The following is a 72,089-nucleotide window of genomic DNA, read 5'->3' as shown; positions in this document are numbered from 1 at the left end:
GTTAGGCACTGACTCCAGATTCAAGCTGCGTTTAAACTGCGGTGTGAGCACAAAGTGATCACCCAAAGAATGTATTTGGAATGCAGTGACTGCTGTTATGTTGGAACAATTGGTTATGAGATACCAGAAATAATAAGCTTCTCATTTAAAAAAATATAACATTGGATTTCCAATTTATTATAAAGAAAGATTTACAATTATGTAGTGCCTTTCACCACAAACGTCCAAAGCTCTTTACAGCCAATTAAGTACTTTTTGAAATGTAGTCACTGTTGTTATCATCATTATCAGAGGCAGTCCCTCGGAATCGAGGAGGACTTGCTTCCACTCCCAAAGTGAGTTCTTTGATGACTGAACAGTCCGATACGAGAGCCACAGACCCTGCTACATGTGTGACAGACATTCGTCGAGGGAAGGGGTTTGTGTGGCTGGTTTGCCACGCGCTCCTTCCGCTGCCTGCGCTTGGCCTCATTATGCTCTTTGCGTTGAGACTCGAAGAGCTCAACGCCCTCCCGGATGGACTTTCTCCACTTCGGGCGGTCTGCGGCCAGGGTCTCCCAGGTGTCAGTGGTGATGTCGCACTTTACCAGGGAGGCTTTGAAGGTGTCCTTATAACGTTTCTGCTGTCCTCCATTGGCTCGTTTACCATGAAGGAGCTCACATAAAGCATTTGCTTCGGGAGTCTCGTATCCGGCATGTATACTATGGGGCCTGCCCAGCAAAGCTGATCGAGTGTGGTCAGTGCTTCAATACTGGGGATGTTAGCCTGGTCAAGGACACTGATGTTGGTGCGCCTGTCCTCCCAGGGAATTTGTAATGTAATGTAGAAAACGCGGCAGCCAATTTGTGCACAGCAAGCTCCCTCAAACTGCAATGTGAAGATGACCAGATCAAACATTTGTTACATTTCTCGGGCCCTTCCAATCAAAATAGAAATGGAAAGTGTCCCAAAATGCCTTTGACTTTAGGAATTATAACACACGCTCAGGGACTCCACGATTTTGTAGCATTTAGGTCGCTAGTTCCCCGTTATAGTCAATATTTGTATGCATAACATCCAAAATGCGGGCCAGGAACATGAAGATAGCCTAGTGATAAATGTAATAGTGAACAAAGTCAAACTCACTCTGTAGGCAAGGTCGATCTAACGTATATCAGGATTGTTGTAAGGCCCCTTGAAAGGGGCAGTCACACTTGAACTTAACACTGCATGGAGTATAACTATAAGGACCAGGTGTAGATCCCTCTCCTGGAGAATCTCAATGGCTGCCGAAGTATAACTGCTGCTGCATTGTCACTTTATTCTCATCAATGCAATAGTAATAGTACAAATGGAGCTGGAACCCGGATTCAGGGCTCCTCTGACACTGGAACGAAGTGGATTAAGACTCCCTGGAGAAGGGACTCTCATTTACTTCTGACTCACTTCACTTCGGATTCAGTTCGGGCATTAATACTGTTTGCACTTCACAAGTTGGTATGATGCTGAAACCTGCTTCACACCCATGTTAAACTTATTATGTATTATTGATGATGATGGCTCAGTGGGTATCAGTTATCCCCAGTGTCCTGGCCAATATTTGTCCCTCAATCAACATAACAATAAAACAGATTATCTGGTCATTACCACATTGCTATCAGTGGGAGCTTGCTATGCGCAAATTAACTGCTGCGTTTCCTATATTACAACAGTGACTACATTTCAAAAAGTACTTCATTGGCTGTTAAGCGCTTTAAGACGTCCGGTGGTCGTGAAAGGCGCTATTTAAATGCAAGTTGTTATTTTTATACACGCAGCCTCCACGATCTCAAGCCAACTTTCATTGCAAAGCAAAACCTGAAATTTTTTCTCATAATATCAGTTTGAGTGCGACTTCTTGCACTGAGTATGTATCGAGTACATTCACATGGTCCTTATACATATTTAGTACAATACAAACACCAAAGTGCAGTTGATTGAGACTCGATCGGATCCTTGATATTAGAAGGAAATACTGTATCAGATTACAATATTGCTTAGGCTTGATTTCGAATTACATCATCCCAGATTCCACCAGACCCTATTAGAAGAACCCACTTATTCGGAGTTAAATTTTACAGTGTATTGCAATTAAGTTGGAGCTGTAATATATTCCAGTAAACTGCTACCAAACTACATGTGTGCTGTGAAACAAGTACAAAGTTACACTGAATTGCAGTGGGTCAAGTTAATTAAAAATAATTTCCAATAATGTTTCGAAATGAACACATTAACAATGTAATACCGTCGGTATCTTGAGGCAGCAAATCTGACGCAGATACAGTCATTTCAAATCACTCCATCTTCACCCCTCTACTGGATCGAGCCCGCAAGGTGTTGAGCTGGACAATAGTATGACCCGCAGAATCATTCCCAATACTTAGGTCAACCAATTTCGATTTTCACATGTTAACACATTAACATTATGTACACACCTTACAATACGTATTTACTGTTTTAACTCAGTTTGGATTGAAGGAATATTATATTTTCCTGAACGATGACATATTGTTGTCTGTGTTCCAATCGGACCATATCCTGGGTGAACCATTAAACTGCTTGAAAAATTAGCAGTATCTGCTTGTCACACGAAGGAAGCCCCGAAAGAGTTAAAGGCTTGAGCGAGTGGGAAGTGAGAGATTGAAACGAGCAGGGGAAGAATTTTAACCCTCTGGTGCTGAAAGGTGAGCCTCATCACGTGGCATACCTTGAGTTTTTTTTAAAAAGAGCTGATGTTGCTTTGAAAGAGTTCATCTGCCAACCTGGCTGGTCGTCAGGTGGTCGGAACTTTGTGCGCAGCATCAGGCTTTGCTCCAAACCATGCCCAGGTCAGGAAGCAAGAACAAGGCGGCTCTGGGAGCGGCGGATTACTCCGGGGAAGAGGATGGCTTTGGCGACCCGCAAGGGAACGGCGAGGCGGCGAAAGGACAGAGGGAGCGATCGAAGTCTGTCAAAAGCCAGGCGGACACCTGCCCGCGGGAGGCTGAAGACTCCAAGGCTAAGAGACGCGCCAGACCCGTGCGGTCCAAAGCCAGGAGAATCGCTGCTAACGTCAGGGAACGGAAGCGAATCCTGGACTACAACCAGGCGTTCAACGCTCTGCGACTGAGTCTGAAGCACGACCTGAATGGCAAAAGGTTATCCAAGATAGCCACGCTGAGGAGAGCCATCAACAAGATCTCCACTCTCTCCATGTTCTTGCGCTCTGCTCCTGCCACTGCCCAGAGATGGACGTGCAGTCACACCGAGTGTCAGAACTCAACCGAGGAGCCGAGGATGGGGAACTCTTGCCTTCAAGCTTACCCGATCCCAATAGAAAGCTGCTCCCTGACTCCAGAGGCTTGCTATGGTGAGCCTCCCCACCTCCCCACCTGCCCATCGCCTCACTACCCCAAGTGCGCACCTGAAAGTCCCTTCTACTTCCACCAGCCCCCGAGTAGCAGCCCAAAGGACGAGTGTTTGATGCCAAGTCCACAATATTACTCAAATGGGAACTACCAGCTTGGAGTCAGGACAGCTTGCCACCAAAATCACGTGGAGACCTTTGTAGACTCCTCTTCGGTACCCTTAACGTGGCAATTCAATTATTTCCCAGGAACTAACTACCAACAGACCCTCCCAATGCATTGAACAAATGCTTGTGTGTTTTTATAAAAAAATGATTTGTTTTTATTCAGCTGTGATATCGGTGTTGAGATGTACGTTTGTGTTTAGGAATCCTTCTCAAAACAGCCTTTCTCCGATTCCCCGGGGAAAGTGATAACAGGTTATTTAAAGTTGTAACATATTTCTTAAAATCTAAACAAGGCGCCTTGAATCCTGACTGTATCTGTACACTTGTTTAATTTTAATGTCACAAAACGATTGACTGGCAGTCCTGTTATTATAAATCACTTGCATTCACAGGGATTGCCGGTCGCCCATCTTTGTCAGCATTAAAATAGTAAAAATAAACACGGCACCACGAGAAACGGGTTAACAAGTCGCTCATTTCATTGCAGTTTGAGGGCTAGCGCTGGGACAGAATGGTTGCCGCATGTGTTCAGATAACTGCAGTCAATGAATGCACTTGGAAAGGTGAATCATTATTATGTGCAACGCTTTGAGACGCGTATGAAGAAGGTGTTACATAAATGCAATCATTACAACAACAGGTTGATGACACGATACGGCAGCTTCAAGATGTAAGCGAGGCCCATACAAACTGTAATGAATGTAGTTTGATGAGTGTGTGTCTCTCTGGTGTTATTAGTGAAACTGCAAACATTCTTCATTTGTTGTATCACTGCGATCTGAAATCATGTATAAGTACTTTGGATCTAAACGCCGTGTCACATTTTAGTTACGATATTAGCAGTATGTTTACATATTATTTAATGTGTCCATGTTCTCCCTGCTGCTCAATCTTCAAAATTAAACCAATGCTCAATATGAAGAATAAAACCCGTTTGTTAAAATTAAACTCGCTGAACAGTCTTGAAGTTTCTCTCGTCCAAAATGATCTTTGCAAAATGAAATGCGTTTTAAAAAAAAACTGTATCTTATTAAAGACTGCAGGAAGCTGAAATATCACAATGTGCAAGGAATGATAGAGACACCAGCACAGTCTAAAATGATAGCACGGTGCTAAAAGCAGTACACGGAACACCTGCAGACTTCGATATAAGATTGTAAATGTATTGCACCAGGATATCAATTTCTTCACTCACCCAACTTGTAAACATTGGTGGTTGCAACATCATTTATTTGGGTTTTTACAGTCCATAGGGACAATACAATTAAAATGCATGGCATCCTGATTGATTTCCACTATCTCCATTTATGCCATTTAATCTTTGACGCCTCCCTCTAGGTTGTCAACATAAGTTGTTGGAAATCATCACCATAGGCAGTCCCTCGGAATCGAGGAAGACTTGCTTCCGCTGCCAAAGTGAATTCTTTGGTGGCTGAACCGTCCGATACTAGAGCCACAGACCCTGTTACAGGTGGGACAGACATTCGTTGAGGGAAGGAGTCGGTGGGGTTGGTTTGCCGCGCGCTCCTTCCGCTGCCTGCGCTTGGCCTCTTCACGTTCTTTGCGTTGAGACTCGAAGAGCTCAACGTCCTCCCGGATGGACTTTCTCCACCTCGGGCGGTCTTCGGCCAGGGATTCCCAGGTGTCAGTGGTGATGTCGCACTTTACCAGGGAGGCTTTGAAGGTGTCCTTATAACGTTTCCGCTGTCCTCCTTTGGCTCGTTTACCACGAAGGAGTTCCGCATAAAGCATTTGCTTCGGGAGTCTCGTATCTGGCATGCGAACTATGTGGCCTGCCCAGCGAAGCTGATCGAGTGTGGTCAGTGCTTCAATACTGGGGATGTTAGCCTGGGGATGTTGGAAATGAAGCTGTATTGGTTTGATGCATTTTAAAGAGGGAGCCTCAACGGGCTTTTAGGGGAAGGGACAATCAAGCCGTCATAAAGAATTATTAATTTAAAGGACACCTTGGAATTTGCTTGTGTTTCGTTGAATTGTTGGAGCAGTGAATTTGAGTGTTATGGGGCTCACTTTGACTGTTTATCAATTCCAGCTGTGTGAAGGTGCTGAATGAATGCTAACTGGGCCATTTCAAAACAACGTTTTTTCCTCAAAAATCAACCGAAGGGCGGAGCGAAATCAGGGAGGTCAAAGTTGATCTAAATTCTTCTTAATTTTTTAAGGGACTACTGATGACAGGACCTTTTTTTTAAAATGCAAGGACAACAATAGAGAATAAATTGAATGCCTTTTAACAGATACAAATTAAGTTGCATTCAATTTTTTTTTCAGTAGAAGATAAAGATATTTGAGATGTTGCATAAAAAATGCATTGGATGAAATTTGCGGTCGGAGGCATACCAATTGGAAAAAAATATGAAAGTATTGGTGGCTCCGGAGCATCAGGGTCTTCGGGTCCTGGGCCTCCAGGCATATGTGTGCATAAAATCCCAGGAAGGCAGGCGGTTCGGAAGCGTCCATGGGATCATGTGGGCCAGGCCAACCAATTAGAAAGGAGGATTCCCCACAAGCTTGAGAAATCCCCCAATAAATAAATCATTAACACAATTCTAATACAAATAAATATTCCCATGTTCAAAATTAATTAAAATTCCCTTTAATTAAGCATTTAAAATAAAAATGCCATTTTTTGAAAATGAATAAAAATATTTTAATTCGGCCCAGAATTGACATGAAGTAATTTAAAATGTTTTGGTATTTTTTAATCATTTAACATTTTTTTATTTGATATTTATTTTAACCCTTACGCTGGTAAAAGCAGGCCCTATGTCTGCTTTTGCCGGGTGTAAGGGTTTTGTGGGTATTCGCTGGGCGGTAGTTGGGTAAATAGCCCAACTCTGTGCCAGCAAAATTGTTTTTGGGGCTCATGTGGACGATCTGCCAAGGAGAAACTTGACAGGTTATAAGTTCCGGGTTCTTGTGCATGTGCAGTGCATGCAGAATCCCGGAACTTGTGGGGTCATTCTGAGGACTTACAGCAGCATACAATGTCATCGGCCTCGCAAAATCCGGCCATTAGTTAAAAAAATGTGCAACTCATTGTTCCTCGTATTCAAGGCTTCTTTAAAAACACATTTGACGATAACAACACAATATTCTTGGTTATTTTACATTAAATCTGTTTATCATTGTCTAGAGCGCCTTGGAACATTTTACTACGTTAAAGGCACTATACAAATGTAAGTTGTTGTTGTTGTTGAGGAAGAGCAGCATCCGAGAAGGCACCTTGAGTCTCTTCACCGGGAGCAAAGTACAAACAGTGGAAGGAGCGTATGACAAATCAAGCACCCCACTCACCCATCCCTCCAACCACCATCTGCCCCACCTGTGACAGAGACTGTAGGTCCTGTATCGGTCTCATCAGCCACCTTAGAACTCATGTTAGTTCTGATCCCAATTCGAATATTGTAATTAGACCTCCACCTGTTTCCAGCTGGGTGGATAAATTGAGGCCTGCCCAATAATTGGAATGGGCCGACTTTTAGTGGTAAGTCGACCTCAGCCCCCCACCCTCACCCCAACAATTATTATCTCGCTACTGCCCTGTTGTGGGGTTCTGCTAAGATGACAACTGGCCGCCATGTATCTCATTCCAATATGAAATTACAATTGTAAAGTTTAGATAGAAAAAGCTCATATAAGGTTAACAAAGAAAAAAGATGGAGCTCCCCAATGGCTCAGTTGGAAGTGACAAATCTGTACATAAGCCATTCCTAGGGTAGGGAAGGGATGGTCATTCTGTATTGCCACCCTTCATCACTATCAGTTAACATCTGCTGGAATGTGCGTGCGTATGGAAAATGGGTTAACAGAAGATCAGGCTCAGCTGTGATGCCGCCAAGGTTAAATAGTATGCTCACTGTTTTGGCTTACATATGAAGGATGGCAACTTTGAAGAGCCACTGGAGTACGATTGACACCCGAAGAACTTTACCCAAGCAGAAGTACACAAGAACATAGAACATAAGAAATAGGAGCAGGAGTAGGCCATTGGCTCCTCGAGCCTGCTCCACCATTTAATAAGATCATGGCTGATCTGGTCTTGGGCTCAGCTCCACTTTCCTGCCCGAAAAATGTAAATACACACAGAAGAAGATGGGAATCTTTCAGATGAGGCATTAAACTGAGGTGCCATCTGCCCTTTCAGGTGGACATGAAAGATCCCATGGCACTATTGTGAATAAGTGCAGGGGAGTTATCGCCAGAGTCCTGGCCAATATTTATCCCTCAATCAATATCACCAAAAACAAATTATCTGGTCATTATCACATTGCTGTATGTGGATCTTGCTCTACTCACAGTGGCTGCTGCATTTCCCACACTACAACAGTGAGTAAACTCCAAAAAGTACTTCATTGGCTGTAAAGTGCTTTAGGACATCTGGTGGTTGTGAAAAGCGCTATATAAATGCAAGTCTTTTAAAAGGAAAAAAAGATAGCAAAAGACAAACAAATTATCAAAACGTGATAAAAATTCAAACATGAAATCTGATTTGGAGTGTATTTGAAGTTGCAATAGGCTCATGGGCCATGTAAACCACTGGCCCATATTTATCCCTCAACCAACGTCACTAAAACAGATCGTCTGGTCATTATCTCATTGCTGTTTGTGGGATCTTGCTGTGCCCACATTGGCTGCCACATTTCCCTTCATTACAACATGGACTACACTTCAAAACAACTGCTGTAAAGTGCATTGGGGCATCCCAAAGTTATGAAAGGCGCTGTCTCCATGCTTGCTTCATTCATTCATTTAAGTTCATTCATAAGCTTCACTGTCATTACCAAACTGTTTGATTGTAGCCTTCTAATGCATGCAAGGTATAATATTTTCATGTACTATTCAGTGAAATCAAAGTCCCTCTCATTGCAGAATGACTGGCGTACATGGCTTCAGTACCTGCCATCAAAACACACCACTCAACCTTGCTATTGATTTTTGTAAAACACTACAATAAAACAGATTGAATAAGTAAGCAATGCAAAAATCAATCTGGTCAATTTTAGATGATTGAATAATGTGTACAGGTAGTTGTTAGATGGCAGTAACACTTCTCTGGGGACTCAGAAAGGGAAACTGCAAATGCTGAAAATCTGAAATAAAAGCAGAAAGTACTTGAAATATACAGCATCCATCAGCATCAGAAAAGGCATTCTGACAAAAGGTCTGCACATGAAACATTAACCTTTCTTTTGTGCTTTCAGACTTTGACAGATCTTTTATGTATTTCCAGCATTTTTTGTTCTTTTTCCTCAAGATTCAAAGTTGACAAACTACTAAAACTTCAAGCAAAGGCTGAATATAAATTTGTTCATTCTGAAATTTGTGATAGTCTTTAATGAGTCTCGTTGTCCTCTCAACGCAATGTTACAAAGGTCAGTGATGCTTGATAAGCTTTTCCTTACATATAAGAAATCATGTCAAATTCTGAGGCTAAAAGCAGCGCATTAATATTTTAGCAACCCGTTCAGTCAAGCATTTGCACTGATGTACTCGACTTGGAAACCAAACATAAATTGGTCAAATATATAGACAATACCAAACTAGGAGAGGAGGCAGTCCAGAAACTACGGAAAATGTTGGACAAAACTAGTGGGCACAACAATAGCAGATAAAATTTAACATAGTTAAGTGTGAACATGGAAAGTAAAAATAGACAGCACATGTGTTCCATGAAGTATGTTGAAATAGCTTAGGCTGAAATTGAAAGAGACCTGGGTATCTTAGTGGACTCTGCTCAAGCTTTTGAACCAGTACAAAGCAGCAATCAGCAAGGCCGATAGAATATTGAATGATGAAAACAGTAGAATATGGAGGTGAAATTGGTTTTGGGCGGTCGCGCAAAACTGTCCAGATCAAATTGTCAGCTCATTTAATACCCTGCTTAATTTTCTTTTTCATTGAAATCAAAATCAGACGGTGTATAAAACAGGCTAGTAATTTGCTATCGCCTGTTTCGCACTAACGCCCTAGATTAATTTCATCCCCCTATAAGCCCAAGCAATTTGTAATCAAAGTGCACAACGCTCTGGTCAAACTGCACCTTGAACACTGTGTCAAGTTCTGATCGCCAGAATACAAAGGAAATATTCAAGCACGGGAGTCAGTGCAGAGAAATGCCATTTGACTGATCTTTAGAGTTAGGGGTCTGAGTTATGAAGGAAGTTGGGCTTTTCAGCCTTGAAAAGAGGTGTCCGAGGCCTCTTGTAAAGGTTCATAAAATGAGGGAATGGAAAAGATAAATCCAGAATACGATTTTAAATTCAATTGTGAGAGTAGGACAAAGGGGAGTCAGGTTCAAACCAGTAAAAGGTAACTTTAGGACTGATATCGGGAAGGTCTACTTCACACAGAGTGATAACACTTGGAATGGACTTCTAGACAGGGTGGTGAAGGCAGAAAACCGGACAGCATTTAAGAAAGAATTAGCTGCAGCAACAGGGGAGACTTTAGGGTCTTTCTGGATGGATGAATCAAGATGGCCAAAAAGAGCAGTAAGCCTGAGGATTGGGAGGATTTTAGAATTTGGTAAAGGAGGACCAAGTAATTGATAAAGAAAGGGAACATAGAATATGAGAGTAAACTAGTGAGTGACATAAAAACAGACTGTAAAAGCGTCCATAGGTATGCAAAAAGGAAAAGATTAGCAAAAGTAAATGTGGGTCCCTTACAGGCTGAGACAGGAGAAATTATAATGACGAATAAGGAAATGGCAGAGAAATTAAGCAAATACTTTGTGTCTGTTTTCACAGAAGAAGACGCAAATAAACCTACCGGAAATAGTGGAGAATTAAAGGTCTAGTGAGAATGAGGAACTGAAAGAAATTGGTATTAGTAAAAAAAATAATACTGGAGAAATTAACGGGATTGAAAGCCGATAAATCCCCTGGACCTGATGGCCTACATTCTAAGGGTTTGAAAGAGGTGGCTATAGAGATAGTGGATGCATTGGTTGTCATCTTCCAAAATTCCATAGATTCCAGAATGGTTCCCACAGATTGGAAGGTAGCTACTTGTAACCCTGCTATTTAAGAAAGGAGGGAGAGAGAAAACAGAGAACTACAGACCAGTTAGCCTGACATAAGTAGTAGGGAAAATGCTAGAATCTATTATTAAGGACGTGGTAACAGGGCACTTAGAAAATAATAATAAGATTGGGCAGTTAACATGGATTTATAAAAGGGAAATCATGTCTGACAAATCTGTTAGAGTTTTTTGAGGTTATAACTGGCAGAATAGATAAGGGGGGACCAATGGATGTAGTGTATTTGGATTTTCAGAAGGCATTCAATATGGTGTCACACAAGAGGTTATTGAACAAAATTAAGGCTCATGGGATTGGGGATAATATACTAGCATGGATTGAGGATTGGTTAACGGACAGAAAACAGAGAGTAGGAATAAACGGGTCATTTTTGGATTGGCAGGATGTAATTAGTGGGGTGCCATAAGGATTGGTGCTTGGGCCCCAGCTATTATAGATTGTGATTTAGATGAGGGGACCAAATGTAATACAGGCAACTCTCGATTATCCGGGTCCCTCAGGGATTGGGCTATTCCGGGTAAATGATTTTTCTGTTAGGATGAGTCTACATTTTAAAGTTAAAACTTAAAATGAATAAATACAATCGTTAGGGTGAGTTTACATTTATAAAGTTAAAACTTTAATGAATCAGCTACAAACAGTAACAAAAGATGGACATTACCAGCATGCATGTACAGGTTCTGTGCCTGGAACCCAGTGCCGGCTCTGCCTTTGTTCCCAACGTCAGCGGCGGCCGCGAGAACATAAGAACATAAGAATTAGGAACAGGAGTAGGCCATCTAGCCCCTCGAGCCTGCTCCGCCATTCAATAAGATCATGGCTGATCTGGCTGTGGACTCAGCTCTACTTACCCGCCCTCTCCCTGTAACCCTTAATTCCCTTATTGGTTAAAAATCTATCTATCAGCGGCTGCAGCAGTGCACTCACACACACACCAGCAAAGCACGGGCAGAGGAGGGGGATTTTTACAGTGAGTGAGTGAGAGGGAGTGTGTGAGAGAGAGAATGTGCGAGTGTGAGAAAGAGAGAGAGTGTGTGAGGAAGAGAATGTGTGAGTGTGAGAGAGAGAGTTGTGTGAGGGAAAGAATGAGCAAATACAAATGAGCACAGTGTTTGGAAGACAATTTTCCCAAATTATTTGGAGCTGTCTTTTCACTTGTTAGCAACAGAATTTTAAATCTCGGATAACCGAGAGTTGCCTGTATATCCAAGTTTGCTGATGATACAAAGCTGGGTGGGAATGTAAGTTGTGAGGAGAATGCAATGAGACTTCAAGGGGATATAGACAGGCTAAGTGAGTGGGCAAGAACATGGCAAATGGAATATAATGTGGAGAAATGTGGACTTATCAACTTTGGTAGGGAAAATAGAAAAACAGAGTATTTTTTAAATGATGAGAGATTGGGAAATGTTGGTGTTCAGAGGTGCCCTTGTACATGAATCACTAAAAGTTAACATGCAGGTACAGCAAGGAATTAAGAAAACAAATGGTATGTTGGCCTTTATTACAAGAGGATTTGAGTATGAGTAAAGATGTCTTACTGCAATTATATAGGACCCTGGTGAGACCGCACCTGAAGTATTGTGTACAGTTTTGGTTTCCTTACCCAAGGATGGAAACACTTGTCATTGAGGGAGTGCAACAAAGATTCACCAGACTGATTCCTGGGATGGTGGGATTGTCCTCTGAGGAGAGATTGAGTCGACTAGGCCAAAATATCTGGAGTTTAGACCAATGAGAGGTGATCTCATTGAAACATACAAAATTCTTACAGGGCTTGACAGGGTAGATGCAGGGAGGACGTTTCCTGTGGCTGGGGAGTCTAGAACCAGGGGTCACAGTCTCAAAATAAGGGGTCGGACATTTAGGACAAAGATGAAGAGAAACTCCTTCACTCAGAGGGTGGTGAATCTTTGAAATTCTCTATCCCAGAGAGCTGCAGAGACTCAGTCTTTGAGTATATTCAAGATAGAGATCAATAGATTTTTGGATATTAAGGGATATGGGGACAGTGCAGGAAAGTGGAGTTGGGATAGTAGTTCAGCCATGATCTCTTTGAATGGCAGAGCAGGCTGAAGGGGCCAAATGGCCTACTCCTGCTTCTAATTCTTATGTTCCATTATCTTGCGATGTATGAATGGGAACAATGGTTTTGCACCTTATTTTAATTATATCATACAGGGATTTCTATAAATTATCACTGAAGAATTATCCTGCTTATATATTTTTGAAAGTGAAGACATCTAATGACATGTTGGTACATTTCCCATCAAACTTCAGGCTCCTGAAATTAGCATTACAGCGATGGGTCTGACTGAACGGATAAATAATGCAGAAAAAGCAAGCTGGCCTTCATAAACAAGGAGATGAATTAATATTCCATTATGTATCTAACTGGATATACTTTCAGCTGATTTATAATTTACTGCATCAATACTGCTCGAAATTAACTCTACACCACTTCCTTTGATTTGATTTTACTATCCTACATTCTTTTATTTTCTTAAAATAGCAAACACTTTCAGTTATAATCTGTCAAAAGTTACAGCATGTTTAAAAAGAAAATGGCAGTGGATAACAGCACTTCATAAACTTCAAAGAAATAAAGCAATAAAATGAGGATGATGATTCCACAAGTCTTTACAAGAATAATCTTGCGTTTTAAAGCAATCTGAGAACATATTCAGTTTTACAAACATGGAAAGTGAAAATATCCACTCAAAACAAGAATTTTTTTGTTGTAAATTTAGGAATAATTCAAATTTATTTTTCAATCTCCTCAAATTATAGACTTATTTGATTTGATTGATCTAATTTATATACTTGAAATGAAAGTCTCATCTTTTGTATATAACTTAGTCATATTTTAATTTTGGTCTTGGATAAAGTTTTAGCCAAAAACATCGGCCCTGAGTTCGCGGCCCCGACAGGTGCATACGAGGTGTGCACACGCTCTAAGGGGCCCCACAAGTTCCGGGTTTAGGTATGCGAAGCACATGTGTCTCAACCTGGAACTTGTCTAACTTCTGCCCAGCGAATGCCTGTGAAATTCTTACGACTGATGAAATAATCATATTCCATTTTGATTAATTTTAAATATGCGATGTTTAAAAAAAATAATTTAAATGTTTGTGTGTTTTGGAGGTATTCCCATTCATATTCATGGTGATTCCGTACATACGGAACTTACCACAAGTATGAATGGGAACGCCCCTACTTTGATTGGTTGGGCCAGCCTAGGTGATCCCAGGGATGCGAGCGAAGCGCCTATGCCCCTGGGATACGTGGGCCTCTACTCAGGCCTATGCATAGAGGCCCAGGACCGCAAGTCTCCAAACCTCCCGGACCACCAGGTAAATTTGTAGAAACATTTTGGTCCAACGCAATTTCTGGGCCATCACTTTTGTTTTTCATTATTTCCACCTCAACTTGTCAGGAATATTTTCTTAAATTATGTCTTAAAAATTGTCAGAATCGGTATTTAAATTCTCACAGACCTCTCAAGACCGCAAGAAATCCCAAGAAATAATAAACCTGGGCTAGAATGACAACGAGACTTTCTTCATCCATAATTTGCAATCGACTTAGTTGGAATTTAGCAATGTGGAGGATAATTAAGGGCATTGACAAAATTTGTTAAAGGTAAGTGACATTTGACAAACTTCATAGGGTTTTTTGAAGAAGTGATTGATTGGATAGCTAAAGGGAAAGCACTAGACTTGGTTTACATGGATCTTCAAAAGGTTTTCAATAAATTATCTGACAGAAGGCTTGTTAAAAAAGTTCAGGAGTATGTTGTAATTGGATATGTAACGATATGGACAAAAAGTTGGTTGTGGACAGGAAACACAGCAGTAGGGTTAATGGGTATTGCTTGAATTGGAGAAGTGGTGTAAAATCGCTCTCTCTATATCTATATTTATATATATATATATATATATATAATTTGGATTTAAAGCAATACCATTGTGAAATTTAAGGATGTTACAAAAGTAGAGGATTTACAAAACAACAGAGAACTTTGGAATATAGGAACATAGGATAAGGAATAGATCATACAGCCTGTTCTGCCATTCTATGAGATCATGGCTGATCAGCGACCTAACTCCATATACCTGCCTTTTCCCCATTTCCCTTAATACCTTTGGTTAACAAAAATTTATCAATCTCAGATTTAAAATTAACAATTGATCAAGCATCAATGGACGTTGGCAGAAGAGAGTTCCAAACTTCTACCACTCAGTGTGTGTAGAAATGTTTCCTAATTTCACGCCTGAAAGGCCTGGTTCCAATTTTGAAACTATGGCCCCCAGTCCTAGACTCCCTAACCAGCGGAAATAATTTTGCTCTATCTACCCTATCTGTTCCCCTCAATATCTTGAAAACTTCGATCAAATCAGCTCCTAACCTTCTGAATTCCAGGGAATACAGCCCTAGTTTGTGTAATCTCTGTTCGTAATTTAACCCTTGGAGTCCGGGTATCATTCTGGTAAACCTATGTTGCACTTCCTCCCTAAAAGACTTCAGGAAGATATAGCGAGATTGATGGGCAGACAGATGACAGGTGCAATTTAATGTGGAGGATTGTGAGATAATTCATTTTGGGAGGAAAGACAAGGATTAAAGTATGCACACAATGAAAATACACTGAATGGTGGGGATCAATAGCGATACCTGGGGGCTCAAATACATCATTCCTTGAAAGTGTAGGAAGATAAAGTCATAAAACTGCCAACAGTATTTTGTGTTTTATAAATAAAGTCATAAATTTAAAGAGCAAAGAGGTACTGATAAAATTGTACAAGGTAATAGTTTAGCCACAATTTGAGTTATGTGTGTAGTTTTAGGCACTTCATTATAAAATGAACATTAAAGTCATTGCGAATATACAGTGTAGATCCATCAGGATGATACCATTCATGAGAAACTATAGTTATGAGGAAAGATTTGAAATACTGCGACCATCCACTGGAACAGAGGAGATTTAATAGAGCTTTTAACATTATGAAAGATTTTGACTGCGTGAACAGAAAATGACTATTTGCTTTGGCTGCGGAGCCAGTGATGATGGGTGATCGTTTTAAAATGGGCACGAAGACAGTGAGGAGAGCGGTTCAGAGAAATTTCTTTACAAAGAGAGTTTTGGAGCATAGAATACTTTGGTTTAGTAAGTGTCTGAGGCAAAAAAACATTGCATCTTTTAAGAGAAAAATGGATAAAAATTTGAAGTATACAGCACTATAGGGAGAGCGCGGGCAGGTGGGATTAGTATTCGATTGCTCTTGCAAAGAACAGCATGGAGACAATGGACTGAATAATCTCCTTTTTTCCCAAATTCCTTCCTGGGATGTGGCCGTCGTTGGCAAGGCCAGCATTTATTGCCCATCCCTAATTGCCCTTGAGAAGGTGGTGGTGAGCGGCCTTTTTGAACCGCTGCAGGCCGTGTGGTGAAGGTACTCCCACTCCTTCGGTGCTGTCCCCCACATTCCCTCAGTGCTGTAAATTTCAATCGTTCTGTGATTCTTTAATAGGCATGTGCAACACTGTACGAGAGGAGGGCTTGATAACGTCAGGCCATTGAGTTACTTCAAAGAGGCCACCTTGCAAATCACTGGCCCAGAGATTAATGGAGATGTTAGAGGTCTCTGCCCAGCACACAGTTTGCGTTATCCTTCTCATGTTCTTTCCTCTCACCCAACTCACCCAGTCCAAGGCTCAGCTAGCGCTGAGTGGCCCAGAACTGCTGATCACTTTACAGCATCTAGTGTCATCCACTGTTAAGCAGCACAAGAACCAGCTCAGGTACATCTACCCCAGTGATTTAGATAGTGGGGTTGTGCAGGATACACTGGATAATGCACAGAGAACATCAACAACAACTTTTATTTATATAGCGCCTATAACGTAGTGAAACATCCCAAGGCATTTCACAGGAGTATTATGAGACACAAAATTTGACACCGAGCCACATAAGGAAAAATTAGGGCAGGTGGTCAAAGAGGTGGGTTTTAAGGAGCGTCTTGAAGGAGGAAAGAGAGGTAGAGAGGCAGAGAGGTTTAGGCAGGGAGTTCCAGAGCTTGGGGCCTAGGCAGCAGAAGGCATGGTCACCAATGGTTGAGTGATTATAATCAGGGATGCTCAAGGCGGTAGAATTGGAGGAGCACAGACATCTCGGGGGGTTGTGGGGCTAAAGGAGATTACAGAGATAGGGAGGGGCGAGGCCTTGGAGGGATTTGAAAACAAGATGAGAATTTTGAAGTCGAGGCGTTGCTCAACCGGGAGCCAATGTAGGTCAACGAGCACAGGGGTGTGATGGGTGAGCGGGACTTGGTGCGAGTTAGGACATGGGCAGCCGAGTTTTGGATCACCTCTAGTTTACGTTGGGTAGAACGTGGGAGATCAACTAGGAGAGCATTGGAATAGTAAAGTCTAGAGATAACAATGGTATGGATGAGGACTTCAGCAGCGGATGAGCTGAGGCAAGGGTGCAGACGGACGATGTTATGGAGGTGGAAAGAGATGGTCTTAGTTATGCTGCACAAGGATATGGATGAAACAGGAAAAGTTGATGAGGGGCACAAAAGGAGTAGGAGCCTGCTGTTTGGTGGGGCAGTTTTCAGCACCCCCAGGTGTGAAGATCAGGGATGGGGATCTCTTGGGGCTTATTCTTAAAAGGATGTTTTCTGAGCCCACACCCTGTAGAGTAATTGGAGACTTTGCAAGACAGTGTGGAGGAGTTCACTACCCACATCTGCACAGTGATGACTGACAAATTTATAGCACTGCAGGGCACCATGGGGCATGTGTCAACTCCATGGGCATCTGCAACAACGGCCACTCACCACCGCCACCTCTACCATTGTCAGAGGTCCTAGGGTCAGCCATAACATCTGGGAGGGGGTGGGGGTGAATTACAGTGTGACAAGTTCATATAGACAGTTTCCATTATAAAATGGACATCGGAATTTCTAATGGAAATATAAAGTAAAGAATCGATATATGACATTAACAAGTGGACTGAATTACGTCAGTGTGCCCTGGTCCAATTATATCCCGCCCTCTAACTCTGCTTCTTCTGAAGACTACAGTTGGACTTGGCTCCCTGCGTGCAACATCATGGAAGATGTACAGTGCGAATTGGCTGCCACTTTTCCCACATTATAACAGTGACTAAATTCCAAAAATACTTAATTGGTTGTAAAGCACTTTGAGATGTCCGGAGATCATGAAAGGCGCTGTATAAATGCAAGTCTTTCTTTCTTGTACTATGGGCGGGTATCCATCAAGTGCAGTCTCGGCACATGTCCTTGTGCTGAGTCAACATCAGAAACTATCAGGTAGAACGTTTAATTACGTTTAAATGCATTACAATAAAGGCAAAGACAATTTCCGGCATTTAAACGGCACCAAAAGAAAATGCAACTGCTCAAACACTTTGCATAAAATGGAATCCAGAATGAGTGCACGGAAAAACATGGGGAGCAAACTCCCAAATCGCGGCTTTGCTCTCCAGTCAGTTGAGGTTCCCCACCAGGAGCATGATTTCATAAAATGATCCCTCATAGATCAAAAAAAAGTTAGTGTCGTTTTAAATCTTCACTGCTTTCAGGAGAGAACTTAACAATTCCGAACAGCCGTATTTGTGTGGGTATAATGAAGGCACATCCCTTTCCTGGAGTGGAATAAGGGATATTGTGTGTGCCTTCATTATAAATATTTACATTTCATTACAATATATTCAAATAGAAAAAAAAAGACTTGCATTTATATAGCACCTTTCATGACGTCAGGAATGTTCCAAAGTGCTTTACAGCCAATGAAGTACTTTTGAAGTGTAGTCACTGTTGTAATGTATGAAACACAGCAAGGTCCCACAAACAACCGCCTTCTTGAACCGCTTCAGTCCGTGTGATGAGGGTACTCCCACAGTGCTGTTAGCGAGGGAGTTCCAGGATTGTGACCCAGCGACGATGAAGGAATGCGGCAATATAGTGCCAAGTCAGGATGGTGTGTAACTTGGAGGAGAACTTGGAGGTGATGGTGCTCCCATGTGCCTGCTGCCCTTGTCCTTCTAGGTGGTGGAGGTCACGGGTTTGGGAGGCGCTGCCGAAGAAGCTGTGCTGAGTTGCAGCTGTGCATCTTGTAGATGGTACACACTGCAGCCACGGTGCGCCGGTGGTGAACCAATTCTTCCTTTATCCACACAATGCACTTTGGAAAGCGGTCATTGGATGGTGATCCTGACTTGGCCCATCTTTAACTCAGTAGCACGGAGGCCAATTATAACACCCAGCTGCAGTCCTAGCTGGGATCAGCGAGCTTAACAGAGATCGGGGTGGAGCCTGGGACCTTCCTATATCAACAACTTGTATTTATATAGTGCCTTTAATGTGGTGAAATGTCCCAAACTGCTTCACAGAAGTATTATGAGGCAATAAATTTGACATCGAGCCACACAGGAGAAATTAGGGCAGATGAGCAAAAGCTTGTTCAATGAGTTAGGTTTTAAGGAGCATCTTAAAGGAGGAAAGAGAGGTAGAGAGGTGAAGAGGTTTAGGGAAGGAATTCCAGAGCTTAAGGCCTTGGCAAATGAAGGCACAGCCACCAATGGTTGAGCGATTATAATCAGGGATGCTCAAGAGGGCAGAATTAGAGGAGCGCAGACATCTTGGGGGGGGTTATAGGTTTGGAGGAGATTACAGATAGGGAGGGGTGGGTCCATGGAACGATTTGAAAACAAGGATGAGAATTTTGAAATCGAGGCGTTGCTTAACCAGGAGCCTATGTAGGTCAGCGAGCACAGACGTAATGGGTGAGCGGGACTTGGTGCAAGTTAGGACACGGGCAGCCAAGTTTTGGATCACCTCTAGTTTACTTAGGGTAGAATGTGGGAGGTCAGCCAGGAGTGCATTGGAATAGTCAAGTCTAGAGGTAACAAAGGCATGGATGAGGGCTTCAGCAGCAGATGAGCTGAGGCAAGGGCGGAGATGGGTGATGTCCTGGAGGTGGAAATAGGCAAAACTCAATTGCACATAGGGCGGTAATTTAGCAACTGAGTTTTCAAGGAGTTCCTTTTCTGTAGGGTTTAGTGGCAAATGTTTCATCTGTCTGCCTGTCGACACATTGCACCAGAAAGCAGACGACTGTGGGAGCATGTGCTGGTGTGAAAATGATGGCTGTCTTACATTTGAAGCATAAAGCAGATGTCAGCATGCGAGACACCACTAGATAGAGCTAGTGAAAAGCAAATGATCCACTGCGGCACTTAGCTAGTACTGTACTGGAGTATGGAGCCGATAAATACCATGATTACTTTAAAATTTAAGGGACTGCCCTTTGTGCGATTGAAATGAAAATTTGGCAGTTGTTGCCTGATCTTCATAACATATCAATCAGTCTGTTTTGGTAACTAGCCAGTGAAGCCATGATATGCATTCAATACCAATGTGTACAATTTGTAAGCAGCTTGAGATTTAGTGATTACCACTAAATATGTACTGACCACTTCATGAATTAAACAACCATTTAAAAAGCAGAAATATATTAGCATATTGGGGAAGTGAGGCAGTTCAAACCTTCATTTTCACCACAATCTAGATAATATATTAAAATCCTTGAATTTTTATTTCAAGTTGGTCATGAGTGTGACACTTGCTGTAATGAAATCAATAGACCATGCTGTGTACTGGTAATGGTAACACCTGCTTTTCTTACTTCTGCTGGAAGATGGTACTGGTAACTGGTGAGGGTTCCTTACACCAGTGAGGATCATAAGAACATAAGAAGGAGTAGGCCATACGGCCCCTCGAGCCTGCTCCGCCATTTAATATGATCATAGCTGATCCGATCATGGACTCAGGTCTACTTCCCTGCCCGCTCCCCATAACTCCTTATTCCCTTATCGGTTAAGAAACTGTCTATCGCTGTCTTAAATTTATTCAATGACCCAACTTTCACAGCTGGGGAAGTTGGGGGATTGCTTCCAGGTCAAGGTTTATACTCTTTCCTCACATCCTATCTCTTGTCAGTCATTTTCAATAAAGCAAATGTCTGAATATTTAGGGACTGGAATCCTTTCTGATTCATGTAGCGGCATTGTGCAAGGCAGCATGTCGAGTGCAATCTGTAACCCTCTGTATCTTCGGAAATCCTGCTACACTGCATAGTTGCACAACCCTCTCATGCTGCTCTCAGTTATTCATGGGAAAGGAGCTTGCTTGAGCAAACAATGCTTAGCAAAATAATACATTTTGCTTTACATGGTATAACAATCCTTATAAAACAACATAATCACCCAACTAGTCCTGAATAATCCCATGGGAGATCTACCATTGTTATGTTTTGGGCTAGTATTCCCTCAACTAATAGGTACTTTACCCAAAGAAACACTTCACTACTTCATTCTCCATCAAATATTGATTCTAGTATAAAATATATCTCAACAAGCTAGTTTGCAAAAGTGAAGAGACAGTCGATGCTTTAATTTACTGCATGAAAACAACATTGTTTAATAATTGTTCTCCCAGGTTTCATTTACACGTTAACAGGCTATCAGGTTCTGGAACAAGCCAACATGTAGCATATGAGACAGAGAAATTCTTACAGCCATATATCCTCCAGGGAAATCCTGCTCAAGTGTCTAGGGACTTTACAAGGACATCCCAGTTGAATAGCCCATATGACAGTTATCTCGAGTACCTATGTTCTACAGCAAGTTTTTAAAAACATGTCTGTAATATATATATATATATATATATAGCTCCACCCAGTGGACTACTGTGGTAATGCAGCCATTGTTATTTACAACAATAAAGAGGGAACAGGTCATCTGATAGGTTGCTAGTGTTATCAGCCATCTTAGAGCCTGTGTGTTTGTGAGGTCGTACAGAAGATATCACATTGGCGACGAAGTATAGGATTTCTGGATAACCTAGCTGAAATTTTTGTTGGTGGATGATTCAGCCAACCAACAAAGAGACTTTGAGGGCTTCTTTATTTTGATTAACAGCTAAAAATCCAAGGTAAATTACATGCTCATTTGGCTGAACTGGAGAGTCCAGATGGCTGCGCCTATGTGAATAATACAGCGCTTGGATGAATTCCATCATGACCGGTAAACTTTCAGAGCGTATGTGGAGTGGATAGAAATGTTTTTTTCACTGCGAATAGCATCATCGAAGTCCCCAGTGATGAAAACCGTAACCGGTGGTGTTGGAAAGAAAATGGGCTATTTTCTTGACTGAAGCAGGCAAAGTGGTGTATAAAACATTGAAAAATGTACTTGTTCCCATCAAGCCAAATGACACATCACTTACGGAGATTCTAAGCAAGTTAGAACAGCACTACAGTCTTCAGCTCCTGGAAATTGCTGAAAGTTATCATTTCCGAATACAAGATCAGTTAACCGACAAAAGTATCAGTGAGTACATTGTAGCATTACAAAAGCTATCTATTCACTGTCATTTTGGAAACTTTCAGGACCGAGCATTGCGTGACCGCTTTGTTTGTGGGATGAAAAATGAAGCAATCAGAAGAAAGTTATTGACAACCGCTAACTTGAATTTTGATTTAGCTTGTCAGCCAGCTATGGCCAACCAATATTCCCGAGATTTCATACCATTTTCAGTCATCAGATAACCAAGGTGAATCGCCTGCAGGTTAAAAATAAAAGGCAGTTGATCCCTAAGGTCTCAGCAATTGGCAATGGTAACAGACATTGAAGTTATGCTATCGGTGCCTGAGACAACACATTGCTCAAAGTTGTCCATATATGAAGGCGGAGAGTTTCTTCCGCAGTAAAACTGGGCATCTTGCGAAGGCATGCCATCTGAAGAGTAAACCAATTTTCAAGGCTATAGGTAGAAATCCCCAGAGATTACATAGTATGGAAGAAAAGCAACAGGATGAAGAGATACACGTCATCAAGAAGTGTTCTATTTTTCATACATTGATGAACTGCCAGTCACAGCTGAAGAGATTGGTAGAGCAACCAAACGTGACCCAGTTATGTCAAAGGTGTATGATTACTTCGCAAATGGCTAGCCAAACCAGGTAACAGAGAAAGATATTCATCCATTCTTCATTCGTAGGAATGAATTGTCCGTGGATAAAGATTGCATCATGTGGGGTGCAAGAGTGGTTATACCAAATAAATTCAGGTCCAAATTAAGAACATAAGAACATAAGAAATACGAACAGGAGTAAGCCATATGGCCCCTCGAGCCTGCTCCGCCATTCAATGAGATCATGGCTGACCTGATCATGGACTCAGCTCCACTTCCCCGCCCGCTCCCCATAACCCCTTATCCCCTTATCATTTAAGAAACTGTCTATTTCGTCTTAAATTTATTCAATGTCCCAGTTTCCACAGCTCTCTGAGGCAGCGAATTCCACAGATTTACAACCCTCTGAGAGAAGAAATTTCTCCTCATCTCTGTTCTAAATGGGTGGCCCCTTATTCTAAGATCATGCCCTCTAGTTCTAGTCTCCCCCATCAGTGGAAACATCCTCTTTGCATCCACCTTGTCAAGCCCCCTCATAATCTTGTACGTTTCGATAAGATCACCTCTCATTCTTCTGAACTCCAATGAGCAGAGGCCCGCCTGCTCAACCTTTCCTCATAAGTCAACCCCCTATCTCCGAAATCAATCTAGTGAACCTTCTCTGAACTGCCTCCAAAGCAAGTATATCCTTTCGTAAATATGGAAACCAAAACTGCTTGCAGTATTCCAGGTGTGGCCTCACCAATACCTTATGTAGCTGTAGCAAGACTTCCCTGCTTTTATACTCCAACCCCTTTGCAATAAAGGCCAAGATACCATTGGCTGTCCTGATCACTTGCTGTACCTCCATACTATCCTTTTGTGTTTCATGCACAAGTACCCCCAGGTCCCGCTGTACTGTGGCACTTTGCAACCTTTCTCTAAATTATTAGGAGATCTTCATGACCAGCACCTGGGAATGTGCTTGACCAAGAGTTTGGCACACAGTTACTTATGGTGGCCAGGTCTTGATAAAGGTATGGAGTACATTGTTAGTCAGTATACTACATGTCAATCGGTAAGCAAGAAACCACCATCAGTACCATTACAGTCATGGAAATGGCCTCTCAGGGTGTGGCAAAGGTTAAACATCGATTTTGCTGAACTAGAAGGACAGCAATTGTTCATTGTGATTGATAGCCATTCGAAGTGGGTCAAGGTATTTCCAATGCGGAAAATAACAAGTAAAACTTTAGACATTTTGCGAAGATTATTTTCTTCATTTGGCCTCCCAGAAGAAATTGTTTCTGATACTGGACCACAATTTTGTTCAGAAGAATTTGCACAGTTCACGAGCAAAAATGGTGTGAAACATACCAAGGTTTCACTCTACCGCCCTGCTTCAAATGATGCAGCAGAGCGCACAGTACAAATTGTAAAACGTGCCCTCATCAAACAAATGTTGGATCCAAATCCAAAGAAACAACAGTTGTCATTGGACCATAAATTGGCTAATTTTCTAATTATGTATTGTAATACTCCTCAAACAACTACTGGTAGAACACCAGCAGAGTTGTTTCTCAAACGACAGCTATGAACCTGATTCCCATTGTTAAAACCGAACTTGGCATAGTTCGTAGAAGAGAAACAATTAAGCCAGAAAGAGAATCATGACAGAGGTAGAGTAAAAAAGAGAAGTGTAAAATTAAATCAGAAGGTGAGAGTGAAGAACCATCACCATAAATGGTTAAAGTGGTTACCAGGAAGAGTGGTGAAGATATGTGGTCCTCGCACATATTTGGTCAAGCTGTTTGATCATGGACAGGTTAGGTTTTATCATATTTTACCTACAGATGTGGAAGTAGTTGAAAGTTGGAATGATTTGATTATTTCTGACTCATCAGGTAGTCTTATTACAAGTACAGTACCAGTAGCATATCCTACATCAAATATACTAGAAACAAGTCCAAGAGAAAGTCAGAATTTAAGTCTGAGTCCAAGTCAGGCAGACAAACAGTCTGAAGTTGTAGAGAATTCAAATGTAAATCAAGGGCATCCCTTGGAGGAAAACTTTCCTCAGGATCAGCCAAGAATGAGTCTAAGTTCAACACCAAGTTCTGTTCGAGAGTGAAGGTATCCTCTTCAAAACTGAAAACAAGTGGTTAAGCTTGATTTGTAAATATGGCAAAATAAGTCCACATCCTTTGTTATGTATAACCATGCAAGTTATGTATGATGATTGTTTGTTATAATTACTTCTTCATAAAGGAGGGAGAAGCGTAATATATATATAGCTCCACCCAGTGGACTGCTGTGGTAATGCAGCCATTGCTGTTTACAACAATAAAGAGGGAACAGGTCACCTGACAGGTTCCTGAAGTTGTCAGCCATCTTAGAGCCTGTGTGTTTGTGAGGTTGTACAGAAGATATCACAATGTCCTATTTGTAACCTCTGTTTGATATATAAGGAAAGTGTCCTCTTTACCAACAACAGCAACTTATATTTATATAGCACCTTTAACATCCCAAGGCACTTCACAGGACCGTTATAAAACAAAATTTGACACCGAGCCACATAAGGAGATTTTAGGGCAGATGATTAAAAGTTTGGTCAAAGAGGTAGGTTTTAAGGAGCATCTTAAAGGAGGAAGGAGAGGTAGAGGCAGAGAGGTTTAGGCAGGGAGTTCCAGAGCTTAGGGCCGAGGTAACAGGAGGCATGGCCAACAATGGTTGAGCGATTAAAATCAGGGATGCTCAAGAGGCCAGCCTTAGAGGAGCGCGAACATCTCCGGAGGATTGTGGGGCTGGAGGAAGTTAGAGAGATAGGGAGGGGCGAGGCCATGGAGGGATTTGAAAACAAGGATCAGAATTTTAAAATTGAGGTGTTGCTTAACTGGGAGCCAATGTCGGTCAGCGAGCACAGAGAAACAACAGTTCTATTTTTTTTTTAAACAATGTTTAGATATTTAATACTGCCCCAGTTTTACAATCATTTCAAGTCATTCAACGTGGATATGTGTAAAATAATTAGTACGGAGGTAAAGAGGGGGTAAATGTTGACTGGACCAGAGCAACAGTATAGGATCAAGAGAGAGGCCGAGGGATGATCCTGGATAAATTTAGTTAAAAAATGGGAAATAAAGCACTGGGTTGCATTTGCAATGGGATAGAGTGCAAGAGGATTTGAGTATGGGCCCGAATTTGGTGAAAGCCAAGGCGCGCCCAAGTGTCACCCAAAGGACTGCCGATGGCTGCCGAGAGACCAGGCGGTACTTTGCCAGGAAGATCCCTCTAAAAGAGATGGCAGTACCGCCCAGCGGCCAAATAACGGCTTATGCCTTCAATCTGGGTGGCAGTGGGCAGGAGCTCTCAATCTCGGCGGCAAATTCGATTCTAGCTAAAGTGCCGCCGAGAATTGAGTCGGGCCCAGGGAGGGGGGGGGGGGAATACATTGAAAAATAAAACCCTTCTAAAAGAAAACACCGGAACACCTTCAGGAAGATGCCATACAAGTAAAACGCTGAAAGAACAAAAATTCAAACATGTTCAGTAACCTTTTTTTGCAGGTCTTCGTACTTACCGTCGGGGTTAGACCTGCCTCCATGCAGCGGTCCTTCCCCAGCTGCCACCCGCACCAATCTGGCAGCTCGGCAGGCAGATTCCCAGTGGTATTCCCCTCCCGCCGGCATCAGACCAAGAGGAATCTGTCACCAAGGGGAGACTGCCAAAAACACTCGGCGGCAGCAGGTGCCAGTGGGCGGTAAGGCCACAAATTTTGATTCCATTATGTCTTACTGCAATTATATAGGGTCCTGGTGAGACCACAGCTGGAGTATTGTGCATGGTTTTGGTCTCCTTCCCTATACTTGCCATTGAGGGAGTGCAACAAAGATTCACCAGACTGATTCCTGGGATGGGGGGATTGTCCTATGAGGAGCAATTGAGCAGACTAGGCCTATATTCTCTGGAGTTTAGAAGAATGAGAAGTGATCTCATTGAAACATACAAAATTCTTACAGGGCTGACAGGGTAGATGCAGGGAGGATGTTTCCCCTGGCTGTTGAGTCGAGAAACAGGGGTCACAGACTCAGAATAAAGGATCAGCCATTTAGGAGAAATTTCTTCATTCAGAGGCTGGTGAATCTTCTGGAATTCTCTACCCCAGAGGGCTGTGGAGGCTCAGTGGTTGAGTATATTCAAGACAGAGATCGATAGATTTTTGGATATTAAGGGAATCAAGAGATATGGGGATAGTGCAGGAAAGTGGAGTTAAGGTCGAAAATCAGCCGTGATCTTATTGAATGGCGGAGCAGACTCGAGGGCTCATTTGGATCAGTTTTCCCCAGGCCCATCAGGCCCTTAATCCGGCCCTGGACATGACCGGCCTCCTTCTTGAACCGCTGCAGTCCATGCTGGGGAGGGATTTCCAGGATCTGTGGATTTATTATTCAGGAAAGAATTTAAGGACGGCATATTTTTAGACCAGCTTTTGAAGTTCAATAGATTGTCATGGGCAACAAATTGAACTTTAATTTCTGAAATGATAAATGGTAAAGGAAAATATCACAGAATAATAATGAAATAAAAACAGAAAATGCTGGAAATACTCAGCAGGTCAGGCAGCATCTGTGGAGAGAGAAACAGAGTTAGTGTTTCGGGTCGATGACCCTTCGTCAGAACTGGAAAAAGTTAGAGATGCAACAGGTTTTTAAGCAAGTGTAGGGGTGGGGAAAGTGGGGAGGGGAGGAGAGAACAAAAGGGAAGGTCTGTGATAGGATGGAAGGCAGAAGAAATGAAAAGACAAAAGGGATGATGGTGCAAGGCAAAAGGAGATGGTAAAGGGACAAGTTAAGAAACAAAAGATAATAATAAGAATGAATAATAATGAAGTTAATGTTTTTAATTACTGTCGTTAAAAATTGGCAAAGGAATGATTGTACGGTACAAAGGAAAGATCACAATGTTGTAAATGTGTTTACAGTTGAATAAGGTCAATAATACTATTTTTTAATGGTTATGGTATTGGGCTAGCAACCCAAAGCTCTGGAGTTCAAATCCCACTTTGGCAAGTTGTGAAACTGAATTCAGTAAAATCTGGTGATTTGACCAGGAAAGCTGCCAGATTGTCATTAACAACCCAACTGGGGAAGAAACATAGAAACATGGAAACATAGAAAATAGGTGCAGGAGTAGGCCATTCGGCCCTTCGAGCCTGCACCACCATTCAATAAGATCATGGCTGATCATTCCCTCAGTACCCCTTTCCTGCTTTCTCTCCATACCCCTTGATCCCCTTAGCTGTAAGGGCCATATCTAACTCCCTCTTGAATATATCCAATGAACTGGCATCAACAACTCTCTGCGGCAGGGAATTCCACAGGTTAACAACTCTCTGAGTGAAGTCGTTTCTCCTCATCTCAGTCCTAAATGGCCTATCCCTTATCCTAAGACTATGTCTCTTGGTTCTGGACTTCCCCAACAGTGGGAACGCTCTTCCCGCATCTAACCTGTCCAGTCCCGTCAGAATCTTATATGTTTCTATGACATCCCCTCTCATCCTTCTAAACTCCAGTGAATAAAGGCCAGTTGATCCAGTCTCTCCTCATATGACAGTCCAGCCATCCCTGGAATCAGTCTGGTGAACCTTCGCTGCACTCCCTCAATAGCAAGAATGTCCTTCCTCAGATTAGGAGACCAAAACTGAACACAATATTCCAGGTGAGGCCTCACCAAGGCCCTGTACAACTTCAGTAAGACCTCCCTGCTTCTAAACTCAAATCCCCTAGCTATGAAGGCCAACATACCATTTGCCTTCTTCACCGCCTGTTGTACCTGCATGCCAACCTTCAATGACTGATGAACCATGACACCCAGGTCTCGTTGCACCTTCCCTGTTCCTAACCTGCCACCATTCAGATAATATTCTGCCTTCGTGTTTTTGTCCCCAAAATGGATAACCTCACATTTATCCACATTATACTGCATCTGCCACTCACCTAACCTGTCCAAGTCACCCTGAAACCTCTTAGCGTCCTCACAGCTCACACCGCCATCCAGTTTAGTGTCATCTGCAAACTTGGAGATATTACACTTAATTCCTTCATCCAAATCGTTAATGTATATTGTAAAGAGCTGGTGTCCCAGCACTGAGCCCTGCGGCACTCCACTAGTCACTGCCTGCCATTCTGAAAAGGACCCTTTTATCCCGACTCTCTGCTTCCTGTCTGCCAACCAGTTCTCTATCCACGTCAGTACATTACCCCCAATACCATGCACTTTGATTTTGTACACCAATCTCTTGTGCGGGATCTTGTCAAAAGCCTTTTGAAAGTCCAAATACACCACATCCACTGGTTCTCCCTTGTCCACTCTGCTAGTTACATCCTCAAAAAATTCCAGAAGATTCATCAAGCATGATTTCCCTTTCAGAAATCCATGCTGGCTTGGACTGATCCTGTCACTGCTTTCCAAATGCGCTGCTATTTCATCCTTAATGATTGATTCCAACATTTTGCCCACTACTGATGTCAGGCTAACCAGTCTATAATTACCTATTTTCTCTCTCCCTCCTTTTTTAAAAAAGTGGTGTTACATTAGCTACCCTCCAGTCCATAGGAACTGATCCAGAGACGATAGACTGTTGGAAAATGATCACCAATTCATCCACTATTTTTAGGGCCACTTCCTTAAGTACTCTGGGATGCAGACTATCAGGCCCTGGGGATTTATCAGCCTTCAATCCCATCAATTTCCCACCTAATAAGGATATCCTTCAGTTCCTCCTTCTCATTAGACCCACTGTCCCCTAGTACATTCGGAAGGTTATTTGTGTCTTCCTTCGTGAAAACAGAACCGAAGTATTTGTTCAATTGGCCTGCCATTTCTTTGTTCCCCATTATAAATTCACCTGAATCCGACTGCAAAGGACCTACGTTTTGTCTTCACTAATCTTTTTCGCTTCACATATTTATAGAAGCTTTTGCAGTCAGTTTTTATGTTCCCTGCAAGCTTCCTCTTGTACTCTATTTACCTCCTCTTAATTAAACCCTTAGTCCTCCTCTGTTGAATTCTAAATTTCTCCCAGTCCTCAGGTTTGTTACTTTTTCTAGTCAATTTATATGCCTCCTCCTTGGTTTTAACGCTATCCTTAATTTCCCTTGTTAGACATGGTTGAGCCACCTTCCCCGTTTTATTTTTACTCTAGAGAAGCTGCCACCCCTACCTGGTTGACTCTTGATGTTGTTAGGACAACAAAGGTGGGCAATAAATATTGCCTTATGTCACCCACCTCAAGAACAAATTAAACAAACGGACTGAAATAGAAATTATTAAGGAGAAAAATTGACTTAAAGAAAATACACCAGCTCAACAATCTGTCTTATTTCTTAGAAATTAAATTGCGTCCTAGTGAGCATTGCAAGTCATCATCTAAAATGCAGCATTATTGCAAGAGCAAATATTGCAGTATGTCTTAATATTCAATCAACTTTGTGGAGCAGATTAGGTGGTGGCAATACAGTACTTGGTTTATGCCGTTAGATGGCAACAGAACTTGCATAGCATGATGGCGGCATCTAGTGACAGAAATTGTGTACTGCAGCCATACGGCAGGGAAATTAACCAGAACAGAACTGCAGATGCTGGAAATCTGAAATAATAATAGAAAATGCTGCAAACACGCAGCAGGTCAGGCAGCATCTATGGAGAAAGGAAGGTTGTGTTAAAGTTTCAGGTTTTCTGACCCTGGGGTCTGAACCCCTGAACACAGGCCATAAACCTGAAACGCTGATCCGACCTTCCTTTCTCCACAGATGCTGCCTGACCTGCTGAGTGTTACTAGCATTTTCTGAAATGAACTAGAATCTTAAACTCAAAGGTACAGGAGGACTGCCAGCACCCGTGGAACTATGTTGCAGCAAGAGTCAGCATCCTTTACGTCCTCATTTTCTCTTTTCTGTTTCCAAATCCTGCAAAACCCACAATTAAACAGCTTTGACTCTTGCTGCCTGCTAACTATTTTTTTGCTATACCCCATATCCATCAAACTGTGTCTCTAAAACCTGTCCCCACCAACACTTGTGAATGAAAAAAAAACCTTTATCTCCCAAATCACGCCCAAGTTTAAGACCGTGAATTGATAAGATAAGCAAAATACTGCGGATGCTGAAAATCTGAAATACAAACAGAAAATACTGGAAATACTCAGCAGGTCAGGCAGCATCTTTGGAGAGAGAAACAGAGTTCACGTTTCAGGTCGATGACCTTTCATCAGTTGTGACGAAAGGTCATCGACCAGAAATGTTAACTCTGTTTCTCTCTCCAACGATGCTGCCTGAGTATTTCCAGCATTTTCCGTTTTTGTTATAAATGATAAGGTAACTGTAATGTATTTGCTTCATGGGTTCTTTGCTTAAGAATTCATAGCAACACATTGCGATTAAGAACTAGTTGGTTTATTAGCAAAGGTTTAACAATCACACTACATATTACTAATTCAGGCTCACAACCACCAGGCTCACAACCACCAGGCTCACAACCATCGTGGATCCCCTAAACCCAAATGGCTGGGGTTTTACTGAGTCTTGTGAACATCACGTGACTGGCTAAGCCACTCACAACTCAACAGCTCTACAATGCGTACATTACAGTAACACTGTTTGTTGTAATGCTATCAAAATAGCTCTACTTCATTCCTGGATCTATCTAAAATTCAACATTGCATTGAAATGTTGTGACAAGGGTGAAGATTGATCAGCTAATTTATTTGGTTTTGGTTCCCGGTTTAAAGTGAAGGAAGATCTGCAGAGGCCTGGCTGGGCTCCAAAGTAGGATATCCTAGATGAAAACAATTGATTTAGGATTGCAATCTCCCTCTCCACAGCAGCTCATAACATCATGACTGAAACATTTCAGGAAATGTACTCAGACAGTAGGGAATCACCAAAGAACGAAAAGGACATCCCTTGAGAAACAGCCACAGAGGAGTTCAGAAATCATATAAAATAAATTTGGTTCTCTCATGCGAAAATGCATTAAAGCGTGTGATACTGTGATATTTAGATTTGGTGGACAGAAATCGTTTGGTTGATGCGACGCATGTGGGTTAGCCTGCTAGTGAAAAGACCATCTGTGCCGTGACATTAATAAAGATCTCTAACTGTTTATATAATGGCCATCCCCAACTATCATTGTTAACTGCACAAAAGCAACGCCTTACACCATCATAATGGGAATTATTATCCTGCTAGTCGGGATGGGAGTGTCCCTTTCACTCTGGGTGGTGCAAACTCTTCACAACTTTCTAAATGATGGCCTTTTCTCTGTTGTTTAGTATCTGAGAGAATTCATTTTTCTAAATGTAATTTTTCTAAATAGAACATGGCAAAATGACAGAGAGGTAATGAATCGCTGAGCATTTATAAATTTACTACATTCATCAATTCTTAAAAGAAAAATTCTATTTCATAATTAAACATTGAAGCCCTCTAGAAATCAATTGCAATTTGCCAAGCAAAAGGGGTAGATGACATAAAGCAGATTTGAGCAGGATTCTATCAATTTTCTAATGGCACTAAGTAATTTCCTTTTTGCAAAACATGAAAAGGTGCCAATTCTATTGCCTGCATTACCACAGGCATAGGATTTTAGGAGCTGATGCAGAGGCCATAGGCCTTAAGAACAATAAATCCATATGGTGCATTCATCAGTGGTATCCAGCCCTTAACCAGCATACCCATAACCACATCAGCAACTTGCAGCTATATAGCCCATTTAACATAGAAACATGTCCCAGGGCGCTTCACAGAGGCGTAATCATAAAACAATGCATGTTGAGCCAAAAAAGAAGATATTTGGGTGACCAAAAGATTGGTCAAAGAGTTTAGAAGAATGAGAGGTGATCTCATTGAAACACAAAAAATTCTTACAGGGCTTGACAGGGTAGACGCAGGGAGGATGTTTCCTCTGGCTGGTCTCGAACCAGGGGTCACAGTCTCAGAATAAGGGATCGGCCATTTGGAACTGAAATTAGGAGAAACTTCTTCACTCAGAGGGTGATGAATCTTTGGAATTCTTTACCCCACAGGGCTGTGGGGGCTCAGTCTTTGAGTATATTCAAGACAGAGATTGATATACTTTTAAGATCAAGTTATTAAGGGAATCAAGGGATGTGGGGACAGTGCAGGAAAGTGAAGGTAGAAGATCAGCCATGATCTTATTGAATAGCGGAGCAGACTTGAGGGCCCTGATGGCCTATTCTTGCTCCTAATTTTTATGTTCTTAGGGGGGTTTTAAAGGAGGAGAGCAGGGTGGGGAAGCAGAGGGATTTAGGGAGGGAATGTCAAAGCATGGGCCCCAGGTAGCTGAGTGCACGGCAGACAATGGTGGGTCAAAGGGAGGGGATGTGAAAGAGGCCAGAATTGGAGGAAGAGAGAGTTTAGGGGTATTCTAGGGTTGGAAGAGATTACACAATTATGGGGCAGGCAAGGCCATGAAGGGATTTAAACATGAAGATGAGAATTTTAAACCATGCACTAGGAGATTGGGAGCCAAGGTCACGGGTGATGGGTGCGCGGGACTTGGTGCAGGATAAGATATGGGCAGTAGAGTTTTGGATGAGCTGAAGATTATGCAAGATGGAGAATGGAAGACTAGAAGACGATTGCAATAATCTAGCCTGGAGGTGACAAAGGCATGATGAGGGTTTCATCAGCAGATGATCTGAGGTTGGAACAGAAGCAGGTGATTTTATGGAGGTGGAATAGAATGCAGAAGATATGGGTTTGAAAGCTCAGCTCAAGGTTGAATAGGACGCCAAGGTTGTGAACTGTCTAATTCAGCCTAAGACGGAGGACAGGGAGGGGGATGGAATTGGTTGCAAGAGTATAGAGTTTGTGGCGGGTGCCGAAGACAATGGTTTTCTCTTCCCAGTGTTTAACTGGATAAAACTGCAGCTCACCCAAGATCAGATGTTGGCCATGCAGTCTGATAACACAGAGGCAGTGGTGGGGTCAAGAGAGGTGGGTGGAGAGGTAGCTGGGTGTCATCGATGTAAATGAGCAAATTAACCCCATGTCTGCGGATGATGCCACCAAGAGTCAGCATGTAGATGAGGAAGAGAAGGGGACCAAGGATAGATCCTTGGGGGTCACCAGAGGTAACATTGCAGAGTCGGGAAGAGAAGCCATTACTGGAGATGCTCCCACTAAGATCAGATAAGTAAGAGTGGAACCAAGCAACAGCAATCCCACTGAGTAGAACAATGGAGGAGAGGTGTTGGAGGAGGATGGTGTGATCAACCTCGTCAAAGGCTGCAGGGAAGTAGAGGAAGACAAGGGGAGATAATGCGTCATGGTCACAGTCACAGAGGACATTATTGATGACTGATTATGGCTGTTTCAGAGCTATACATAAGAACATAAGAAATAGGAACAGGAGTAGGCCATAGGGCCCCTCGAGCCTGCTCCGCCATTCAATAAGATCATGGCTGATCTGATCATGGACTCAGCTCCACTTCCCCGCCTGCTCCCCATAACCCCTTATCCCTTTATCGTTTAAGAAACTGTCTATTTCTGTCTTAAATTTATTCAATGTCCCAGCATCCACAGCTCTCTGAGGCAGCGAATTCCACAGATTTACAACCCACTGAGAGAAGCAATTTCTTTTCATCTCTGTTTTAAATGAGTGGCCCCTTATTCTAAGATCATGCCCTCTAGTTCTAGTCTCCCCCATCAGTGGAAACATTCTCTCTGCATCCACCTTGTCAAGCCCCCTCATAATCTTATACGTTTCGATAAGATCACCTCTCATTCTTCTTAATTCCAATGAGTAGAGGCCCAACCTACTCAACTTTTCCTCATAAGTCAACCCCCTCATCCCTGGAATCAACCGAGTGAACCTTCTCTGAACTGCCTCCAAAGCAAGTATATCCTTTCTTAAATATGGAAACCAAATCTGCACGCAGTATTCCAGGTGTGGCTTCACCAATACCTTATATAGCTGTAGCAAGACTTCCCTGCTTTTATACTCCACTTAGCTGGGACGGTAACCTGATTGGAGAGGTTCAAACATGGAGTTGCAGAAGATATGTGTGGATTTGGGAAGTGATTTGGAGAGGCTGAGGAGATTGTAGATGGAGTGATAATTTGCAAAGACAGAGGGGTCCAGGGTGTTTTTTTGAGGAAGGGGATGATGCTAGGGAGGAAGACAGTACCTGAGGGGAGAGAACCATTAACAATGTCAGGTCATCTGAGAGCCAGGAAGTGAAGTTGGGTGGTCAGTAGTTTAGTGGGATTATGGATCATGGGAGCAGACAATGCATTTCATAGGAGAGATGGCACAAGAGGAGATAGGAAAGAATCTAGAGGAAGATGTGGGTTCAAGGCTAGGGCGGGGGGGGGGGTGGCACCTGGGGGCATAGCTTGGCGGGCAAGAGGAAGGGAGGAAACAGCAGAGCAGGTGATCTCAATCTAAGCAACAAAGAAGCCCATAAGCTCCTCCTTGGAAGTGAGGGTGGAGGGAGGCTGGGAAAAGGGTTGATAGTAGAGAAAAAATGATGGGGGAGGGAGGGGGGGGCTCCCTTAGCTCTGCAGGATGATCCTGGAGTAATGGACGATTTTGGCAGAGCAGAGTGAGGCTTGATAGCACATGATATGGTATAGTCAGATCTGGTGATGGTTGGCTAAACCAGTTGGGTGCTACATATGCTCATCTCTTCCCTTTGGACTTGAGGGAGCGAAATTGAACATGAGCAGGTTATGGAATCAATTTTGTTCTCATTCCACATCCATACTTCCAGACGTGGGTTGCAGTCAGCAGCAAGAGCCTTGGCTAATTCCTCCCTTCCTGATTCTGAGCTGAATTTGAGCATCCTGACCACTGCTCCAGCTAAGACTGGCTGACAACAGTCAAAGATCAAACATGGGGTCTTCAATACACTGAGCCTTTGAGGGTCTTTATTACTTTCATTTAAATCAAAAGATAACAATATTGCATTAATGCAAAAGTAATGTTAATGATCAAAAAATGTAGAAGGCCTGACTATTAAAGAAGTGTTGTTATCTGATGAGGGTGATTGGGGTGGGGGGTTCACAGATGAGACCATGAACAGCTGGGCCCCCTGGCTCCTTTGTATTTGCTGGGTGCACAGAGCTCATGGGAGTCTATTAATACGCAACAGTTCTATCAGCTTCTTAGTTTTAGTTGAAGATTCCAATGGCAAAAGTAATGCTCGATACTAGTGGATCTCCTATGACATTGACTACAGTAAATCAGAGGACGTGCTGTTTTTTTAATGTGGGTCGGGTAAGTACCAATCCTTCTTCTTTCCCCAGCAGAGCCAGAGTTTCCCCAATCCTTCCACATCTACTTCTCGCCAGGTTGTCTCTCACTCTCTGCCCCAGCATCTCAACAAGGACACTCTCACCCACCCACTCCCCAGCCCATCCTTGACAGGATCTTGCTTTTCAACAGCTTCTCTATCTCTAGATAACAGAATCAATGCGCATGGCAGACACAAGAAATAATGTGTATGACCAGTTACAGTGGCATTTTTAAAAAATTCATTCCTGGAATGTCGGTGTTACTGGCAAGACCAACGTTTATTGCCCATCGCTAATTGCCCTTGAAAAGGTGGTGGTGAGCCACCTTCTTGAACCGCTGCAGTCCGTGTGGTGAAGGTATTCCCACAGTGCTGTTAGGGAGGGAGTTCCAGGATTTTGACCCAGCAACAGTGAAGGAACGGCGATATATTTCCAAGTCAGGATGGTGTGTAACTTGGGAGGGGCACTTGCAGGCGGTGGTGCTCCCATGCACCCGCTGCCCTTGTCCTTCTAGGTGATAGCGGTTGCGTGTTTGGGAGGTGCTGTCAAAGAAGCCATGGCGAGTTGCTGCAGTGTATCGTGTAGATGGTGCACACTGAAGCCACGGTGCGCCGGTGGTGGAGGGAGTGAATGTTTAAGGTGGTGGATGGGGTGCCAATCAAGCGGGTTGCTTTGTCCTGGATGGTGTTGAGTTTCTTGAATGTAGTTGGAGTTGCACTCATCTAGGCAAGTGAAGAGTATTCAATCACACTCCTGACTTGTGTCTTGTAGATGGTGGAAAGGCTTTGAGGAGTCAGGAGGTGAATCATTCACCACAGAATACCCAGCCTCTGACCCGCTCTTGTAGCCACACTGAGTGATCCCCAACGATGTAAACATGTTTTGTATGATGATTATACTCCTTTAAAGTTTTAACACATTAACAAGAACAAAATATAGAAAGTCCATCATCCTGAAGGCACAGTAACCCAAGTAAACAATTCAGTTCCAGTAGCAGAGTATATGACTCACATTTTCTGAGCATAACTCTATTGTACAGAAGCTAGATCCACTTACCTTCTAATTATGCAATATTTGAGTTGCTCACAATTGCTGCACATGACATTTGTGGCCAGCAATTAAATGAAACTAACATTGTTTTAATAGCACGGAGGAACCTCCTTGAGAAAAATTTCGCGCTGGTATCCCACCAACCTCTTCAAATCGAATCCCTACAGCTTACACTGACCTTCAAGTGTCACCGAGGCTCATCTGGTAGTACTCACACCTTTGAGTCAGAAGGTTGTGGGTTCAAGCCCCACTACAGCCTTAAGCATGCAAATCAGGCTTGCATTCAGCGTACTACTGAGATGCTTCACTGAGACCCTTTCTGACACAAAAGCTGCCATGGCTTGAATTTCAGAAAAGTTGGGAGATCTTCCCGTTTACTGGCTAATGTTTCTCCCTCAACCAGCACCACCAAAAGCAGATTATCTGGTCATTCTCAGCAGGTTAGGCGGCATCTGTGGAGCGAGATGTGGAGAGAAGCAGAGTTAACATTTCAGGATGGTGACCTTTTGTTCATCGACCTGAAACGTTAACTCTGTTTCACTCTCCACAGATGCTGCCTGACCTGCTGAGTATTTCCAGCATTCTCAGTTTATAGTTCAGATGTGTGTTGGACAGGCTCAATGGACCAGAGGGTCTTTATCTGTCCAATCATTGCTCGTATGTTCGTATTTCCAGCATCTGCAGTATTTTGCCTTTATATCTGGTCATTCATTCATTTGGTGTGAAAGGTGCTATATAAATGTGTTATTTCTTTAATGGAGATGACTGGAACCATTTTGAGTGTGTTCACACCACTTATTAGGCGAAGCAAGCTTTGTCTAGCTGTATCTCTCTTCCACAACCACTTGCCTCTTACACAACTTACATTATATAGCACTGTTAATAGCAAAATATCCTGAAGTGCTTCACAGTTGGAGGTCCGACCCAAGCTGCAGAAGGAAAATTAGGGGAAGTAGGCAAAAGCACTGTGGAAAAGGTAGGGTTTTTAAGAGGTTTTTGAATTTGGGGAGAGAATATAGCAAGGCAACTGATTTAAGGAGAAAATTCAAGGGTTTGGGAGCAAGATAACTGGAAGCTCAGCCATTAATCATAGCGCTGAGGGAGGGGGGAAATCACACAGTAGAGATTGCACAGGCAATGTAGGGTTAAATGTTGTAGAGCTAGGGAGGAGAAAGTTGGTAGAAGGATTTTGAGATGAAGTTGAGGTTGTGAAGACAATATTTGGTGTCAGCCTTTGCTCACTCTTACCTCTGAGGCAGAAAGCTGTGGGTTCAAGCCTCATTCCAGAGACATAATCTAAACTCACACTTCAATGCAGTACTGAGGGAGTGCTACATTGTGGGACTTTGTGCGGGATAAGACACAAGAAGTGGCATTCTTGAAGTCTATGGAGGTTGGAGTTCAGGAAGCTGATGAGGAGGGTTTTGAAAGAGTTAAATCTGTAGACAACAGCATGAATGGGATGAGATAGATTGAGAGACAGACATTCAAACAGAGGTGAACGTAAGCTGTCATAGTGATGGATTTGGTTGTGTTTGAAACTCAGTTCAAGATTGAGCAGGACACTGAGGGAGTGCACCATTGGGTTCAGCTTAAATGGGCATCCAGTAGCGGGTGAGACCAGGAGCCGAGAAACAGGGTTTCTGGTAGTGACTGAGCTGGATAGCCTCCTTCCTGTCAATGTTGAGCTCCAGAAAGTTCTTATTCACTGATGACTTTATGTCCGACAGACGGCTGGACAGCTTGGCGGCAGTGGTGGAATCAAAGTTGGTGGTGGAGATCTGGGCATTGTTGGCATATTGTGTAGAATGGGTCTATACTCTCCGGAGTTTAGAAGAATGAGAGGTGACCTCATTGAAACATACAAGATTCTGAAAGGGATTGACAGAGTAGATGCTGAGAGGTTGTTTCCCCTGGCTGGAGTGTCTATAACCAGGGGCCACAGTCTCAGGATAAGGGGTCGGCCATTTAAGACAGAGATGAGGAGGAATTTCTTCACTCAGAGGGTTGTGAATCTTTGGAATTCTCTGCCCCCAGAGGGTTGTGGATGCTGAGTCTCTGAGTATATTCAAGGCTGTGATAGATAGATTTTGGAAGTCATGGGGAATCAAGGGATATGGAGATTGGGCGGGAAAGTGTTGAGGTTGATGATCAGCCATGATCTTATTGAATGGCAGACCAAGCTTGTGGGGCCATATGGCCTGCTCCTGCTCCTAATTCTTATGTTATGTTCTTAAGAAAGCTGGTCCTCTGCTTACAGTTGGCAAGTGGCAACATATAAATGGAGATTAGAAAGGGGCCGAGGGCTGGAATGTTGGGGCACACTGGAGGTTGCTGCGCGAGCGCAGGAGGAGAAGCCATTGTTGGCTCCATTGGAGCAGAAGTCTATGGAGGTTAAAGTTCAGGAAGTTGACGTGGAGGGTATTGGAAGAATCGAATCTGTAGACAAAAGCATGAATGGGATTTCAGCAACAGTGAGATGAGATAGATCGAGAGACAGACATTAAAACAGAGGTGAACGTGAGCTCTCATGGTGATGGAACAGAACCATGTGAGGCAATGGCATGGAGGCGGCGCAGAGCGGAAACCCAGTGAAGGAGGGTGGTGAGATTGACCATCTGCAGAGAGGTCAAGGAGAATAAACCATAACAGATCCGGATTAAACCCCCAACTGAATCAATTTAGACTTATTTTCAGTAGTAATAATCAACGGGCACTAACCTGTACCCAGGTGGAGAAAACTTGAGTGGACAAGTGCTTTCTTTTCAATTCAAATCACTCCGATAGGTGTCGCAATCTTATACTTTCTTTCACATGTAAATTCAAATGTCACTGTCTGCAAAACTACAACCTATTACTTTAATCCGGAATAGTGGCCAATGAGGCCAAACTAATTCGAGTATTTGACAAGCACATCAAATAAGGGCACTCATAATTCTATCCAATAAACCTCGCATTAAAACTGACTTGGAGCATATAAATTCGGGACACATTCTATATTTTTTTGTTGCAGATAGTTCGAATGATGGGGTTTTAAACGGATCTTAGCCATTGAAATGCATTAGCGCAAATTATTTGTAATATCGATTATATTTTTAATGGATGTCCTGCGTTACTGCAAATACAATTGTATGAATTATGCACAGAGCAAATGAAAGTGTTGGAGTGTGCGGGGGGGGGGGGGGGGGGGGAGGATGCGTAAGAAGGGGAGCCTGGAGTCGGAGAGATGCATACTTCAAATGAATGTATTCCCTGAGGAATGCTAAATGAAGGAGCGGACGGGCGGCAAATTGCATTCGATGTCTGCTGGTTACAAAGCTTTTGGGCAAAGTCATTCACAGGTAGGTAGGTAGGGCGATGGAGTTAATGATATGCACTTTTCAACACCCAATCCCATTTTATTTTAAAGTGGGTGGCTCAGAGCTGATTCGAACAGGATAGTTGGAGAAGGGCGGAGGAGTCGGAGGTCCGGTTTTTAGAGAGATTACGCTCTGACCATGCCATGCTGTTTATGCTGATAGATATGAATGGACTAATCCACAACATCTCCTTGGGTTCGTCTGGTGCGAGGGACCTCAGTGTCTCCACGCAGAGTGTGGCACTGCTTCAGTGAGAAAGAAGGCTAGTGGATACATTACTTGGGAGGAGGGCTGAATCTCCATGTTTGTAATCTGCTTGGACCACCCTTAACCTTCCGGGCAAGTTTTTTTTAAAAACACAAACATTATTTACTTTTTTCCCCTCTCCCTCCCTCCCTCCCCGCCCCGACCTCCCCCGAGGATGAAACTGTAACGCATTTCGACACATTTGGCGCTTCTCCCTGAGCGAGTGAAGATGGCAATCAACACCGACATCGAGTTTCAGAAGAACTTGGGCGGATCTGGCGACACGGCGTTGCCCAAGGACCACCAGGAGACGGAAAAGCTGCTGGCCACTTCCGAGGGCAACCTGGAGAATGGGATCAAGAACTCCAAGTCGTTCGCCGTCAGCCTGCCGAGCGGGAAGGAGGCGGAGGGCGAGCCCAATGGCCACAGCATGCAGTACATGTCCTCGGAGTCCATGTCCAAGATCGGGGTCCCTCCCGCTTCCCCATCCCGGGCAAGCCTGGGCAGAGCGTCCTCCACGGCCACCACCACCGCCCAGGACCAATCCCGACCCAGGGATTACCTCTTCTTGGCCATCGTGTCGTGTTTCTGCCCGATCTGCCCCCTCAATATCGTGGCGCTCGTCTATTCCATCATGGTAAGTGGGCGGCGATTTTCGGCAACTTTCTCAATGTGCCAGCAACCAACGGGTTGTTTTTTTTTTAAAGTTCTACCTGCACGGGTGCTCTTGGCTCGCCGAGGCGCTTTCTTTTAGCATTTATAGCCGAAATCTGCTTCTAGCCCACCTGCCCTCCACTCTGGTTGGTCTCCGGTGCAGCCCCGTTAAGTTTGGCTGAAGCGAAGCTGATCTGACCAGGAATTTAAAAAAAATGCTGGAAATACTCAGCGGCTCAGACAGCATCTGTGGCGAGAGAGAGAGAGAAACACAGTTAACGTTTCGGGTCGTTAACTCTGTTTTTCTCTCCCCACAGATGCTGCCTGACCCGCTGAATATTTCCAGCAGTTTCTGTTTTTATTCCAGATCTCAGCATCCGCAGTGTTTGGCTTTTGTACTGGAGATATGACCAGGTCTGGTCAGGGGGCACATCCAGTTGTCCCTCTGGTTGAGACCCTCTCACCGGGCTAGAGAGCAACTGGATGTTAAAACGCCGCGAACGGGAATGTATTGGGGAATGAATGACTTGTGTGCACTGTTTCGGAGAGCTTGTTGCTCCGGGGGCGCCACCGCCACTTGGGCAAAGCGTCTGAAGCAATGGCCCCTGGCGGGAAAGCTGCGAAAACAGGGAGGCATCGGTGTGAAACAACTGGAGCTCTTTAGAAATAAAGACACAGAATAGCGGGGCGGGGGGGGCTAACAGAAAAAAAGGGAAACTTCCCATTTAAAATTGGGAAGAATGTTCCCTCAAGTGAGAAACACCAAGATGACAATCACCTTCTCTTTTTAAAAAAAACGGTGGAAAATTTCAAAAGCTATTCATTGCGGGAATAAAGTCTGTCAGCGAAATTGTCACAAAAATTGTGGCCAAGTTAACACCAGCGTGCTTTCTGTGTTGGCTGTCTGGGGAGGGTTGTGTGTGTGTGTGTAGATGTAACAATGTGGGCAAGCTGCAGCGATCTTTCGGTTTAAAGGACAATAACAAAAAAAACATAACAAGACACGGCGTGCGAGTTGGTGGAGAGCTGCAGGAGCCGCCGATCTGCAGTCGCGCCTTCCCAACTCGGGTCAATCCCAGGTCATGTTATCCGAGCTGGAGGCGATGCGGATTAAATCTGCTGTTGACTTTTATGTCACTGCGGCTGCATAATTGGGGAGGGAAAAAACACACCACACACACACATCATAAAGCGGCAGTTGTGTTCTTCCAGTGTTGCAGCGCCGGCAGATAAACATTAAAAGGCAGATGCCGTTTTCCAGCGGGAGATCGGGAGGGTGGGGCTGATCGCTAGGCACGTCCCCTTTAGCCGCAACTCGGCAGCTCTGCTGATACAGGTGGTGGCGTGTTTTAAGACCTTTAAGGCGTGTTTTAAGGCTCCTTGTCCCTCCAGATTCTGGGAGCCCCTCAACCAACTCCCTCCGCCTTTAATCTGCCCCATGGGTTGGGAAAAAATAAAATCTGGGTCTCCAATTCTGCCACCCCAAGAGATTAGGGTGACATCAAGGCAGCTCTCCCTGAATCCGAATTGAACATGCAACCGGTGTAAGAGTGCCTGTTGGCTGTTGAATAGGTCGCCAATACCAGCAATTGCCCTCAGGGCCCAGGCTAAGGGGTGCAAAAACTGAACCAGGATTCCTGCTCCTCATCCCTATCCAAGTGAACCCGCCCTACCCCACCCACAGCCTCTTCCTGGAAAATGAACCTGTGTGAACGTTGGGTTGGGCTCCTCTGTGGTATCGTCTGCGATAGAAAAGCAAGCTGGCACTCAAGCCTCTCGGCTCGCACATGTTAAATGGAGACCTGGATGAGGTGCTGGAGGGTACCTCCCCATGGAACTGTCCACCAACAACAGGCAGCACCTTAAGAAAACTGGAGAGGGGACAGAATTCTGAATGGGTTTTTAATTTACTATATTGAATTTTTCTTTAATCCCTTATTTGTCTCGTTCCTGCTCCCCCTTATGTTTAATTACCCCTCCAGCAATTGAAACTAGCAAATAAAAACAGAAAAAGCAATTAAAAGGAGATGCAAAGATCTGGGAAATCCTTCCTGTACGAAGTATCCATTAATTTGTCTCTTAATATAATCACTGACTTGTACGAAACATCTTTATATCTGCAAGGTATATTTCGCTTTATAGAAACCCATTATTGTGGGTTTCTACTGTACCCCCTCAAGGCTTTCTAATTCTGTGGGTTATGCAAGTCCAGCTATGTTCCAGAGCACTCAAGGTATTTTAGCAGGGAGTCCGTGTTCAGCACAGGTTCAGATCTGAAGCCACCCAATCTCACATTGAAACATAGAAACATAGAAAATAGGTGCAGGAGTAGGCCATTCGGCCCTTCTAGCCTGCACCGCCATTCAATGAGTTCATGGCTGAACATGCAACTTCAGTACCCCATTCCTGCTTTCTCACCATACCCCTTGATTCCCCTAGTAGTAAGGACTTCATCTAACTCCTTTTTGAATATATTTAGTGAATTGGCCTCAACAACTTTCTGTGGTAGAGAATTCCACAGGTTCACCACTCTCTGGGTGAAGAAATTCCTCCTCATCTCGGTCCTAAATGGCTTCCCCCTTATCCTTAGACTGTGTCCCCTGGTTCTGGACTTCCCCAACATTAGGAACATTCTTCCTGCATCTAACCTGTCTAACCCCGTCAGAATTTTAAACGTTTCTATGAGGTCCCCTCTCATTCTTCTGAACTCCAGTGAATACAAGCCCAGTTGATCCAGTCTTTCTTGATAGGTCAGTCCTGCCATCCCGGGAATCAGTCTGGTGAACCTTCGCTGCACGCCCTCAATAGCAAGAATGTCCTTCCTCAGGTTAGGAGACCAAAACTGTACACAGTATTCCAGGTGTGGCCTCACCAAGGCCCTGTACAACTGTAGCAACACCTCCCTGCCCCTGTACTCAAATCCCCTCGCTATGAAGGCCAACATGCCATTTGCTTTCTTAACCGCCTGCTGTACCTGCATGCCAACCTTCAATGACTGATGTACCATGACACCCAGGTCTCGTTGCACCTCCCCTTTTCCTAATCTGTCACCATTCAGATAATAGTCTGTCTCTCTGTTTTTACCACCAAAGTGGATAACCTCACATTTATCCACAATATACTTCATCTGCCATGCATTTGCCCACTCACCTAACCTATCCAAGTCGCTCTGCAGCCTCATAGCATCCTCCTCGCAGCTCACACTGCCACCCAACTTAGTGTCATCCGCAAATTTGGAGATACTACATTTAATCCCCTCGTCTAAATCATTAATGTACAGTGTAAACAGCTGGGGCCCCAGCACAAAACCTTGCGGTACCCCACTAGTCACTGCCTGCCATTCTGAAATGTCCCCATTTACTCCTACTCTTTGCTTCCTGTCTGACAACCAGTTCTCAATCCATGTCAGCACACTACCCCCAATCCCATGTGCTTTAACTTTGCACATTAATCTCTTGTGTGGGACCTTGTCGAAAGCCTTCTGAAAGTCCAAATATACCACATCAACTGGTTCTCCCTTGTCCACTCTACTGGAAACATCCTCAAAAAATTCCAGAAGATTTGTCAAACATGATTTCCCTTTCACAAATCCATGCTGACTTGGACCTATCATATCACCTCTTTCCAAATGCACTGCTATGACATCCTTAATAATTGATTCCATCATTTTACCCACTACCGATGTCAGGCTGACCGGTCTATAATTCCCTGTTTTCTCTCTCCCTCCTTTTTTAAAAAGTGGGGTTACATTGGCTACCCTCCACTCCATAGGAACTGATCCAGAGTCAATGGAATGTTGGAAAATGACTGTCAATGCATCCACTATTTCCAAGGCCACCTCCTTAAGTACTCTGGGATGCAGTCCATCAGGCCCTGGGGATTTATCGGGCTTCAATCCCATCAATTTCCCCAACACAATTTCCCGACTAATAAGGATTTCCCTCAGTTCCTCCTCCTTACTAGACCCTCTGACCCCTTTTATATCCGGAAGGTTGTTTGTGTCCTCCTCAGTGAATACCGAACCAAAGTACTTGTTCAATTGGTCCGCCATTTCTTTGTTCCCCGTTATGACTTCCCCTGATTCTGACTGCAGGGGACCTACGTTTGTCTTTACTAACCTTTTTCGCTTTACATATCTATAGAAACTTTTGCAATCCGTCTTAATGTTCCCTGCAAGCTTCTTCTCGTACTCCATTTTCCCTGCCCTAATCAAACCCTTTGTCCTCCTCTGCTGAGTTCTAAATTTCTCCCAGTCCCCGGGTTCGCTGCTATTTCTGGCCAATTTGTATGCCACTTCCTTGGCTTTAATACTATCCCTGATTTCCCTTGATAGCCACGGTTGAGCCACCTTCCCTTTTTTAATTTTACGCCAGACAGGAATGTACAATTGTTGTAGTTCATCCATGCGGTCTCTAAATGTCTGCCATTGCCCATCCACAGTCAACCCCTTCAGTATCATTCGCCAGTCTATCCTAGCCAATTCACGCCTCATACCTCATACTGTGTATCCAGTTAGTAGTTAGTTCTCCCTTCCCTCCACGCTTTGGATTGCTACATCACCAGAGTGACTCAGGAGGACAGCAGAGATTGAAAATGGCCCCGGCAAAAATTAAGATACTTACTAAAGGCTGGTAGATATTGTTGTCTTTTTTTTTAAAAGAGAGGCGATTGGAGGATAGAACATGCTCAATCAGTCTTCCTTTAACAAAGAAATATATCTTTGACACAAATATGATTGGATATCTAAAACGTGCAGCTTTTTCTTTATGATACGTGTCAGTGAAGAAACTAGTTAGTTCAGTTGTTCTGTTTAGCAGGATTGAATGGAGATCCATTTGGAAAATTTGCAATTCTGTGCCTGGAATAGTTAGTCATTGATGAACCCTTCATTGATTTGCCCTTAACTCCGATAGTTGTTTACAGAGACAGTACAGCTATATGTAATTCTGGCTCTAGAACACTGCATTACCCAATTCAACATTACATTTCAAAGGGCCAGAGATGGCATAATGTGACTGGTTTAGAGTTACAAGGTCCATGATAATTGAAGCATGTTAAAGCTATTGTTTACTTTGCCTACAGACAGGTGCACAATAAAGGCTGACAGTTCCCTATTGAAGTAAAGATGTACCATTTAAACTGTAATATAATCTGATGTTTGTGAACTGACTTCAGACCACAGATGTAAACCTTTTTAAGGATTGACATATAGATGAATCAATTGCTCAGATGTTTACATTTTTCTGCGCTGTCTGGGTGATTAAGTTGAATGTTAATGAAATACATAGTACTCCAGTGACAAAGCACATATGCTGAATATTCCTCGCCTATCAGTAAAAGTATAGAGACGGATTTTACAGCTTTTTGAATTTAACAATTTTATGATCATATTAGTGAGGCAGTAATTATTATTGGGTCATAGCGGATAAGGGAAAGCTCGGATGTGGTAATGTACAATCAATGCCTGCTCCTCCCCATTAACAAAGCAGAATAATTTCTGACTGAAATTGCCCATTTCAGGCTTGGAAAATTTTGGTCATTACAATTAGCCTTAATGTTCTCCGGTTCGAAAGGGGGAAACCTGGCCAGGGCTCCTGCTCCTAATTGTCATTCCATGACCCCTGCTGAAATGTGCACTGGAAAACTTGGCTGTGATGTCCTCATGGTTAAATAGCTCAATGACTGACAAGGCTCTTCAAAAACATGCAAGATACTAGAGGCTGGTCAAGGTTTGTGGGACTGTACTCTATCAAGGAATCAAGTGCCTCCAGAGGAGGAGGGAAGGGGAGGAAAAGTTAGGTGGATAAAGGACAATTGAGTTCTGCAACTTAAAATTAGTTTGTAGAACAAAACATTCATGTGTATAATTAAAAACAAATTTGCACTTTTGTTTAATCACATCTTTATTAATATTTCATTTTATTCTAGTCTGAGTAGTCAGTCATAAGAAAGAAGGTGCTCCCGGGTTCATTGGGGATTTTAGCACACCAGGGATCCTGTTGTGAAGTTAAGAATTGCCCCAGCATACAAAATTCTGCATAAACACAGCTTCAAGCCTAAGTAGAATTAACCATTTTGTTCAGTGTTTTTAAATCCCAGTGCTTTTGTTGGATCATTCTGACTGCACAGTTCTTATCATCATCATCATCATCATCATCATCATAGGCAGTCCCTCGGAATCGAGGAAGACTTGCTTCCACTCTAAAAACGAGTTCTTAGGTGGCTGAACTGTCCAATACAGAGTCCCTGTCACAGGTGGGTTCTTCTACTGAACAAATGACTAATGGTGAGGCTGAGTGAAACTCTATTGACAGGAGCTTCCATATTATTTATTTTTCAGCCAGTCAGAAAATCTCCTTTAAGACCGCCTGTAATTTAATAGAGTGATCATTATTGAAGCTCTTGCTGACCTACAGCACCTGTCCAATCTCAAACAATTTGCAAGAAAGTGCAAAACTGTGAAAACAGACTACTTGGTTCAAGTGATGTTACAGTAATGAATGTGTATTGATTTACTTTAATAACCGGCTGCATCATCCAGTCCTGATTTAATCTCTAATGCAGTGTTTTGTGTCCTGGCCAAACATACCACACCCTTTCTCGTGAACAGCTGCAATCATACTTTTTATATCCGACATTAATAAAAATCAATATTTTACTTCAAGTACAAAATAAAATTAACTAAAAGTACCACATAAAACAAAACTCTTGTTACCAGTCTTTCTTATCCAAACATTCTGCTTATAAGAAACAATTACTAGCAGTAGGAGGCATTCAAGGGGGAGGTACATGGAGTTCAGGGTAAACATGTTACCAACAAAGAAAACGGGTAGAATTGCCAAACTTCGAGCCTCCTGGATGACAAGGTGCATATAGGGTAAGATAAGGCAAAAAAGTGAAGGCTATATCGGATATTGTGAGCTCAATACTGCAGAAAGCCTAGAAGGGTATAGAAAGCGCAGGGGTGAAATTAAGAAGAAAATTGGGGGAAAAAAGAGGGCATGAGAAAATATTGGCAAATATAGAATCAAAGAAAACCCAAAGATGTTTTACAATTACATGAAGAGCAAGATGATAACGAAGGAAAGAGTAGGGCCTATTAGAAAACAAAATGGTGATCTATGTGTGGAGGCGGAGGATGTGGGTAAGGTACTTAATGAATACTTTGCGGCTGTCTTCACAAAAGAAGAGGATGATGCCGACGTTGAAGGTCAGGAGGCAGATAGTGAAATATTGGACAGGATAAACATAATAAGAGAGGAAGTATTAAGGGGTTTAGCATCTTTGAAAGTAGATAAATCGCCAGGACCGGAAGAAATATATCCGAGGCTATTAAAAGAAGCAAGAGACCATCATTTTCCAATCTTCCCTGACTACAGGAGTTATGCCAGAGGATTGGAGAACTACTAACGTTGTACCATTGTTTAAAAAGGGAGAAAGGGATAAACCGAGCAATTACAGGCCAGTTAGTTTAACCTCGGTGGTGGGCAAATTACTGGAATCAATTCTGAGGGACAGTATAAACCTTCATTTAGAAAGACACAGATTAATCAAGGACAGCCAGCATGGATTTGTTAAGGGAAAGTCGTGTCTGACTAACTTGATTGAGTTCTTTGAGGAGGTAACAAGGAGAATCGATGAGGGCAGTGCCTTTGATGTAGTTTATATGGATTTTAGCAAGGTTTTTGACAAGGTCCCACAAACCAGGCTGATCACAAAAGTAAAAGCCCATGGGATCCAAGGGAGGGTGGCAAATCGGATCCAAAATTGGCTCAGTGGCAGGAAGCAAAGGGTAATGGTTGACTGGTGTTTTTGCGACTGGAAGGCTGTCTCCAGTGGGGTTCCACAGGGCTCAGTTCTCGGTCCCTTATTTTTTTGTAGTATATAGTAATAATTTAGACTTAAATGTAGGAGTCATGATAAAGAAATTTGCAGATGATACAAACATTGGCCGTATGGTTGACAGTGAGGAGGAAAGCTTTAGACTGCAGGAAGATATCGATGAACTGGTCAGTTGGGCAGAAAAGTGGCAAATGGAATTCAATCTGGAAAAGTGTGAGGTAATGCATTTGGGGAGGGGCAACAAGGCAAGGGAATACACAACAAATGGGAGGATACCGAAAGGTGAGGAGGGACAGAGGGACCTTGGAGTGTCCTTAAAGATAGCAAGAGAAGTTGATAAGATAGTTAAAAAGGCATACGGAATGCTTTCCTTTATTAGCCGAGGCATAGAATACAAGAACAGGGAAGTTATGCTAGAACTGTATACAACATTAGTTCGGCCACAGCTTGAGTACTGCGTGCAGTTCTGGTCACCACTTTACAGGAAGAATGTGATTGCACTAGAAAGGTTGCAGAGGAGATTTACAAGGATGTTGCCAGGACTGGAACACTTTAGCTATGAGGGAAGATTGGATAGGCTGGGGTTGTTTTCCCTGGAACAGAGGAGGCTGAGGAGAGATTTAATTGAGGTGTCTAAAATTATGAGGGGCCTAGATAGAGTGGATAGGAAGGACCTATTTCTCTTAGCAGAGGGATTAATAACCAGGGTGCATAGATTTAAAGTAGTTGGTAGAAGGATTAGAGGAGAGATAAGGAAAAATGTCTTCACCCAGAGGGTGGTGGGGGTCTGGAACTCACTGCCTGAAAGGATGGTAGAGACAGAAGCCCTCACCACATTTAAAAAGTACTTGGATGTGCATTTCAAGTGCCATAATCTACAGGGCTACAGATCAAGAGCTGGAAAGTGGGATTAGGCTGGATAGCTCTTTTTCGACCGGCATGGACACGATGGGCCGAATGGCCCCCTTCTGTGGTAATTTTTTAATGATTCTATGAAGAACTCCCTAGCTTGCTTCTTTTGCCCACTTGCAGCAAACTCCATTCCCGATTGGGAGATCAGGGAGGTAACCTACTCCCAGACTACTAACAGTCTGGGGTTCTGGCTAATCAACTATATCAAAATGGTCCAGCGTGCACAAGCTGCCTTGCTTGCCAAGTTTAACTTGTGGGAAAATCACTTGCAGCCTTATGACCGTTTGGTTGAAAAAGGATACTCGGCATCTGCTGATTCATGTAGTTTTATCCTATTACTATTTGGCACACCACATTGATAGGCCCAATGTACTGCGATAGCAACATCTGTACGAAGCCATGTTGTTTGAGCATCCTGCTTTAGAAAAACATTTTTCGGACAACCAAGAAACTTTGAGCAAGTCAAGATGAAGGATGTCAGTGCTGGGAAAGAAAATTAACGATTCCATGTTTTTAGGAGTATCAAACACTGCTAAATACAATATGGGTTAGAGGACCAGGCTTTTTTATGTCCCCAAAATATCCCACTAAAGAATGATATTTGCATTACCCATTTCAAATATCCCAATGGCTTGTTTGAGATCAGTGATTGGTGCTGAGTTTTATGCTGTGAATTTGTACCCATTAGGCAATGCTTTGAGAATGGATAAATTCACTTTAATTAAGTCCCTTTGGCTATTCGAGACTTTCATCGAGTTGGTCTGGGCTGGATTCAAATTCAGGTCCCAGAGGGGAAAGAACAGTGGGAGTTATAACCCACAGAGCCACCTAGTTCTCAAGAACATTTTTCTTGGGGAAAATAGGTATGCCCTTTTAAAGAAATACTCCACAGTAATGGCCTTATCCGAGTGCTACTTTAATATTGATTTAACTCCAGATTTCTTTTTAAAAATTCTTATCAATGAGTTTAAAGTAAGGATGTTTCGGAGCGGGTGCAGGACATTTTGAAGGGGGAGGGTAAACAGCCAGTTGTCGTGGTGCATCGAGGTGCCAACGATATAGATAAAAAACGGGATGAGGTCCTACAAGACGAATTTAGGGAGCTAGGAGCTAAACTAAAAATTAGGACCTCAAAAGTAGTAATCTCAGGATTGCTATCAGTGCCATGTGCTAGTCAGAGTAGGAATCGCAGGATAGCTCAGGTGAGTACGTGGCTTGAGGAGTGGTGCAGAAGGGAGGGATTCAAATTCCTGGGACATTGGAACCGGTTCTGGGGGAGGTGGGACCAGTGCAAACCAGATGGTCTGCACCTGGGCAGGACCGGAACCAATGTCCCAGGGGGAGTGTTTGCTAGTGCTGTTGGGGAGAACTTAAACCAAATGGCAGGGGGATGGGAACCTATGCAGGCAGACAGAGGGAAGTATAATGGGGGCAGAAGCAAAAGATAGAAGGAAGAAAAGTAAAAGTGGAGGGTAGAGAAACCCAAAGCAAAAAGGGCCACATTACAACAAAATCCTAAAGGGGCAAAGGCTGTTAAAAAGACAAGCCTGAAGGCTCTGTGCCTCAGTGCGAGGAGTTTTCGGAATAAGGTGGATGAATTAACTGCGCAAATAGCAGTTAACGGATATGATGTAATTGGGATTATGGAGACATGGCTCCAGCGTGACCAAGGCTGGGAACTCAACATCCAGGGATATTCAAAATTTAGAAAGGATAGACAGAAAGGAAAAGGAGGTGGGGTGGCGTTGCTGGTTAAAAGAGGAAATTAATGCAATAATAAGGAAGGACATTAGCTTGGATGATGTGGAGTCTGTATACCAAAGGGCAGAAAGCGCAAGTGGGATTTGTGTACAGACCACCACACAGCAGTAATAAGGATGGGGACAGCGTCAAACAAGAAATTAGGGATGCGTGCAATAAAGGTACAGCAGTTATCATGGGTGACTTTAATCTACATATTGACTGGGCTAACCAGACTGGTAGCAATGTGGTGAAGAAGGGTTTCTTGGAGTGTATTAGGGATGGTTTTCTAGACCAATATGTCAAGGAACCAACAAGAGGGCTGGCCATCCTCGACTGGGTGATGTGTAATGAGAAAGGACTAATTAACAATCTTGTTGTGCGAGGCCCCTTGGAGAAGAGTGACCATAATATGGTAGAATTCTTTATCAAGATGGAGAGTGACACAGTTAATTCAGAAACTAGGGCCCTGAACTTGGAGAAAGGTAACTGATGGTATAAGACGTGAATTGGCTAGAATAGACTGGCGAGTGATACTTAAAGGGTTGACGGTGGATAGGCATTGGCAAACATTTAAAGATCACATGGATGAACTTCAACAATTGTACACCCCTGTCTGGAGTAAAAATAAAACGGGGAAGGTGGCTTAACTGTGGCTAACAAGGGAAATTAGGGATAGTGCTAAATCCAAGGAAGAGGCATATAAATTGGCCAGAAAAAGCAGCAAACCTGAGGACTGGGAGAATTTTGTAATCCAGCAGAGGAGGCCAAAGGGTTTAATTAGGAGGGGGAAAATAGAGTATGAGAGGAAGCTTGCTGGGAACATAAAAACTGACTGCAAAAGTTTCTATAGATATGTGAAGAGAAAAAGATTAGTGAAAACAAACATAGGTCCCTTGCAGTCAGATTCAGGTGAATTTATAATGAGGAACAAAGAACTGGCGGACCAGTTAAACACATACTTTGGTTCTGTTTTCACGAAGGAAGACACACATAACCTTCCGGAAATACTAGGGGACCGAGGGTCTCGCGAAAAGGAGGAACTGAAGGATATCCTTATAAAGCGGGAAATTGTGTTGGGTAAATTGATGGGATTGTAGGCCGATAAATCCCTGGGGCCTGATAGTCTGCATCCCAGAGTACTTAAGGGAGTGGCCATAGAAATAGTGGATGCATTGGTGATCATTTTCCAACAGTCTATCGACTCTGGATCAGTTCCTATGGACTGGAGGGTAGCTAATGTAATACCATTCTTTAAAAAAGGAGGGAGTGAGAAAACGAGTAATTATAGAGCGGTTAGCCTGACATCAGTGGTGGGGAAAATGTTGGAATCAATTATTAAGGATGTAATAGCAGCGCATTTGGAAAGCAGTGACAGGATCGGTCCAAGGCAGCATGGATTTATGAAAGGGAAATGATGCTTGACAAATCTTCTGGAATTTTTTTGAGGATGTAACTAGTAGAGTGGACAAGGGAGAACCAGTGGATGTGATGTATTTGGACTTTCAAAAGGCTTTTGACAAGGTCCCATACAAGAGATTGGTATGCAAAATCAAAGCACATGGTATTGGGGGTAATGTACTGACATGGATAGAGAACTGGTTGGCAGACAGGAAGCAGAGAGTCGGGATAAACGGGTCTTTTTCAGAATGGCAGGCAGTGACTAGTGGAGTACCGCAGGGCTCAGTGCTGGGACCCCAGCTCTTTACAATATACATTAATGATTTAAATGAATGAATTGAGTGTAATATCTCCAAGTTTGCAGATGACACTAATCTGGGTGGTGGTGTGAGCTGTGAGAAGGACGCGAATAGGCTGCAGGGTGACTTGGACAGGTTAGGTGAGTGGGCAAATGCATGGCAGATGCAGTATAATGTGGATACATGTGAGGTTATCCACTTTAGGGGCAAAAACACGAAGGCAGAATATTATCTGAATGGCGGCAGATTAGGAAAGGGGGCGGTGCAATGAGACCTGGGTGTCATGGTTCATCTCTCATTGAAAGTTGGCATGCAGGTACAGCAGGCAGTGAAGAAGGCAAATGGTATGTTGGTCTTCATAGCTAGGGGATTTGAGTATAGGAGCAGGGAGGTCTTATTGCAATTGTACAGGGCCTTGGTGAGGCCTCACCTGGAATATTGTGTTCAGTTTTGTTCTCCTAATCTGAGGAAGGATGTTCTTGCTATTGAGGGAGTGCAGCAAAGGTTCATCAGACTGATTCCCAGGATGGTGGGACTGACATTTGAGGAGAGACTGGATCAACTGGGCCTTTATACACTGGAGTTTAGAAGGATGAGAGGGGATCTCATAGAAACTTACAAGATTCTGTCGGAACTGGACAGGTTAGATGCGGGAAGAATGTTCCCGATGAAGGGGAAGTCCAGAACCAGGGGACACTGTCTTAGGATAAGGGGTAGGCCATTTAGGACTGAGATGAGGTTAACCTGTGGAATTCTCTACCGCAGAGAGCTGTTGATGCCAGTTCATTGGATATATTCAAGCGGTAGTTAGATATGGCCCTTATGGCTAAGGGGATCAAGGGGTATGGAGAGAAAGCAGGAAAGGGGTACTGAGGGAATGATCAGCCATGATCTTATTGAATGGTGGTGCAGGCTCGAAGGGCCGAATGGCCTACTCCTGCACCTATTTTCTATGTTTCTATATTAGAATTTCCGTACCCTGTGACTGCCCTGGTGGGCGGAACAATAATTTCCCTGGTCATTCCCTTCTACTAGGGAGGCTGAAACACTGCGTCCTAGCATCTCAGTGCTTGCCAGGATGCTCTCAGACTTTCCAGCCTGCTATGGGACTGTCTGTAGCATTTCTGAGCAGACCAACCAGCTCAGGAATCATTTTTTGGTATACTTTGAAATTTTACAGTTAGTAATTTTAAGATATTGAGGATCCAGTGTCCAGAGATGAGCAATACATACATCAGAATATATTCTAATGAATAACAGTAATTTAGCAGCATGTGGAAACACTTAATGCCCTTCTGTATTGATTGAACCCACCGCCTGGTGATCCCGTAAAACATTCAAGTCTAATTATAAAGTGAAAGTGACCTGATGATTTGAATGCATGTTCTATCTGAAAAATGCCGCATAAACAGCACAGACAGCAGGCTGAGCAGCAGGAACCTTCAACCAGGCGTTAATGTGTTATGGCTCAGTGCCTCTGCTATCCCACTAGCGGGGAATCACCAAGAGAATGACAGCTTAGATCACCAAGACGTTGTAGGGGAATTTTAAAATGTTTATATTGGAATAGTTTTTTTTGATGAAGTGAATGAGAGAACTTTATCAATACAATTGTAAATCCAGGAACAGGCTGATGCATCTCGAACCTGGCTTCGCAGTATACTAGAGGCAGTTCCATTCTTCCTACAAAATTGCACAGAAATCAATTATCTGATCAGCCTTGCAATTTGTTTGGAAAATTGTAACATAATAAGTTTTGTGAATTTTTTTAACCTATCTCCTTTTCCGATCCTTTATAAACTGCACAGTAATGACATTGGTGAACAAATACAATTATAAGGTTTCCCTGTTTGAGGTTCTGTAATGATATCATTTCAATTTACTTTGAAGGTTTCCTTTCTTTTTGAATGATATTACACTGATCCATTTAGTAAAGGGTTGCTTCTAAACTCAGCCCCAGTATAGGATGATCACTCGTCCATCTAAGATGTTTTAAAATCAATTAACCTGAAATTGACAAGCCTGCAATTATTAAGGGGGCATTATGATATTAATGCTCATGGACCCATGCATAAAATAAATTCACTAGCCTTTTATAAAAAAATATATTTAAGTGGCTACAAAGATAATTCAAAGCCGAACAGACTTACTTTCACACCTTTTTCTTTTCTCACCTCACTTTCCTTTATCGCTACTGCATACCCTCCAAGATTTGTGCTTTAACAATAACATGTTTATAAACGTTGGACTTGTCTAGTAGGGCTGTATTTGATTGGTTTACTTACAAGTGTTCAATGGTATCAAGATACAGCTTTAACCCACAGTTAGCGACCTAGCGAAACAGAGTTGTTCACCATTTGAAATGTCTTTTAAAAATCTAATATTTATTTCTATTTTTTCACCAATAGTCCAGAAACAGTTTACAGCAAGGTGACATAGATGGAGCCAAGCGACTGGGACATCTCTCCAGATTACTGAGTATTGTAGCAATAGTCCTGGGAGTACTCGTCATAGTCACTTACTTTGTTGTCAACTATGCAGGTAATGGTGGCTAAGAAATTTGCAGCACTGTGTATATGTATAGACTTTTATAAAATCAGCATTGTATTTAATAATTAAAAAAAATACAACAGCCATTCTATGTTGCGTAGATTAATCTCAAATAATTTTGTAGAATCGATATTCATTTTTGTAAAGCTTAGACCATGAGAGAGAAAAAAATGAATTAAATGATAAATCAGATGTGGTACTTGGTAAATGTATAGCAATTTCATTAATATATCTTTCACATCCAAAGGTTTTTTTTATTCGCGGAATGTTTGCCATTATAACTGCACTGCATTTAACAAGTCACTGAATAACTGTTCACCACTTGTAACTGTAGATGTATGTTGAGGATACTCATCATTAACAGAATAGATGAGTGAGGCTGACTGGATATCTTCCAGATGGAAATAGGAAAGTTATTTCACAGAGAGCCATTGAGTATTTTGTTGTACCCACTTGCTGCGCTTACTTGTATTTATTTTATTTTACTTGTTTCTTTCGTATCAGAAAAGCAGAGAAACACCTTCGCTAACCATTACTCCATATAAAGGCATTATATTGTTGTAATATGGGAAGTATTTCCAGGGTTGCCAGTTCCTGAGTGTGATTACAATGTGATGTCTAGGTTAACATTTGGTGTCAAAAGATTAAATGAAGCCAATTAAGAAATAAAAACAGAGTTTTGAATTAAATGAGACAGAGCAGCCTAATATTCAGCTTGATTCACAACTACTCTGAAAATGGAGCCCTTGCCTGAACAATATCCAGACTTGGGCTGACAAATGGCAGGTTCCACTTATGCCCCACAAGTGTCAGTTATTAATCATCAACAAGAAAAGGCCCAAACACCCACCTCCTGAACTTCAATAGCACCAGCAATCTCCCGAGGGTGATATTAAGCGCTCCCCTCCAAGTCGCACACCATCCTGACTTGGAAATATATCGCTGTTCCTTCATTGTCACTGGGTCAAAATCCTGAGACTCCCTCCCAAACAGCACTGTGGGAGTACCTTCACCACAAGAACTGCAGCAGTTCAAGAAGGCGGCTCACCACCACCTTCTCAAGGGCAATTAGGGATGGGCAATAAATGGTGGGCCTTGCCAGCGACACTCACATCCTGTGAATGAACAAAAACAAATCAGCCCTATCAACACTGGCTACAAAGGCAGGGCCATGACAGGATATTCTGAGACAAGTGGCACACTTTCTGATGCCTCGATGCCACTCCTCCAGCCTCAAACCTGTGATGGAATACTCACTGGATGGGTGCAGCTGCAACGATACTCAAGAAACTTGCTGCCATCTTGGATAAAGCAGTCTGCTCGATCAGCATCCTGCTACTGAAATTCATATCCACCTCCTTCCACCACCACTGTGGTTGCAGTATGTATGGTTTACAGGCTTACCTTGAGAGAACCTCCCAGTCCTGCGACCTCTGCCATCAAAAAAGACAAAAGCAACAACACCACTATCTGCAAAATGCTCTCTAGGTCACACACCTCCCGACCTGAACACATATAGCCATTCATTCATTGTTGCTGGTCAAAATGCTGGAACATGCTTCCTAACGCTATTGTGGAAGCATCACAAGTACCTCAATGGTTCTAGGAGAAGGCCCATTACACGTCCGGGCAACTCGAGATGGGCAATAAAAGTGGCTGTGCCAGTGTCACCCAAAACCTGAGAATAAATTTTAAAAAGGTAGAGGTTGAAACTGAGAAGATCCAAACTGCCGCTCTTGGCCAATCTACCTATCAAGTTCTGAACAGCGATGTTATTTAAGTGGAATTTTCATATGTCTCAAGTTGTTGATAGTGACAGAAGTTGATATTCTGATTTATGTTTAATCCATCGATGAGGCAATACCATGACGAAGCCTCATTGCCAAGCCTCCTGGCTGACAAAATTCAAACAAGATAAACCAGTGAGCACGAAATATAAGCGCAGTAGGACTGAGATGCTTAAGCTTCGAGGGCTTGCTTGCTTGGGACTGTATGTGGCCTTTGGGCCAGAGATTGGGTATCCCCACTCTTGCAAAATTGTCCTGTAGTCTCAATGCTGTAAAGGACTTGGATACCTGTGTACTTATTGGCATCTTTCAGTATTGTGTACTTATTGGCTTCTTACTGTCATCATTATCATCATGAACTGCTGGTTACAGGCAGTCAGGGAGCTGATGTGTTGAATTCTTGCTGATCTGACATCATGAAGTTTCACTCTAGTCTAAGCAGGGAATATGCTGTCAGCCCAATGTTTTTGATGGTCACATAAGGGAGAGTTTTGTACAAAATGCCCTGCCTAAAGTACATAATACTGTTACAACTGACACAAACCAGTAGATACCTCTTTTTATAACTTTTAGGATAATGGAGAAATTCAGTAGAATATATTTGATCTTTAAATGGGATCAGGTCTTACAGAAATGGTATGCTTCATTAAAGTCGGGGCCCTTACAACATTATCAATAATATATAAAAATTCTTGCAACTGCACAAACTTCCTGTTGTCACACTTCCTTACTCCCTGGATTATGATTTCTTTATGCCATGTGATGTCTGCTCCTATTGCTTTTAATTGGTAATACTGTAACGCTGGTTAAAATGATTATATTAGGCCTTTGATTATTGTTCCGTCCTCCGGCCAGTGGTGACACTGTCGCACGGGTCAGCCTGCTCTGCCGAAACTTTCTTCATCCGCTTGACTTCACCACATCTGCTTGATGCCCACTCCTCATCTCTGCACAGTGCAGAGAAAGGGAGAGGCAATGGTTTTCCTACTGAACTCCCACTACCATTCGCCTCTTTGTGGCCTCTCCCCTCCTCTTTCTGGTTGACCATTCACTTCTCTTTGCAGCCTCTTGTGGCCTCTGGATGATTCCTTGATACCCGCTGCAAGGAAGAGGTTTGCAGTGTTTTCAATGCATCGCCCCCAGAGGGATACTTACTACAAAGAAATAGAGGTTTCAACTCCTGTACTTCAGGCAGGATAGGTACATCGGATACAACTACGAGAAAGAGGTTTGCTAGGTTTTCTTAATGCAGAGACCTATCTATGGACATAAATCAAGAAGCAACTAAGGATTTCAGGGAAGCTGACAATTTCTTCTAATAACATTGGAAACATATAACTAGAATTAGTCCTCAACATTATCATGCAAGGCTTCACAGTGCAAATCATTTTTTAAACATACATCAATCCTTTATCAATAAGGAAGATAAGCAAAAGAACCAACTCTATTTATGTGCTCATAGGGATGGCAAAACAACGTATCTGACATCCTATTGTGAACAACACCATCTTTAAAAATTGCCTGTTATGTCTTGAGCCATAGCATTTTTTCCGAGTGCTGAGGTTAGTTTGCGACGTAATCTCATCTGTCATTGGTCTGCGGTGACTGGTGCGCACTAGTTTGGGTGTTGTTTTGAACAAAGGCTTTTTCTGAGCACTGCTTGATCTGTGGGGACAATGAAGTGTGAACAACAAATGAACTGCCATGGATGACATCACAGAGCAGATTCAAGATGGCTCTGTTTTCCAGTTGCCGGTATTCCCAAGCTCGACAGATCAACAGATATCAGGCCAGAATTTACTGTCAAAGTAACGGTGAGGCTAAACTGTGCACGCCATTACTTAAAATCGCAAATCGCTCAGGAACTTCAGGCGAGGGCAGATGCGTGGGTAAAAGCGTAAATACGAATGTTGCTGTCTGGGATGCACTGTTAGCATTCCAAAAATGGCACCTTGCTGTCTGACTCACCATTCAAATGTATTGAATAGCATGAACTTCCTGTATTTGCACGGTAGATATGAACTAAACTCGTCACAGAAAGTTAGGGCTTGTCCATTTTTTTTCAGTCTAAGTATCCTTTTTAACGGTGTGACAAGACTTAATTAATGCCAAAGAATCTGTCTGGCACTGAAAATTAGCTTTTATGTGTGGAGTTTCATTCCTTCTGCTTTTAGTTGTTGTTGGAGATTTAAAAAAATATATATATAATTTTTTACTTTTTTCTTTGTCTCTTTTTTTTGCTCTTAGAATCATAGAATAGTTAAGCACAGAAGGAGGCCATTCAGCCCAGCGAGTCTGCACCGGTTCTTTTGAAGAGCAATCTAGTCAGTCCCATTCCCCCGCTCTTTCTCCATATCCCTGCAATCTTTTCTCCTTCAAGTATTTATCCAATCCCCTTTTGAAAGCTACTATTGAATCTGCATCCACCACCTGATCAGGCAGTGCATTCCAAATCCTAACCACTCGCTGCATTGAAAAGATTTTCCTCATGTTGCCTCGGGTTCTTTTGCCAATCACTTTAAATATGTACCTTCTGGTTATCGACCTTCAGCTATTGGAAACCATTTTTCTTTATTTATTATATCCAGTCCCTCCTTGATTTTGAACATCTCTATCAAATCTCCTCTTAGCCGTCTCTGCTCTAAGGAGAACAACCCCAGCTTCTCCAATCTATCCCATAACTGTAATCCCTCATTCTGGTAAATCTCTTCTGTACCCTCTCCAAAGCCTTCATATCCTTCCCAGAATGGACACAATACTCCAGCTGGGGTCAAACTACTGTTTTATCTGGGATTAGCATAACTTCCTAGCTTTTGTACTCTATGCCTCAATTTATAAAGCCCAGCTTTATAAATTCTGCTTTATAAAATATGCTTTATTTTCACTTCGTCCAATCTTTCTTTTCCTCGCTTTATTTTTCTTTCCGTACCCGATTTGACATTTCAATTGATTCTCACTGACACTTCCTGGTTCAGACTCTGCGCAATCAATCCGCAATCCTTCATCTGATTGGTTAAGGAGATACACAGTTGCTTGCTCTGTTCACACAGATCCAGGTGCCCTGTAGGGGGCACCGAGCTATTTCCATCTCGCACTTATAGCAACTTGCAGTACAAAGTCTCATGGAAATTAAACGGGCAAGGGCAAGTCTAACAAATGACGGGCGCCATTGTTTCGCCAGTTACAGTAAATTCTGGCCCATTATTGGACACTTGAAATTCTTCAGCCTGTCGCAACACAGAGAGAGCAGAGCAAGATTCCATTGCATTGTAATGCCTATTCAAAGATTTCCGTTCCATCAACTTATCATTTTAGTGCAGAAAGGATTTTGTTTTATTTAATTTATCTTATTACTGCCATTACCATGGGGTTGTGAAGTGTGGGCCAAGATTGTTCTCATTTTGAACTGTGAGCAACTTGAGTGTTGGGATTTTTATCAATCAAGCACTATAACTGGAAAATTATGCACATTCACCATATAAGAGAGGTTTCAGGCAGGTATTGCAAGAGGCTATCTTCAGGCAGTCTCATTACTCAAACAGTTGCGGGAGCTGGCAGCAAGCAGAACGAGATGATAAGCTCTTGAGCTGAGGCGGTCTGAAAATCTTTCATCAAAAGCTGCCGTATTGCTGTCAGGGAGTGTGCACACTGCACTGCTGGAACATCCAATGGACACTATTTGAGCACTGAGATCAGCATGCTGAAGTGGGATGGGTGCTGATTTGTGGCGCAGGTCAGTGGGATCCAGCCAGAAACAGACCTGTTGAGATATGTCATTTCAGCTATTCTTATCCAGAAGAGCCAACAGGGTAGGTCTCTGTGAAATTGCTTGTACACCAGATGTAGAATGTTTTCTCCCATGGAGCAGACATTGTGACTTTTTTCATAGCATTTAATAGAGAAGTACTGTGTATTATTAAAGTACTTTCTTCCATTAATTCTAATATAACAGAGTACATTTTGCACTCAGGATAATGTCTTAATTAAATTTGAAGTAATGGCATCTCAGTAGCTAATGCTGCAGCATGCAAACCATGGAGCTGATACTGGCACTAAAACAGAATGAAAACCTCCTACCCAACAATACACACGAAAGATTTCCAGTGTTTGCTGTTTGTCATAAACATGTTTTTAATATTCTTAACGCTCTGACCTCCCTGACCTAGGCCTCTTACACTGTTCCAACGCAAGCTTGAGGAACAGCTCCTCATATTTCAATTAGGCATTTTACAGCCTTCTGGACTCGACAAAGAGTTCAACAATTTCAGACCATAACCTCCACCCCTATTTTTTCCCACGGCAGCTGTTGATGATCCTACCATTCCCATTTGCACCTCTTTTGTTTCTTTACTTATCCTATTACCATCTCCCTTTTGCCTTGCACGATCATCCCTTTTGTCATTGAATCTCTCCTGCCTTCCACCCTATCACAGACCTTCCCTTTTGTTCTTTCCTCCCCTCCCCTCGCCCCTGCACTTGCCTAAAATCTGTTTCATCGCTAACTTCTTCCAGTTCTGACGAAAGGTCGTCGACCTGAACCGTTAACTCTGTTTCTCTCTCCACAGACGCCGCCTGACCCGCTGAGATTTCCCAGCATTCTCTGGTTTTATTTCAGATTTCCCGAATCCGCGGTATTTTGCTTTTGTTTTTAATATTCTGGTCTATGATTTCACTACAAATAGCAAACAAAGGGAATCTCCTTTCATTTTTTATATATAAATAAAACACATGCAAATTTTGTTTCAGAAAAAGGTAGACTGCATGTGATTTAAAGGATCGATCTAATCACGGGGTTTAAAAGACTGAGAAATATCTGGTTATATGATGAAGCTATGCTGCTGGAGTTGGTGGTGTTTGAAAGCTAAACTTTCTTTGAGCCCAGCGGGCCACAGGATCCATTTAAAACTGGGCCTTCATGGAGCCCAACGTTGCTGTAGCAGTATTGGCAGTGACTGCACGGCTCAGTGCTGTGATATTCCACATTCACATTCTAGCCGGCAGGCAGTTCCATGTTACCGCCATGAAGGGCAAACCAATGCTCCTTAAAAGCATGCTGGGCTTGAGGCTGGCTCGTCCGACAGTCATGTCCCTCAGTACACTGTGGCTCATCTCCACATCCATCCCTTGAAACAGCCCTCCACTGTGCTGAGTCTTGTGGACCCAGCTGCCTGCAATCCGAATTAAAATCCGCCGGGACTCATCAGGACTGGCGCCCGAAGGCTCACGAAAAAACATTTCCCAACAGTTTTACATTCAGCGGCCAACCACAAGATCAGTGTCTGGGGAACCGAGCGGTACTAGTGAGAGTCCCAGGGGATTGAACCTAAAATCATGATTTTAACAACCCGAGTATGCATTTTTAGAAGAATGAGAAGTGATCTTATTATAACGTATCAGATTTTGAGGGGGCTCGACAGAGTAGATGCGGGGGGGAATGTTTCCCTTCGTGGGGGAACCTAGAAATAGGGGGCATAGTTTCAGAAAAGGGGCTGCCCATTTAGAACTGAGACAGGGAGGAATTTCTTCTCTCAGAGGGTTGTAAATCTGTCGAATTCTCTGCCCCAGAGAGCTGTGGAGTCATTGAATATATTTAAGGTGGAGATAGACAGATTTGGGAGCGATACGGGAGTGAAGGGTTAAGGGGAGTGGGCAGGGAAGTGGAGCTGAGCCCAAGATCAGATCAACCATGATCTTATTAAATGGCGGAGCAGGCTCGAGGGGCCAAATGGCCTACTCCTGCTCTTATTTCTTATGTTCTTAAGTAACCTGTATTTCTCTAACCCGCCCCCCCCACCCCACCCCGCAAAGAAAACAGTATTTTAACCTCTTTGAAACTTAATCTTACAATTCCATCTGAACCCGTCTATTAATTGACCATCTTAGCATCACTCCATTATTTTCAATGTAACCAACAGAAAGTTCTTTAAAACAAATATGAATCAGTAAGTTAGAACATATTTTGTTGAAGTAACTTCAAATGTCTTCTATTGTTTCTTTCAGTTAACAAATAGAAAACATGCCACACCGCAAGAGGGGTTTGGATTAGTTCCTTTTGGGACTTAACTAGATGAAGTCTCTTTATGGAAAATCCAGTTTACCAACTCCAGAACAAGATGGAGGGTCTTCAGCAAGAGCTACCTAGCCATTCCAATTTAGCTCGATGTGCATCACTTCCACCTCAGCGTAACGAGTGCTGGAAACAACATTACTTTCAGTTGAACCCCTTGACGTCTTACAACAGGTTTCAAAACTACTCGGCCAACTCCAATGAGATATCTGAGGAGGGGACAGCTCTGCAGAATCCTTGTTGTTAGGAATGGCACAAGTGCATGCGCCTGAAAGCAGAGAAACTTCTTACCATTTTAGAAAATATGATTACAAACCCTTTTCCATGTCATCGCACAAAGACTCTTTAGTATGCACAGTGATTTTTGCCCTTTTTTGTACAAAAGGAAAGGACGGTGTGTTGTCTGTGGAGCTAAAAACCTGCCAGCGGCAAAGTATAAATCATACCATAAAAGAAATGGAGAAAAGAAGCGGAGAATTGAAGAAATTGGAACCGAGAAGAGAACCAACATTTATACCATTGGTTACTGGGGATTGTGACACTAGTTTTGGTAAATAGCAGGATTTTGTACTTTTGATGAAAAAAAAATTACCACTCGCATGCGGAATATGAACGTGTTATGATTGAGTTAATTGGTTGAGGTATCTGGGTGCAGATTTAATAGTCATATAGTTCACTGCTGCATTATACTTGTTTTTGTGGCTGTAATTCGCCAAGAGAATGAGTGTTGTTCAAATATTTTCACTCCCAATTTGTTTTTTGTTCCATTTTCACAAAATGATTGATTGTACTTGAGAAGCAATCTCTGGGGCATGGGACTGTTACTTGCTTGGCAATTTATTGGGGGATGATTAAACTCAAAAGTGCAATTCGAGGGACTTATTGATTAAAAGTCTCTGTCATTTTAAAGGAAGGTTTTTTTGAAGCTGAAAATGATCTACAGAAGAATCAATCTTTGCACCTAATTTGTTTTGAGTTTGGGACTGGCCAAAACAACAGTTATGAAAACATAGGATTTGGAGTAGGGGCGAGGAATTGATTTTGGAGTGATTAGAATTAAACGCACTCTGATTGGCTGAGCAATTCCAACAAAATGCACATAAACACCCTATTAGTCACATAAATATGTGTATATAAAGGATTTTACATGAAGTTAAATGAGTTTATTTATTAACTTAATTATATACAAACCTATTTAACCACCATTTAGAAGTGATTTAATTGCTGTAATTTGCAAAGTTGGTATGATGAACTCCCCTCTCCCCACCCAAAGAATTCAAGTAGGTATTTGCTGCATTGTTGCAGGAGTGTGCATCTCAAAATCTCAGCATGCATTGTGGCCCAGAAGCCCAGGTGGGGACTGCTCCTGCTGTAGGATTGACAATGTATTTATTGGCAACTTATATGGACTGAGTAAATGTACATCTCCATCGTTAATCATTTGGGCAGTAAGTACAGAGTTATGAATGGCTGATGGTGTCGTGTGCTCCAGACTCTTAGATGGCAGTTTAAGTCACCGAGGTAAAATTACAGCCTTGTACATTTATTATTACATTTATTTTTGTAATACACACATGAAAACAAATGCTAAAGAAGTTTTATTTTAGATTGTTCTTGGGATGAGCGCGGCACTGGCGAGTTTCAGATTGCACTGTGACTATGAGAGACTGATATTATCGGTGAAGAGTGGTATCAACTGTTGCATAGGATGGTGCTACAAAGGTGTTCATTTGCAATTCTACAGCGGGATTTTAGAAGTCGTTGGCATTTTGTGTTCATGGAGGTTTGGCTCACTGGTCCTTGTTTTTTGGTGGAGGCAGTACAGAGGCCAAATCCATCCCTGCCCCTTTAAAACTGGTTAAACCCACTGCTTTAAATTCATTGATGCCTCACTGGGTTTGCATATATAGTAGGTTTCCCAGGTATACGTTTTGAATTCATTCAATATCTTGAGAGCGCAAGATTGGCCATTTATTGTGTTTGACACTCATTTCATCCCTTTAATGTCTACTTATTCCATCTATTGTTTTTGATATTACTGAGAGATCCATTAACGATCACATATTTCCTCGAGAATCCAGATATAAAATACACTTTAAGCCTTAATGGCTGCTTCCCCTGGGTCGACTCTCTGCATGTTTAAACTGCATGCAGGATGTATCGCAGGCAGCACGACTAAAGCATTAAAAAAACATGATTCATAAAACATTATTTCCTGGCAAGCCAGTCACTTTATTTTTTAATATCCTGTTTTCCAAAGATTCGCTAAACACATTTTAACAAGACGATAAGTAGCAGTATCCCATTAGAGGATATCTAAGGAGACTCCTCTCTCACAGTGCTGGACTTGGCTGATAGGCAACTGCTCTGCTACTCCTAACCTCCAACGTCACTGTTCACTGAAACCTTTCTGCTTTCTGTATTGATGCTACATGTTGTCCTCAATGTTCTTCCTCATCCCTGTATCCTCACTCTATTAAAATCAAGTCTTGTTGCCCTGTCTTCTCCAATTCATTCTTTCCATAAAACTATGGGTTGCCTTACCACCCTCAGACCTCCCTTCACTCCTATGATCTACAGGCTTTTAAAGCTTGGTAGCAACTAATTACTACTTCTCAATTTACTTTATCTCTCCTACTATTTTCAACCTTGATGGTGTCCTGCAATATAGCTCTTGGTTTTTCAATAAACTATGGTTGCGCTCCAGAGTAAATATAAGAGCTTTCGGAGCTGAAGGCTCATTTTTCATTATTCAGACAGGCTACGTCGTCCCGAAATAATTGGCAAATGTTAAATAAAGCTGGTGTGACTGACTTAATGAGAGTCTTCCTGCTCCCCCTACTGAAAGCATCTACTCCACTCCGCACCCAAACTCAATGTCACAATTCAATAAACACGATAGAACAAAGCTTGGGATTGAGATTAGATGGTAAACACATGATATGTGATAGTTTCTCAGCCTTCCCAACAAGCCACTTGTACAGTGACACATGCAACAGGAATCACAGTAATCCAACAGGAGCAAAGGGAATCAAATGCATAGATCCTTCTCGGTAAAGCACCACCATTACATGCATTATGATCTGGTAGGTTATTTGTCCATAAATATACATCAGAGCTGGTTTATCAGTTGCCACTATGAAACACCATCCATAATTCAGACTCGAGTTCTAACCCACATTGCATTGAAACGTTTTCTGTTATTTAAGCCAATATCTCTAGGCTTCTCATATACTGTAGGAATAGTTTTATCTTCAATGTTGATTTTATTACATTATATCATGATTACTGCTTTACTGCAATCCATGTACAAGCATGATAATTTTCTATTCTGTAAGGTTGTATGACCAAATCTCCTGTGAATGACTGAATTCACACAATAGCTCTGCTAAAGCATGAATCTGAAAAGCTTGTATCTGTTGACTATTTTCTTGCAAGTTGAAAAGGAAAACTGTGTACATATGCTTATTTTGTATAACTTTGCATGGGATGGAATAAAATGTAACATGCACGGTCACTATTTGTGAATTACAATTGACTTACATTAACAAAAGCAAGTGTAAAAGCTTTGCTACTATGTCCCACCAGTACGCTAATAAAATTTCAAACACTGCATCATTGATTAAAAAACATTATTACCAAACAGCAAAAAAAAAACCTGCAGATGTTGGAAATCTAAAATAAAAACAGGAATTAATTTTGTGGGCACGGACCCTTTATGAAAACATTATTACTGGCATTCTTAGCTGACTGATACTGAGACCGTTCCATAACCGTCGACAACGTTAGCATCACGGACGATGGCCCGATCGTGAGCGAGGAATAACGCTGAGGCTATCGGTGCTCGGTTTATAATGGAGTAAATCGGACAGCAACTTCTGGCATCCAAACAGCTAAACGTGGAAATGCAGAAGTTGCTGACAAAGATACCCCGCTCCTTCACAGGACGCACAGTAGCAGTACTCACCGATAGACTCGGCACCGAAATCACTAATAGCGTGAAGTTGGGGTTCTAACCCGTTAGTTCCCAACTCAAGACGCCAGAAAAAGTTAGGGTTGGTGAATTCAGGAGTAAGTGAATTTTTAACGGTCTGATAAGTGATAATTACTGTCAAACAACCTCTCTGGCCCTGAAAATTTAATTTTACAAGTGTGGGGTCTCATTCCTTCCAAACAACAACAAAACTTGTATTTTATATGGTGCCTTTAATGTAGTGAAATGTCTCGAGGTGCTGCACAGGAGTATTATGAGATTTTTTTTGAAGTGTTAATTAGTGTTGGAGATTAAATTTTTTTAAACTTTTTTTTTGTCTGTTGATTTATCTCTCCCTCTTAATCCCATCAATGTTTCCCAATTTTTATTTTGCTTTCTATACATGGTTTAAATTAAATTTATATTTCCTGCTTTATACTTCCTGGTTTAGATTCTTGGGAAATTTGAACCCCCAAAACAGGTGGGTTGGGGTCAGGTGGATCCCAAGATCCAGACTCCACACTCTCATTAATGCAACAGCAGGTTTCGTAACTGCTCCTATGGCTGCAGCCACCTCCAGAATGCTTCCCTCCCCCACCCCACTCACAGGGAGCCAAACTTGTCAATCAGGTTGGCTTCCGGGCGTAGAATCTATTGGGTAAAAAGGAAGCACGCTATGGAGTTAACATACGGAGAAACATGGACTTCTAGGTTTCCTGTTCCAAAATGCCTTTCCTCCTCCACCCCGGTCAATATCAGGGCCTGCGTGTCTCTGAAGATTTTTCAATCTAATTGGTTGAAGAGCCTCGCTGTTTCTTCACCTTCTCACAGACACCACGGATCCCCTGTAGAGGGCGCCACGCTGGATCAGACAACTGATTAGAGCAAGTCTGGACTCGAAAGCCCACAAAAACTTTATGGGCAGCTGTCAGCAAGGTGAATGGCAACCGAGGTTCCTTCACCGTTGACTGCAAAATCCACGCCTATATATTGAGCAAATGTTGCGCAAAACAGTAGAATGGGTTGGAACACTTTCACTCATAAGACCTGGATTTGAATCCAGTCTAGAATACTGGGATGAAAGTCTCTTTGTGATGGCTGTAGGGGCCAAAGTTTGGCAGTTTCAATTCTCGGGTGCACAAATCCATAAGGTATAACTGCTCTCAATTCAGTTTTAAATTGATAATTCACTCAAAAAAGCCACAAAGGTGATGGGTGTGGTACACAAAGAAAAGTTATGCTGGTATAATTTTTGTTTTAGGTCAGATAAAGGTGGATTGTTCAGGCAGTGTCATAGAATGGTTACAGCACAGAAAGAGGCCATTCGGCCCATCGAGCCCGTGCTGGTTCTCTGCAAGAACACTTCAGCTAGTCCCACTTCCCCGCCCTTTCTCCGTAGCCCTGCAATTCTTTTCCCTTCAGGTACTTATCCGACTCCCTTTTGAACACCATGACTGAATCTGCCCCCATCACCCTTTCAGGCAGTGCATTCCAGATCCTAACCACTCCCTGCGTAAATCAGTTTTTCCTCATGTCGCCTTTGGTTCTTCTGCCAATCACCTTAAATCTGTGTCCTCTGGTTCTCCACCCTTCCACCAATGGGAACAGTCGAATTACCATACTCAAAGTCTATTTTTCAGTGTTACAGCCTGATCCGGGAGCAGGTAACACTGGATGCAAAAACTGGGAATCAAAGCTTTGCTCCCCAGTAGTGGCATAATAACAATCGCTGTATTTCAGTGTCATTCACTGAAATGCTTCGAGGTGTTTGAGTGATGTGATAAGCTGCTATATAAACGCAAGCCATTTTTTCCTTACCTTTATAAATATAAATTTCACAGAAATGCTTTTTGCAAAATTAAGGGAATTGCAGTTTGGTCTTCAATATTGGATTGATTTTACGTGGATACCATGAGCCCATGACTTAATTAAAAACAATCTGTGCATTACACAGTAAACAACCTGTATTGTCTGCTCCTGATAATTAAGTAAATTTTTGTACTTAAAATTTGAATTATCCAATAATATGAATTAAGCAACACAAATGGGAATATGATGTTTAAAAACTGAAGTATTATGTGACTTTGAATTAATAGACATAGCAACGGGAGGAGGCCATTCAACCCCTCAAGCCTGTTCTATCGTTCAATTAGATCACGGCTCTAACCACTCTACAGAACATAGATTCCAGTAATTCTTGCAAGTGGAGGCTGCGATTGCTGTATTCTGTTATTGCATATTTGTATCGAGCTGCTGAAAACTGATGGCCCGGATGTTGCATTAAGATTAATGGTAATCTAACAGCGCTCACCGTTATTATGGAATAAACCAGACAGCAACGTCTGGAGTCCGCACACGTGCAGTTAAACACGGAAATCCAGAAGTTGCTGTCCGATTTACCCTGCTCCTCCAAAAGCTTCGCTGCACCGGTACCTCGCTGATAGTTTCAGCATTGAAATCCATGAAGGTCATGAAGTTGCAGTACGTACCCACTAAACACGGCAGCAAAAGCTAGGATTGGTGCATTCAGCTGTAAGTGAATGTTTAATGGTGTGATAAATCTTAATTACTGCCAAACAACCTCTCTAGCACTGAAAATTTTATTTTACAAGTGTGGTGTCTCATTCCTTAAGAATTTAATTGTTGTTAGAGATTTTGTTTTTATTTTAATTTTTTTTAACTATATCTTTCTGTCTCTTTTATCTCTTTCTCTCTCTCTCAATCCCATCTTTCATTCCCTCTCTTTATTTTGCTTTCTGTACATGATTTTACAACAAATTAAATATTCCAAGTTATACTTCCTTGTTTAGACTCTGCAGGACTGAAATTGCCCCCCCCCCTGCCCGAAATGGGGCGCACGCAACCCGTTTTATCTGTTTCCACCGCCGCGATGGTTGAGGTTGCCTCGAGTGAAATTCCGCTCTTTTTCTTCCCACTCTGATCCGGAACTCGATCATAATGGGGGCGGTGACACCAACTGAGGGGTGGAGGTTGGGTGCAGAGCGGAGTGACCGCCGCAATGATGTCATCAGGGCGCCGCATCACCATGGCTCTCCCCTTCACTTAAAACTTCAGGCACCTGGGCCACCAGGGAGGTTTTCAGCTGGCCCAGCAGCCTGGCACCCAAGAGGCTGCCTGTTGGCAGCCCGGCCGAACCAAGGGGGCATACTTGTCAAACCGACATGGCAATCGGCCAACAAAAAACAACATGGCAGCAGCGGCAGTGAGTCCTCCCCTTTAAGGGAAGCCGTACCACCATTGCAGAAGGCCACAGCTTCACTGGACCACCCGGAAAAAGCTTGTTTTTTCACCGCCGGGTAGGCCAAAGATTTTCCGAGGGGAATGTCGCCGTCGGGGGATTAGATCGGCGGTGCGCACGGTGATGACGCGCTTAAGATGGATCGGCAGCAGCGGAGCGGTAAGGGGGGGATCGGGGCAATGCCGGGGAAACTCAGAAGGGCAATTGGGCTATCAGCGGCCATTCCACCAGAAGACGACGGACACTCCACCCCACTGTGTGGCCGCTGATTTCCGGTGTTAACAGGCCTTAAGGAAAGGGGCAATTTCGGCCTCTGCGTGTCTCAGTGAGGATTCTTCAATCTGATTGGTTGAAAAGACACGCTTTTGCTTGACCTGCTCACACACGCCACCGATCTCCTGTAGAAGATGCTGTGCTGAAAATGATTTCTCCCTTAAGTTGCCGCTCAAAAGCTCGCGAAAAGTCTGGAAGCGCAATGAATGCGAAAGCCGTTCCTTTGCCGCTGACCACAAGTTCCTTGCCAAATAACTGATATGTTAGTGCATTGACGTAGTGTGTATAATGTACGTAGATTGCAGATTTATGGATTCCCTGATGGCTCAGCTGCGACGGAAGTAAATAGCTCAGTCCTATAGATCAGGAAGGTCTCAGGTTTGATCCCCAGTTGTGTTTTGTTGGATGATCTTAGCCAAGGCAGCAAGTGTTTTGGGGATAGAGAGTGGAAAAATCCATCGGGGTCCTGCTCCTGATTGTTAATCAATGAGCCCTGCTGGCTTTGCAAATGTATGAACATAGGAAGATCAGCAAACAAATCACTTACAGGTCACATTTGCATACTTCTTATTAGCATGCAAAATATATATTGAAATGACTATCCCCTTTAAATTGACATCTCTTCAGCTACAAACGAGTAACTTTAAATGTCTTGGAATTAAAATTCTTATGAAATAGATAAAGAGTCATAAAAAAAGGAAACTTTCTAGGAGGGCTATGGCTCGGTTTTATGACTTTTCCTAGTTCAAAAAACAGATTAATGATTTAAATTCCATTT

At 42.7% G+C, this 72,089-nt stretch overlaps 1 protein-coding gene across 2 annotated transcripts; it reads left to right on the top strand.

The window, feature by feature from the left end:
* Positions 1–40,783: 40,783 nt before the first annotated feature.
* On the top strand, positions 40,784–64,196 carry LOC139226983 (trafficking regulator of GLUT4 1). Of its 2 annotated transcripts, none has more exons than XM_070858076.1 (3): positions 40,784–41,191; positions 55,811–55,943; positions 63,740–64,196. In XM_070858076.1, the coding sequence occupies exons 1-3, from the start codon at positions 40,784–40,786 to the stop codon at positions 63,748–63,750; spliced, it is 552 nt and encodes a 183-aa protein (XP_070714177.1). In that variant the 3' UTR covers positions 63,751–64,196. The 2 variants fall into 2 exon arrangements, with proteins under 2 accessions (XP_070714177.1, XP_070714178.1); XM_070858077.1 differs by lacking the exon at positions 63,740–64,196 and adding an exon at positions 62,305–62,333.
* The last annotated feature ends 7,893 nt before the right edge of the window (positions 64,197–72,089 follow it).

The sequence above is a fragment of the Pristiophorus japonicus genome, chromosome 16 (assembly GCF_044704955.1).
Source record: "Pristiophorus japonicus isolate sPriJap1 chromosome 16, sPriJap1.hap1, whole genome shotgun sequence".
Lineage (NCBI taxonomy): Eukaryota > Metazoa > Chordata > Chondrichthyes > Pristiophoridae > Pristiophorus > Pristiophorus japonicus.
Note: the sequence above shows the minus strand (reverse complement) of the source record. Positions and strands in the feature narration are given on the sequence as shown.

Excerpts from the sequence above, each read along its gene's own strand:
- LOC139226983 (XM_070858076.1), top strand. The coding sequence starts at position 40,784 with ATGGCAATCAACACCGACATCGAGTTTCAGAAGAACTTGGGCGGATCT. Across the intron at positions 41,192-55,810 it reads CGCTCGTCTATTCCATCATG|TCCAGAAACAGTTTACAGCA; the intron begins GTAAGTGGGCGG and ends TTTCACCAATAG.